General features: G+C 34.0%; 1 long non-coding RNA gene across 1 annotated transcript; it reads right to left on the reverse strand.

Annotated features, from left to right (window-relative positions):
- Positions 1–22651: 22651 nt before the first annotated feature.
- On the reverse strand, positions 22652–55893 carry LOC145661999 (uncharacterized). Its single transcript, XR_014126942.1, has 2 exons — positions 55763–55893; positions 22652–22857 (listed from the first exon to the last, which is right to left on the reverse strand). It is a non-coding gene; the product is annotated as an uncharacterized LOC145661999 (long non-coding RNA).
- Positions 55894–72089: the final 16196 nt, after the last annotated feature.

The raw sequence follows: 72089 nt of genomic DNA on the forward strand, positions 1-72089 counted from the left end.
AAAGTTTCGTTTGTGCAGCTACTTCTTTTGAAATGAAGTGCTTGCATTTCTCCGACATCTGAAGCACAAACAATGGAATTAGATCAGTTGCTTAGTGCCTTGCATGTCCTCCTTTGTGCAAGGAATGCAATTGTTTCTGCGTTATTAGTTGCAGAGATATGAGCAAAAAAACAAGTAGTGGCCCCCGCTTATATGTCCGCAAAGTGCACAAATAAAGTAGTTTCGTGCTCAAATAAAGTAAAGTAAAGTAGTAAAGTAGTTTCTAGCACTTTGGAACACAAACTTTGAAGAGTAGATTGGCGCATTAGAAACACTGTTTCCCGGCCAATGATGCGTCAAGTTGACCGGGACATGTCAAAATTTATTAATGCCATTTAATTCATTCCGATAGCAATAAAACCCGAGCACTTTCATGCACAAGCGTAGTCCAAGTGATCAGAATATTAAAAGTTACTCATTAGATAAATAATGAAATGTTAATAACGTTGTTAGCATTATTTTACAAAACATTAAAATATGAGCACATTTCAGGAAGAAAGAATCACAAAATATTAATGTCTTTAAATATATTCCACCTTCAAATGCTCAGGTCAACTTGACGGACATTAATTTCCAAATGTTTTTACAAGGTAGAGACTACCGTTTAGAAAGCCACGAATTTTTTTCTTCTGGCACATTCCGCATTGCTGCAAAAAGCGAAAATTTGTGTTGCATATTTCTGCACAAATGATTGACACTATTCTTGAGTTACTTTAATGAGGTGTGCGGACTCTGTTTAGAGAGCCCCCTTTGTTTTTGTTCTAGCTCATACCTTAGTGGGCACAAACGAAAATTTGTGCTGAACATTTCTTCACAAATAATGAATAAACTATTGACACCGTTTCCGACTGATTTTGACAAGGTGAGAGAAATGGTTTAGAAAGTTTGTTTTCGTTTTCGGTCGTTGTTCACTGTTACACAAACGAAAAGGCGTGTTGCACATTTCTGCGCAAAGGATTGACAGCATTTCATAGTGATTTTGATGAGTTTGGGGGTTCCATTCAGACAACCCACACATTGTTTTTGTTCTCTCTCAATGTTGATTGTTGCACAAACGAAAAGTTTTGTTGCACATTTCTGCCCAGACGATTGACACAATTATTGAACGATTTTGATGAGTTAGGAGCTCCTTGTAGGCAGCCCCTAGTTTGCTTTTCTTTTAGCTCATTGTTGTTTGTTGCATAAAAGAAAATTTGTGTTGCAAATTTCTAAACAAACAATATACAAAGGATTCACACCATTCTCGACCGATTTAAAAGTGGTGGGGGCTATCTTTTAAACAGCCACACTGTTTTGTACTTGCTCATTGTTCATTGTTGTGAAATCTGTGTTGCGCTAACGAACATATGTGTTGCGCTAACGATTGACTCCATATTGGACCGATTTTGACAAGGTGTCGCGGGGCTACAGTTTAGGCAGCGCCACCAATTTTTTCTAGCTCTCAGTTTAAAGTTATTTCTTCACAAATGATGCACAAACGGTTGACACCATTTCCGACGATTTTGACACGGTATGAGGGACAGACCCAATGTTTAAATTTTGTTCTACTTCATTGTTGATTGTTGCAAAAACCTAACCTAACATCGTTCTGTGTTGAACATTTCTGCACAGACGATGCACAAACGATTGAAATCATTATCGATCGACTTTAACAAGGTGTGGGCTATCGTTTAGAGAGCCCTTGCTTGGTTTTTGTTCTCTCATTTCCAATTGTTGCACAAACAAAAATTTGTGTTGAACATTTCTACACAACCGATACATAAGTGACTGACACCATTTTCGAAAGATTTTGACAAGGTGAGGGTTACCGTTTAGACAACCCCTACATTGTTTATGTTCTAGCTCATTATTGATTGTTGCGCGAAGGCATATTTGTGTTACATTTTTCTGCACAAACGATAGACACTATCTTTCAAGGGTTTTAATGAGGTGTGGGGCTCCGTGTTGGCAGTAACACTTTGTTCTGGTTGGAGCTGATTGCTCATTGTTGCACAAACAAAAATTTGTGTTGCAGGTCTCGGAACAAATGATTAACATCATTTTGAGTAATTTTCATGAGGTGGGGTGCTCCGTGCAGGCAGTACCCACATTTTTTTTAAATTTAGCTCACTGCTCAAGGTTACAGGGGTCGCCGTTTAGGTAGCATAACCAATTGTTTTCTAGCTCTGTGTTTAAAGTTATTTCTCCACAAATGATACACAAACGGTTGACACCATTTCCGACCAATTTTTGACATGGTATAGGGCTACCGTTTAGACAGATCCAATGCTTAATTTTTGTTCTAGCTCATTGTTGATTGTTGTACAAGCCTAACCTAACATCCTTGTGTGTTGCGCATTTCTGTCCATACGATGCACAAACGATTGGTACCATTATCGAACAATTTTAACAAGATGTGGGGCTACCGCTTAGAGAGTCCCAGCTTTGTTTTTGTTCTTGCTCGTTGTTCTTTATTACATAAAAGAAAATTTCTCTTACATACTTGTGAACAAACGATTGACACCATCTTGGACCGATTGTTACCATGGTGAGGGCTATCCTTTAAACAGTCCCCATGTGTTACATATTTCTGCACAAACGACTGATAGCATCTCGGACCGGTTTTGACAAAGTGGAGGCTGTCGTTTAGACAGTTACCACTTTGTTCTTATTCTGACTGATTGCTATTCTTGCAGAAACTAAAATTTGTGTTGGAGATTTCTGCAAACACAATACACAAACAGCTGACGCCATTATTGATCGATTTGGACAAGGTAGAAGCTACCGTTTAGACAGTCATCAATCTGTTTCTTGCTCCAGCTCAGTGTTCATTTTCGCAGAAAGGAAAAATTGCTTTACATATTTCGACACAAACGATTGACACTATTTTTGACCGATTTTGAGAAGGTGGGCCTGCCACTTACAGAGTTCTCACTTTGTTTTTGTTCCAGCTCATTGTTCATTGTTGTACAAACGACTATTTGTGTTGCACATTTGTTGCCCAGACGATTGACACCATTCTCGAGTGATTTTGGTGAGGTGTGGGGCTCCGTGCAGGCAGCCACACTGTTTTTCTATTGTATCTCATTGTTCATTGCTGTACAAATGAAAATTTGTGTTACACATTTCTGCACAAATGATTGATTTCATTTTTGTTTGATTTTCATGAGGTGGAGTGCTCCGTGCAGGCAGTCCCCACTTTGTTTTTATTCTAGATCACTGTTCATTGTTGCACAGTAGAATACTTGTGTTCCTAATTTTGCAAAAATAATGAATAAGCGATTGACACCATCTGACCGATGTTGACATGGTGGGGGCTAACGTTTAGACCCCACTTGTTTTGTACTTCTTCATTGTTCACTGTTGCACAAAGAAAATTTGTGTTGCGCATTTCCGCGGAAATGATGGAGAAACGATTGACATCGCTTTCGACCGATTTTGACAAGCTGGCTTGGGGTCTAGCGTTTAGGCAGCTTCACTAATTTGTATTTTATAGCTCTTTGATAAAACAAAAAATTGTTATGCACATTTCTTCACAAGTGATGCACGGACGATTGACACCATTTCCGATCGATTTTGTGGTGGTAGGGGGCTACTGTTTAGACATCCCCACTGCTTTATTTTTGTTCTAGCTCATTGTTGATTCTTGCCCAAACACAAATGTGTAATGCACATTTCTGCCCAAATGATGCACAAATGATTGACATCATTATCGGCTGATTTTGTCAATGTGGTAAGCTACCGTTTAGATATCCCCACTGCTTTATTTTTTCTAGCTCATTTTTATAATTGCCTAAAAGAAAATGTGTGTTGCACATTTCCTCACAATCGATGCTCAAGCGATTGACACCATTTTTGAGAGATTTTGATGAAGTGGGGGTCTGTCTAAATGGACGTAATTTGAGAACAGCTTAAAGGTTTGCGATGTAGATAAAAGCTTCTTTGATGTAATTTACGTTGATCATTTTACAATGTGCTTTTCTAACTCATCTCCATTTGTCATGTTTCATAATCTTTACTAATGATTGCAAGGGTCTTCTGTATAAAGGCCGTTTATGTGTAGTCTATAATTCTACTTCTATGAAAGTTCTTCCGATTTTCTTTAAGGGGTTCTCCCTGTCTTTATTTTATAGATGTTTTTACATTTGTTAAATTTTTGAGTGGTTCATGATGGTTACTTGTAATTGATATTTTCATTATGTCTGTAGTACTCAAGTTTGTGTGAAGTAGCGACGTATTCTTTTATCATTTTTAACGGATATTGGAACGTATACAACCCTTGCTTACAATTAAATTGTCTTACTCCATTGTTTTGGTACTGCTGAGTGTTAATAGTGGAAAGTAGAAAGCTTATTATTGGACCTGTTTTGAAATGTTGTGAATTTCATCCTCCCTAACTTGTGTTGTTGTCAGATATAGGTTCTTGAGTAGTAAGTAAACTTTGGGCTAAAATATCGGATATATTCTTTTCGCTATTGGGCTATGAAAATTCAAATATTTTCTTTTAAGGTGGGCAATCTTCTGTACAGATTTTTGTATTTCATGAACAATGACGTAACAATTTTACAATTCACTGGAGTGATGTAACTGCAAACATATACAGACACTTTTGATTTTGTAAGATTTGAGTATTTTTCCGCAAAGTTTGTTTGATCATGTAGTAATAAATTTCCTTACTAATATTTCTTAAATAGCAGGTGATGAAAGGAGACTATAGCTGAGAATATTGTTTATGCTACTTCTTGAATGGACTAAAGGAAAGGATTATAAATAAAGGCAAGTAGTAAAAACACTGTTCTACAAATTTTAACTTTCTTTCTGTTATAGAAATGAAAACACCTGTTCTTGACTAATTTTGAGGTGGTGAATCGGAAAATGAAAATTAAAATTTTCGATGGGCTCTCGTTTGGGCGTAACTGGGGGGGGGGTGATATCCAAGCATCTCAAGTTCTTATTCATGTGGCTACACCTCGGAAGGTCTGGCAACGTTATATTCCATGCATATTACGTCACCATTGGTGTCGAAGTATAACCGAAACACACGCCCATAACCTGAAGCATCTATGGGGGGGCGAGTCCCCCTCTGTTCTAGAACTTTTTAGGATTTAATGTTTATGGGTTAATGAATACATTTTCTTTATTGTTTTTGAATGCCATTTACAATCAAACGTTACCTCTTTTATTTCTGACATACCAATACATGAATAATTACCTATGTATACAATACATATTAATATGAATGTCAATCTTGATAACCTCTTTTCTTTGCCTTTCTCCTGTATTCTGTTTTGTTAGTATCCCTTTCTATCATCCAACAAAAATCACTTAACATTGCTGCAACCCATTTTCCTTTCTACCTGTGCTCCATCACTGAAATGTCATGATGGATGTGTTCTCCATTCTCCTCACTGACACTCCCACAATTAAGCTGGCCGAAATCCAAATGCGAAAACAAAACGTGCATTTTTATTGACACATTGCATCCAAGCTGTTCATAACTGTTCAATAGACCTTGAATAAGTTCTCTGTAATTCTCAGCTCTGAAATTGCCAAGAAAACTACTGGCTACATTTTTAAATGAACTCCAAGTTGCACACTTTCGCGACATGTTTATAAGTAAAATATACACAGATCTCGTATGAAGTAGGCCCAGTACATCACCACAACATGGTTTTCTCTGCACAAACCTTTGAAAACTTCCACAGGATTTGGTTTCATTTCCGACTAACAAAGGGAGCAATATCAATACATCACATCGACAATAATATTTTTGACAATATCTGCAAATCACGCGATTTCATTGTTTGACAACAATTACCGGTACAACTCCAAATTACACTGTTGCCAACTGCTGAACTACAAAACAACTGAAGGGCTGAAATGTTGACATGACTGTAACTTTGAAACTTGAACTATTTTTTGAAATTTTAATGCCCTTTTCGCACTCAGCGCCACCGAATTCATAAAGATTATATAGTGTAATTTCCATAATATTTACAGTGTAGAACAGTGTTATTGATCACAATTGCTACACCGGGCAAATCACTATTTACAACTTGGCGATCTTTGAGCATGTAGATAATAATCTCTACTTGTATGATTTCTAATTGCCAATATGTGTGTATTTCTTGTCAACCTTACTTACAGATAAACGGTCTCGATGTGAAAAAAGATTTCATCGTTTTCATATGTTGTTTAACTGATTGCTTGGGAAAAATATGAATCTGGGAATTGGATTTAAAAGTCCTCGCCCTTCCTTTAAAGCTAAATGTCAGTATTTTATTTTGGGAAACTATATGATAACGAATAACAGAACTACTTTATTTCTAGATTTACCATGACATGCATCAAATGACTCTTTAATATCTATTACACATTTTTCTCCATTTCTTTCTTCAGAACTAAAGAATAAATAATAGATCAAATTTATGTTAGAAAATAGTGATATGTATTGATGTTATGTATGGTGTTAAAGCAAAAGCGTATATATCAATTTCAGTGTATTTTCATAGTTTAAAATTCGGGATAGTTACTTGTTAGTAAATTAGTTAGTAAAGGTGCAAGGAAAATGTAACCAAATAACAGTTCTATACTGTATTTACAAATTTGTATACTTACTTGATTAAACGTTGATACTTTATCTTGACGTACAAACAATGTGAAGGAAATAACGTACGTAGACTAATAGAATACGAATTTGTAAAATTTAGCACACTTTTGTAGACTTTACAATCATATCTAATAAAATGAAAGATGGGAAATACATTGTTTTGAAGTAACAAATAAGATGTAATACGAAAACGTTAATAATCGTGAATAAATATGAATTCATATAGCTAGAAGAATGTATCCTTCTTGGAATGGACGTATATAGCTCCTCAATCGTTGTGTGTGCAATTTTGCACCATTGTTCCTCCAAAACATACTCCAGTTCCTTAAGGGATGCTGGTGGAGGGTAATGAGACCAATCACGCCTTTATAATTCAGATCACAATGACTTAATGAAGGTGAGATCTGGTGAATATCGGACCCAGGGTGTAAAGGTAGTGTGTAATATTTTTATATAATAAGCTGTATTTATGGGGAAAATGTACTTTTAAAATATGCACAAGCGGTCCAAAAGCAAGAATAAGAAAATATAAAGAGAAATATATGCAATTTCTTTCCTGTTATTATGACTGATGTTCTGTTGTGATAGTGATATGACATGTTTTGTAAATCGTCATAGCAACGGAGAACATATAATATATCGAGAATCCATCTTGGTAATTATACATGTACAATATTTAAAGTGTACAAATGTTTAACTTATTACGTACTACAATAAGAAAAGGTAATATCGAAATGAAGCGTTTAGATGGATTTTGTTAAAACGGTAACCTCGATGATATAAGTATACGGATTGTCGGCTGTAATGACATTTAAAATAATCAAAACAAGCATTAAGCTCATTACAAACTGGTGTTTTCCATAGGAATAAACATTTACTGGTCGTTATAAGGGGAGGTGTGATAGCTCCTGGTCATGCTCCTCAGACCATGATTTCGTCGTTTTTGCAGCATGATAGGGTGCCAAATCATCTTGGTAGATGCCATCATCATCAGGGAACCATTTTTAGGCCATGGATAGAACTTGGTCCTCAACATGGCCTCATATGCCTTAGCATTCATCATTACATTCAGGGCTTTGGCGTGACCTGCAGGACACCATGATATCACTGCCCATACTGTGACAGAACCACCCCCATGGTTTACACTTGATAACAGGCAGTATATATGATAGGCCTACTACGGTGTTCTCCATACGTAAACACGACCAGTTGTTGGAAACAAGGTGAAGGTCGATTCATCGGACCACATTATGCGTTTCCGCTACTCATGAGTCCACGCCTTATGGTCCTTGCACCACTGGATAGGCCTCTTTGCATTTATTGCTGTGACGAGGGGTTTAGCGATAGCGCTCTGCCATGAATTTCCAATTTATGAAGTTCCCATCGCACTGTTTTCGATGAAACCGGGTTTTGTATGCCGGAATTGACTTGAGACGTAATTTTCATTGCAGTGGTCTTCCTTTTATCTGGTACAATAAGTTTTAATGCCCTCCGGTCCCTATCTGATAGGTTTGTTTTTCGATCACTGTTGTGCTTTGCAGACGTCGTTTGCTCATACATTGTGAATGTCCTCGTGGCATTGGATACAGTGCCTATCGATACTCCCACAATGTTTGCCATTGTTGCCACTGAAGCTCCAACCAGACGGGCACAAACAATCATGCATCTTTGGAAGTCTGTCAGGTCGCCCATTCTAAAGCACAGCTTTCAAACCACGACACCGACTGGTGAACTAGTTACTGCTGACGTAAGAAGAAGATCCACATGACACATTGTACACAAAAAACGATCGGCGACTACAAGACGTGTTGAACAGTGGAGGGCCAAATTCACGTGTCATGTATCAAGTGTTTTTAGATTTTTTTGTTTACTCTCTGTAGCTTCATAAACCAGCGTCATGTTGTCTGGATTGCTTCAAGAAGATGTTCCCGTACCTACTCAAGTAGTAAAAGGAGGACAGTGTCATATGTTTAAAGACAATAATACTGACACTTTTGTCCAAAGTGCTGAAACTGCATTTGCCTAAGGTACGCAAAAATGATATGTGGATGCTGCTCCAGAATTGAATCTTGAATTTCCCCTATGTGCAATACACCACTATTGGGAGAAATACTGTTTACTTGTTTCCAGTTAATACGTATTTTACAAGTATTATGGGCGCCTGTATTTAAAAAGTCAAATAATAACATATGTATAAAATTTGATGCAAAACAAAAAAAGATGCTTTAATAAGAAAGCTATTTCGAGTTTAACTTTAACAAATATATAGGGTGTCTCAAAACTATCCTGGCATAGGGTAACTCTGTTATTATCAGAGTTATAACAAAATATAAGAGGATAAACCGTCTGCAAATATGATGTTTCCAATCTAAATTGAAGGATTCTTTTTAAATCGGACGAGCCGTTTGGCCTGTAGATTATTTACGCACCGAATGTTAATTGAAAATTCAACGTTTCCATTTACCTACACAAACTACGAAAGTGAACACAGTTACTGTTTGAAATGAAGGCTGGCCGTCGACATGTTAGTCTGAAAAAAAAAGATTCATTATGTTATAACTCTGATAATAACAGAGTTATCCTATGTCAGGGCACTTTAGAGACACCGTATACATACACGCACGCACACACACACACACACACACACATATATATATATATATATATATATATATATATATATATATATATATATATATATATATATATATATATATATATATACACAACCAGTGTCTAGTGTTGTTTGTATTTAATATTGTAAATATAATACAGATTTAAAGCTCAGTTCACATCTTATAGGACAAAAAGTTTATGGATCCAGTAGTCCCAACATTATCATTCATGTGTTTTTTTATGTTACCACTGCAGGGTTGGTAACGTGTTTTTGTGAATGTCAGTAAAAGTGCATTTGCTCTTTGAAACTTAATTTAATCCAAGTAATCCATCCTGCTTATATGATGACAAGCACATAATTGTGATTCTTATGTATAAAGGAAAATATGTACTTCGAATTATGTAAAAATATTTTAGGTATCTATTAAGGAGCTTATTTTCATATGGATTTCACTAAATGAGATAATAAACTTATTCTATATGGGTCAGAGAAAGTCTAGAGAAGTAAGTTGAAAATACAGCTACACTGATAATGAAATATTAAAATATTAATAAAGTGTTTACGGTTTTTAAAATATTTATGCTGTATTCTGAAGAATTTTGAGTTTTCTATGGTATTTTATGTCAGAGAAAAAGTAAATAAAGCATGTAGAAAGCTATTGTTCAGTAATTCTAGGAAATCGATATGAAAGGGCTCGTTACAATACTTAAAATGAAAATGGAGAATCATGTTTCGTTAAATAGATAGTTGCTAGACTTGTTATTGCCAAGCGGATGCCGCAGAAGTCCTAAACTGCACACGACCTAAACGGAAAAAGTCCTAAAATTCATTTCGCGTCACAAGTCCTAAAAATAATTTCGCGGCAGAAATCCTAAAAGGCACAAGTCCTAAACGGCACTGGACCTGAAAGTGTCTCGTGGCGCTACCATCGCTTTCGTTGCAAGAATACTGTCAATCTGTAAGTCAAAGTTTTAGAGAACTTCTTTGCTATTCACTTACATATAATACCAATGTGTAATACTCCTCAACGGTAACATTCCGATTTTGATAAAATTTGACAGGTAGATACTACACATAAAGTAAACGAATCTCTGTTTCTTGCTTTCTAGGGAAAGCGGTTTTAGATTGCAAAATGCCCGACCAAACATTTTCAAATTTGACGCCGGAAAGGCGAGAAGAAATGGTTCGAAGTGAATGAAATTGTGCACAGATTTTATAGACGCAAAATAAAAGAATACGTGTTTTGTAATTTTCTAAGAAAAATGTGTTGGGTTGGGCACGGGCCCATCCAAGCCTTTGATTAGGAAATATGAAAAACGCTAATAACGTCAGAAGTGCCTAAAGGACATGAAGAGCTGCAACGAAACTTTGTGTAGGGAATGTTCTCAAAAAATAACTTACACGTTTTTATTTATTTTCTTCGGAAAAACGGTTTGAGGGGCAAAAGCACCCACTCAAAATTTTTAAAGTTGACGCCCGAAAAGAAAAAAGAAGTACACCGAATTGAATGAAATTTTCCATAGATATTGTAGACGTATCAGTGAATACATGATTCTTATTTTCTTGAAAAAAAGAAAAGAAAGAAACTTTTAGGTGGGATGAATCGAATGAAATTGTGTGTAAATATTACAAACAAAATAAGGCCTTTCGTGTTCAACAAGTGTCTCCATCCGGTTTCTCCAAATTTGGCACATCAATAGTAAGCACAAACAGTAGGCCTATAGCATATTTTGTAGCATTTCGGGAGACAATGTTTTTCCGCATAAACAAAAGCAAGTGTCGATTTATTTTCTGTTTACTGTCGGTGTGCCGAATTTGAAGCAAATCGGATGTGGACATTCGAGAAATCCGAGAGGCCTTACTTTACATCTACACATAATTTCATTTCCTTCCTCATTGCTCATTGCCCAGTTACCAATATCCTTGAATTTACATCCCAACAATATATAACCCCTATTTTTAATTAAACCATATCCTCATGTATCGTCATCGTCCACCTCTTTCCTTCTACTTTCTCTCTTCTTGGTTTACTATCGATGCAGATTTCTTGAACTTTTTCCTTGTATAATTTTTCTCTCTTTTATTTTTTTACTATTCTCCCACATTCTCCAATCTTCTTTCTCGATATCTTCCATCTCCTCTCTTGTTGTTCTCATATTTCTTGGCCCAGTTTCTTTTATTTTCTGTCATTTTGATATTTGCCGTCCTCCTGTATTTCCAATCGTCTTTTTATCGATAATACCTTGCGTCCAACCGTCAAATTATGGAAAAGTTTATTTTTTGATTTTTCTCTCTTTTTGGGATACATCAAGGCAGTCCAGTATCATCCTAGAATAGTGTGAACTCCGTTTGCATTAGTAACCATAATTCGAAAGTCCTTAACCCTACCGTTGAACTCCCCCAACTTTGTCCTACAATTGGAATCATCCTATTATCAGTCGTAAGAATTGTATATGGGATTGCTTCTAATTTATTTTCCTTAAATTTGTTCACATATTTAATTTAAGAACAACAATAAGAGCGGCTCCAGTGTCCAAATTAAAATTACTTTCCCGGAATGAAGGGATACTCTATAGCATTTACTTATGTCCGAAAATAAGTGTTTATATGTCAGCGAATCTAGTCTTAAAAATCCGGTACTAATACTGGAATAGTGGAAATAACGCTATTCTGAATTTCGGTAAAAATGAATAAAACCGAGATGTTCAACGATACGTGTATTCTTACCTGTATTTTTATACTTATATTTCAACATCTTTGCCAGAATGTACACTCAATTGATAAACAAGATTTTATGTAAATGAAGAAGAAATATATAAAACGGATACATAAAAGAAGTAGTTGTTTTTGCTGTTGATATACGGTGGTGTTTTGTGTTAAAATAGAGATTCGTTGTCATGGCAACAACATATCAATATAATATATAAGTCTAGAACCATCTTCTGAAAGGCTATAGGCGTGATCTTGGAGGTATGCATTTTTTTTAGTAATTACGTGCCATAATAAAAAAGGAAAATATTAAATGTAATATGAAGTTTTTTATGGTAGTTTCAGTGCCTAGTTTAGGTATAAATATAACCGAGGACCTTTATATAAATGTCGTCTTAATATGTTGTAAATATTGTGATCCTCAGAAAGAGTCTCAATTTCTACTATCATCGATCACTGACCGTTTTTCCCTGCAGAGCTTTTAATTTAAAAATAAAGAGCAGAAGATAACGGCATTCTGAATTTTGGTGGGATAGTTTAAAACTGTGATGTGTTGTAGATATTGTGATTATGAGAAAACGTCTTAATGGACAAAAGCACTAATTACTGGTCGTTTGGTCAATATGAGGCCACTTTTATGAAAGCAGCCGACCCAAATATAGTGATATGCTGGATTTTGGTCAAAATGGCAGTAACATTGATATGTTGTAGATATTGACATCCTGAGAAAAAAATCTTAATGGACACAAAAGGAAGTCACTAATCGCTTCGTCACAACATGGTTATTTTCTTGAAAACAGCCAAGTATAACGATGTTCTGGATTTCTGTAGGAATGAGTAAATTTGTGATATGTTGTAGATCTTCTCATCGTGAGAGAAAGCCGTATTGGACAGAACCATCAACTGTTGACCGTATGGCCACTACAGGTCCAGATTCTTTAAAACAGCCTGGCCTAACGATATTTTTGATTAAGGTGAAAATGAATGAAACTGTGATACGTTGTAGATGTCATGATCCTGAGAAAAATTGACTTCCAGGTTTTCCTTTTTTCCTTCAAGATGATCATCGGAATGTAGTCTATGCTTAAATGATGTTACACGCTACTCTCCCCATCCCTTTTCCGGGTAGTTGTATAGGACTTTTCGTGGCTCATACAATTCCGTCTAATTATCCAACAATGTGCATTTCGTCTACATCGGGAGTCCAGCAACGTGGGGAAGGGGAGAAGTAAGATGTAAAAGTTTTCCCTCAACCTCAGCATTTGAGAGAAAGACTTTCCCTCCAAAGGAGCTACAAGCATAAAGATGGTATCAATAAAGATAAACAAACATCCTAACTAATGAAACTCTGTGTATGGTCATTCTTGCGAACGACAACACAGTGTTGCCAACTTCGGGAAAATTAATATTTTATTTCCATTTTTTTGAATTTCTTTTTCAACTTCTTTTACGGGTTGAGCACGAGGAGCAACGAATTTACCTCCTTAAAATCCGTGTCTCACCAGCTTTCAAATAAGGTATGGCTTATATGTATGTGCCAATTAGGGACATGAGGGTAGACCAAAATATTTCGAAAACTATGTACAGGGTGAATGTCGTAGAAAAAATAATCGGAATTCTTTCTCACTTGGTATTGAACTTCTGCCCTTCACTTTTTTCACGATTGTACCCAATGCCTGGCGTACACGTGAAAATGTTATTCCTGCGTACGACAAGTAACAATGTTGCCAGCTTTTGACAAATTTCCTAAAACAAAAAATCTCATTTTGTTCCTAACTTTCGTCTTCTTCTACTTCTTCTTCTACAAGTTTGACATGCGAGGCACAAAAGTTAGCACGTTTTAATCTGAGTTCGATATAATTTAACACGAGGTATAGCTAATGTCCCTGGAACAATTAGAAGTAGTACTAGGGCCGTCAACGTAAAGGTCTACCATTTTCTTGAAACCTCTATCCGTCCTGTAAAAAAATGGCCGTTCTGGCCCTATTTTGGCCAAACGGTCAGTGATGGATGGTTGTACAAATTGAGACGTCTTCTCAGGATCACAATATCTACAACACATCAAGGTTTCATTCATTTTACCGAAATCTATAATACCATTACCTTCAGCTGTTTACAAAAATGTGGCCCTCTACTGACCAAACGGCCAGTTATTGATAGTTGTGCTTATTGAGACTTTTCTTCACTATCTCAATGTCTACAACATATCAGTTTCCGTCATTCTCATCGAAATCCAGAATATAACTATCTTCGGCTGCTTTCAAAAATGTAGCCCTCTCGTGGCCAAACGGTCAGTGATTGGTGATGGTGTCCGTTAAGAATTTTTCTCAGGATCAATATATCTACAACATTTCACGGTTTCGGTCATTTTTACTGAAATCCAGAATATCGTAATCTTCTACTGTTTTCAAAAAAGTGGCTCTGTAGTGGCCAAAGGGTCAGTGATATTTGGTTGTGCCATTTGAGACTTTTTCTCATGTACACAATATCTACAACATATCACGATTTCAAACAATTCCACCGAAATCTAATTTCCGTAAAGGTTGTCGTTTCGAAGCGTACTTAAGTTCTTTTCTCGCAAAAACGACAAAATCTATATTTCCTACTTTGAAGTCATCTTTACATCGGCAGAGTTTCGTTTCTTAATGTGGTCCTTTTAATCAAGTGGGTAAATTTTTGAAAAGGGAGCCTTTGCCCCTTAACCAATTTTCCGAAAGAAGCAAAAAAAAAAAAAAAAATACGCGTCAATTTATTTTTTGTTTACTATATATGTGCCAAGTTTGAAGAAAATCGGATGAGTGGAAAAAGTTCTGAATCTACCTCGTTTATATTTTCATTTTTTGGACTTAAACTGCTTTTGCCCCACAATCTTCAATTCTAACCCTGGAGTATCTTAGTCATTAGTTGTACGGGAATCCGTTAGTCATTTTTTGTGTGGAATCCCTTACTCAATTGTTGTATGGAATTGGTATAACGTTTTGTTATATAGAAACATTTATTGTACATTCAAGAAAGATTATGTGTTTGTGATATTGGGATTGTACAAATTTATGTATTACATTCAAGATTGTATGGTAACGACAGATGTAACCATTGTAATTCCGATTCGATTCCTTTCCGTTAATTTTCTCAACATATGAAGTAAGTGGCTTACTTATTATGTTTACAAAATTCAAAAGTATGGATCTTGAATAGTTTAAATGTATGAATTTCCAGGTTATGATGTAGAGAGGTCTTTAGTACTAAAACTGATGAATGATTTTTGGGTATAGTTGGTTGTGGATAGTAGCAGTGATTGGTTGAATGATTGGATTATTTGGAGGAATAATTTGCAAGGTGCAATTCAAATAATCATATATTTACTGGTTTTTGCTTCAAGTTTTCGTCGCATTGATTTTTTTTTTACTGACTTACATTGGAAGATTACGAAAATAAGATCCAACTCACTCTCGTGTAATCGAAGAACTGGGTTCGATGCTTTTACGAAACTGTAATTTCGAATTTTAATGCTGTATCATTCGAATATACATGCGTTTATTATAACTATTAAATGGAGGGACTTTTTATACTATCTCTTTTATTAGAGATAGTGAAGTCTAAGCAGTTAGGTAGTAGGTACATTACATTGTGTAGAAAGTTTATGTTGGTCTGGTATGTCCTATTCACTTGCCCTATTCAATGTCATTGAAGAGATTGTATAACAAGAGTTACTAATGATAGGGAGTGACTTAAGAGACTCTTTTTAAACATTATTTAATAAAATGAAACAATAACTGAGAGTATTGTTTATGATACTTTTTGAATGTCGAAAAGAAACTACGAATTATTTGAACAATCTCTAGAACAGTCCCGCATTATTTACAAACTAGAAAACTATTCCTACTAATGTATTTTTTTTACGATTTTGCGACAGCCATATACTCGTGTTGAAGCACGTGTAATTATGTGTGAACAATACATATTTTTACCTAGTATACATTTGTCAACGATTTTTGGCATTTATTTTATACACATCTGTCTCTTGTTCTAAGTACCTCATTGTATAGAGTAAAAGTAGTTTATTGCGATCGATTTCGTAGGGTGGGTGTTTCCAATCGGAATCAATAACTTAGAGCCAAATGTTGCCTTTGTCTTGGATTGAATATGACATCAGTGTAGAAAGGAGTGTCAATAAATATGTCCTTGTAGACTTTGGGTTATATGTTTGTAATTACTGTTTAAAAGTAATTTGTGAGAATGTACGAAATTGATACGAGCGTGACTAATATATTGGAAAACAGATATACTTGTGTGAACAATGTGCAATATGACGCATAATCCAATGCCGAATGCAGAGTTACAAACCCAGTGTTCAATTGTATCTATCAATGCCGGGCGATTCCTTTTTTTTTTTTTTTTTTTTTTTTTTTTTTTGCAGACGCTTTCGATCGCTTGTACGAAGTAGTTTATAGAATTGTTCTCTTGGAATAGGGTATTCCATCATAAAATTTACAGGGGGAATCTATATTTCTAGTTGCAGATGGGAGAGTTCATCAGAGAAAAAAGAAAATCGCTGGAGTAACGATGATATACAAGGAGCCCTTAAGCAGTACGGTGTGGCTTGGCATTAAAGGCAGCTGCCATTAAGTACAATATTCTTTATAGTACCGTCCAGAAAATATTTGCCTAAGCAATGGGTCGTAAGCATGGAAAACATGAAAAGGCTGGGTCCATGGAAGTGTTTATATCTGATCAAGAGAAAACGTTGAAGCAAGGCATAATCGTGTTCGCGAAGTTCGGGAGTGGTCTTCCACGAAAGGACATTAGGAAAAAGGTGCATGTGCTTTTACAGTAGCTAATGATAACTAGTACAACTGGACATGTTATTGAAGACATCCTGCAGACGTTTCTAAAGAAAACACTGCGAGCGGCAATCAGTCCAGCTCTATCACACCGTCATCAGACGAGTCATTGAAGGACATCTGAAATTAAAAGCTGGTCGGAAGAGTTTGGTTGCTGTCACCTAACCTATATCAAACTAATATTCAGGCAAGTCTATGTGGACTAAAAAACGGTTTCAAGACACCCTTGATATCACGAACAATGATTCCGATTCTTCTTACGAACCAGCTGCCGCGAAGTCCACATTTACATAATCGCAACGGAGACCTGCACATGGCTTCTGCATCTTCTGCTTATTGTAATATTCTGAACCACGATGTGGTAAAGTAAAGAACTGGATTCAGTGTCAAGGGCAAAGGACGCGAATTGTATCACAAAGGCTGTGCGGGATCTAAAGTGAAAAGAAAATATTTGTGGTAAATGTCGATTCCAAGATCGTTCTTGACATTATAAGAACATTTTCTTCTTCATGTTATACTATATCTACGTCTATAAATAGCGCATTACAAATTGTGTTTCGTGCATTTTCTATGCTATCAGTTCTATCTTTAGTGTGTTCAACGCTATCACTTTCATTATTTGTTTGTTCTCTGGTATTTCCATGCTGTATGCTTAATATTAACCATATAAATCTATTATTTTTCGTTTTGTGTATAGCAATCGAAATCATCCACCTACGTGTCGAAATCATCCTCATAAGGCAGGTATTTCCGATCAGCAATAGATATTTACAATATTATATAATCTATTCCATGTATAGCGTGGTGGTTTACCGCTACTATCTCGGGAATTTTGGAGTACATAAACATAATTTGCTTTTGTAAATTGTGTTCTTTATATTCAGCGGAGAATTGTTTGTTCCCAAAAACGATCGGAGTCAGAATCCTTTTACCTAATCCTGATAAACATTGCATTATTTCTTTGTATATATCCTCGTTTATCAGTCTAGACTTTAGAAAGTATTTTATCGTTTTGATATCCTGTTTCACTAATTCATTGTACGAAATATGTATCTGGTGATTCGATTTAAAGTTTTAGCTTTCACAACAAAGCCAAACTTGATTTTTTTGTTGAACTATATTTTTGAGAAAACAGCTTTCTTTTACGATACGCTATGGCATGAAGGAAACTCTGTCATACATATTACACTCGCTACAATGTTTCTTTCTTCAAAACAAAAGATGAATGATTTAAAGTATTTATTGAGAAAACAATTATATGCATCAATGTTATGTACGGTGCTCAAAAACGTGTGCATATAACAGTTTCGGCGTATTTTTACAGTTTACAGTTCGTGATAAATACATAAATGTTAATTCTTTTACTAGAGTTTACGCCTAATTAACGGGAAATTATATAAGTAACAATGTTTACAGAATTTAAAATTTAAATGTGTAAATAAAGTAATAATTGAAGCACCCTGGCGAGTATGATAAAGGCTACATTTTAGTGATTTCGAGAAAAATGAGAAAAATACTTTTATACTATATTTCAGAAGTACAGTAGAAAATCATAAAACCAGGTGAAGCACTGTGCTTATTTAGGAACGTAATCTCATGTATATATATTTCAATAGTTGAGTTAGTCAAATCTATTCTATATACATCAGAGAAAATAAGAGATGTAAGTTAAAAACATAGCAATATGGCCCGGGTCTAACCCTGCTCTCGCCAATTGAACTTTGTGGTGGACAAACACCGTCTGCGTTTGTTTTCTCAATGTTATCCTGTTTCCTCCCACATTCTTCATTCCACCATTTCATTCATTACTCATCATCACCTTTTCCTTTAACCTAACCTTCATTATCATGGGACGTAAAACCCAAAAAATTCATTTCGTTTATAGCAATATGGCAAACGGGGTAATAAAACATTAATAAAAATATACACGATTTTAAAAACGCTCATCAAGTATTCTGAAAAATTGTGAGGTTTAGACTTTAGTTCGTGTCATACAAATTCGAACAATGTTACTGTAGAATTATGCATAAGAAATCGAAAGGAAAGGCCTCACTAGAATATTTAAAACGTTTTCCCATCAGTTTCTTTTCTATGAGGACCTGTCTTGGTTGCATGATTTGAATGAAACCACCTCTTGCACTACACTATCACAACTATAATAATATATTTAGTTTTGCATTGCTAGGGGCCAACGTTTTACAGTGGTATAACGCTTAGTTCACGTTAATGACGTAACAAGTGTGATCCCAGACCTAATAACGTAACAGTAGTCAACATGATATTCGTGAGCTGTCTCTGGTCATAATGTTCAGACTCTTTTACAATCAAGTTAATAAAAGTGAGACGCTAAACTAAAATATTTTATTTCATTTCTAATTTTGGAAAGCGTTGAAAAAATCTTTTAGTTACGAAAAAAATGAAATGAAATCTTTAAGTTTTACGTCCCACGGTTATGCCGGTTAGGCTAAAGGAGACGGTGATGATGATGAGAGATGAGGGAAATGGTGGAATGAAGAAAGTGGGAGGAAACGGGAGAACCCCGAGAAAACCCACGAGCGCGGTGTTTGTCCACCACGAAGTTCACTTGGCGGGGGCTGGGATCGAACCCGGGACCCCAAGCACCAGAGGTGAACGCTCTACCACTGAGCCACCGCGCCCCCTATCTTTTAGTTACGAGTAGGTCCTTCTCTGACTTTAGTGTGTTGATCTCATAAGTATATTAAAATGTAAGGAAAAGCAAGGAAATCCATCAACATACTAAAAATTAACATAAATTAAGCGGAACAATTCTTAGTATGAATATAAAGTAATCAAGATTTCTCTAGTTCCTTGTTATATATAAGAACAGCCTATCAAAATGTTGGATGAAATTAGGAAATCATTTTACACTAAGGAGATGATTGCTAGAATTAACTAATCAAAGAAGTTAGAAGATCTTTAAATAATACTCTTTTAATTAAATAAATAAAGATTTCTATTATTCAAATAGAAATCCGTATTTAAATAGTTAAACAAGTGTATTTTAAAGATCTCAGACATTCTTTAGATAATAAGCAGCTAATTTCTCTTAAAATTTGTATTCCCCTTTTCTTTGCTATGACAACTTTTTTATGCTAAGCGCTCTATGAATTTCAGTGACTAATAAGGTGATCACAATTTTGAGAATTGTATATCAAATTCATTTTTAAATGTAGTTGTCTTATAAAATAAATTAACACTATTTTATGTTTGTTAATTTTACTTAAGTGGTAGTTAAAATTTCATATTTAAATTCAAACAGAAAATTTGGGAGTAAATTGTACAGACACTTTTGATGTTTTTTCTTCGAACATTAGATCAATATTTTGAAATATTTAATTACGACTGACATTATTATGAATATTTAGCATCAATATTGCAAGGTACTCTGTTTCTTACAAGGAAACAACGTGACTTCAACAGCAACCTCTCGGACTGTAACTTAGAATAATCGTTATTACGAAGTAAAACCTTGTCATCAAAACCAATTTTTAAAATTTTAGTGTTTTATTCAATCTTTACTTGAGAAAGTACTATCCAGTAAGGAATAATAATAAAGTTAGCTCAACCTTTGACATTCAAAATAGTCATACTGCAGTGTGAGTCGCGTACGATGTCGAACTTTCAATTTCAAATATGTTGATAGTAATGTATCAATGCTTGCAAAACTCAAGATATTGCTACTTGATTACTATACTTTTGTGCTATCTAGATTGTGGGTCAACAACATGTATCACAAACTGAAGAAAAAGGATATATCTTGTGTCCACAAGTTAAAGATATGAAAGTGCAAAGATATTTAGTTAATTATAAGATCGTATAAAAGTAAAGGGTTTAATAATCAATATAAAAATAAATCGGTTGTTAATTAGTCACAGTACGGAAAGTGGTTTCGTAGTGATCTACCTTTTTGTATGTCTCACAAGTGTTAAAACCCCTCATAACAGTAACATATATGTTGGGAAAAATCTTTAAAGATATGGGTAAGTGAACAGTGAGTCCGGTCTATATGATAAAGAAGTACGAAGACGTTTCTACGCACTTTTATTATGTGTAGCGAATAAGACGTATTATTGTTGGTAGTTACGTAATAGATTACGTATTTTAAGTAATATTCGATAGAGTTTTTAAAAATAAATTTAAGTCGGTATTTAATTATCGCAAGTTAGTGATACGTGTGTGTTTGACTTTGTTTAATTATCTAACAGTGGTGATGAGAAAATTTCGTTAAAAATAAATGAATGGCAGATTCCTACGCAAAGGGCAGACAATTCTTTGAACCCTATAATCCAGAGAACGGTGATGGTGACCTTCATTTGAAAATATTTCAAAATATTACATTACAAATTATATTCTGGATAAAAGAGAGTATGCGTTATAATCTCGGTAATACGTCAGACAGTATATACAACAATCACACAACTGGGGTCATCAAGGAAGGTAGCAGATTTAAAACATGCTAATTTAATAGACGTATTACTCAACAATAATAATAATGTACAAATTATGCTGTAGAAATTTTCAAATTTAATAATCGCTGCACAGAGTAACACTGTATAGTGACTTTTTCCTACTTCCTTATCATTGTCCAATTACCCATATCCTTGAAATGTATTTCCCAACAATATTTGCCCCCATTATTTTCAGATTAACCATATCCTCCACGTATCATCATCGTCCACCACTTTCTTCCCACTTTTCTCTTTTCTTGGTTTACTATCTAATCACACTTTCAAAATTTCTTCCTCGTTCACCTTTTTTTCGTTTTCTTTCCCCATGGTTTACTATCCACTCACATGACCGAACTTCATCGCTGTCCTGAATCACATCTCTTGTTCCCTCCATATTTGTTTGCCCAGTCTCTTCTCTTTTTCTCAGTTCGTTTTTTGTAGACCTACTTCCTTTCTAATCGAATTGGCATCGATATAATTTTGTATACAATGGTTAGAATATTTAATGAATTTTTGAATTCTTCTCTCCGTTCGGGACAGTTCAGGTTAATCCAATAAGTCCTAGAATATTGTTATTCCATCTGCATTAGTCGCAATAATTGCTGACTCTTTAAAACCTACCTTGAACTCACCCGAACTTTGCCCCATAAACGGAATCATCCTTTTATCAGCCGTAATAATGGTATATGGGCTTGCTTCTAATTTATATTTCTTACATGTCTTGATATATGTTTATTTAGGAACAACAATAACAGCGACTCCAGTGTCCAACTTAAAATTTCTTTCTCAGAAGGAATGGATACCCTACAGCATTTACTTATTCCCGAAAATAAGTTTCGGTATGTCAGCGAATTTAATCTTAATAACCCTAACGTCTAATTTACATTTTCTTCGTATATTCCTTTCTTCCGTTTGTTGAATTTCTCTTTGAACTATTGTCAACCAGATGCTGTATTACATTGTTGCTTGATTTGGTGTGTTCCTTTACGAAAATATCTTTCGCAGGTGACAAAGTGTCTGGATCGCTGCTATTTTCATTGATATATAACTACTGAGATTCTGATAGCAAATATTTATTACATTTTTTTTTTTTTTTTGGTGACACACTTTAGCAAAATGGTTATACATTATAAAATATATTGATATCAATTTATAAAGGAAATGTTACGAAGATACACAAGGTTACTTTAAGGGGAGAGGATGACGTGGCGTGGTGTTTCTTATAACATGTTATTTTCAATCTTATGTATAACGATTTTCGCTAAGTTCCTTGATAAGTATTCATTGTATTTAAATAGTAAGTGCTAATTTCGTTGAAAGGAGATTCTTAAGGTCTTATTAAAATAAATTTTAAAATATCACACTACTTCAATATCTTTATTACTAGCCATTACGTCGTACAGATAAGTATATTGCCGCCTGTATGACGTGAATACAAATTCTGTTTTAATAGTAAGGGTAGTAACGGGGTTTAATATTTATTTGCTGTTCACCCTTGTTTGATCCCTTCTGGTGTTGCGTATTCTCTGCATCTATGTCACCACCCCTGATAGTTATTAGATAAGGGAAATTTTGCGGCGATGAACCATACATCTGAAATTGAAAGATGGTATGTGTTATGCTTTCTCTATCGTAAATGTGGTAAAAAGCTAGGATTTACTTCTCATGACCAACAAGTGATAAATAATGATTTCAGAAATAAGTGAAGTAGAATATGTTTGGTATGGAGAATCGATACTAGATTTAATATTATTATTTACTATTGATATTAAATATTACATTTTATTGAATACTATTCTTATTACTACGGTTACTTCTAATATTAGTCACAATGAAAGTGAGCTACGTTCACAAAAGTTCAATATGCTTTACCAAAATAGTAAGAGGAACGTATATTCAGTTAGATAATCATTAAACTAGTGATATTGAGTTAATTTTATTAAGTCTTCACCATTCTGTCGATGTGCTATTAATGTTCTGAGCGATTATTTTCCCATTTCACAGAACATATGTATGTACATTGAATACAGAAAAAAGTATTCGGCAAGAGCATGTGTACAACTTAGTTAATAAATATCTCTTTATATTACTGATTGTGTCAGTGTGAAGGCCACCAGACAGTCCAGATTCTGAAATATTTCATTCTACCTCTTCGGCAACTTATTTAAAATAATGTAAGACACAGGAATGATTCTTGTGAGAGACCATACTAATAATAGGCAATTACGAGACTCCTAAGTTATAATTCTAATGGGCGAAAGTAAACTGACTCATTTTTTTCTTTCTCTGCCTATTCGTTTTTAGAGCACCTAGGATATTAGTGCAATGTTAGTAAATACACGTGTAGTTATGTAAAGGTGAATGTGGCAGTATTAAACACAGAAATTTTATGACATTGATTTGGATATAATCTACATTGATTTTAGTGTTAAAAGAACTTCAATGCGTGGCACGATTTCCCGACCGTAATGTGTTGCTATGATGTTTTGAAAGTATTTTCCTATCGCTGCAGTACAAAGGTAAAATGCCTATTCTGACCTGTGATGTCGATAAAGTTATGTTGGTCTTTTCTACGTCTGATTCTCTTGCTCTATTTTGTATTTCGTAAGTCATTCAATGTCATAAAGAAACTGTGTAACTAGAGACTTACTAATCATACGGAATTACTAAATAGACTATTCCTTAAATAGTAGGTAATGAAATGAAACAATAACTGAAAGTATCGTTTATGTTACAATTTTAAACGTCGGAAAAGAAACTACGAGTTATTGGAACTGATTAATCTAATCAATATCATAAATTGTAATTATAAGCAGCAATTGAATTCCAATACACCTACTAAAATTTAAAATAAATTAAACGTACCAATTCTTAGTACGATTAAGAAGTATTTAAGGTTTCTCTAGTTTCATTTTGTAAAAAAAAGAAAACAAACAATCCAAATGTTTGATAATAATACCAAATCATTTTACACTAAGCAGACAATTGCTGAAATTATTATATAAAGAAAGGTCGAAGATCTTTAAAATTTACTTATATAATTAAATAGATAACGATTATTATTATTCAAATAGAAATCATTAATTTTTAATTAAACAAGTATATTTTATATATCTCTAATTTTCCTTACCTAATAAACATATTTCATTAAATTGAATATTTTTCGTTAACAGAAACTGAAAATATTATTTCTATTATACTTAGGCACTATGGTGTACGACGTCCACATTAATTTAATATAAACGAATTTCCTTAACCCATTAGTGCATATGATCTGAAAAATCGAATGTGTTAATTACGTTTTAATTCATTATAACCTCATATCCAGAACTTTTGAGAACAAAACATTAGAGCCTGTTCCTATAACAGTGGGTGTTATTGTTGTCGAAAAACTTGCACTTTGGTTTTTCAGGGCAAAATCTTCAAAGCCGGCCATTGTTATTGAAATATCAATAACGTTTCAAGTACATGACCCTTAAAGACATGTGAATTCGGTGTCAATAACTAAAACCGTTAACAACCAAATGTTAATGTTATATGAAGATTAAAATATTATTGATTATAAAAACATTGGTAAAATATAGGTCTATTAGTCAAGTATTTCCCGTGTATGTGAAACTTTTTATGGCGCTTGCCACCAACTACAATAAACTTTCAGGTACACTTCGCTACAGTCGTTTAAAGTGCTCTAAGCATGCCCCAAAATAACAAATTGTACGCACATTTTACCTCTAGAAAACTTCATGCACTAATGGGTTAATTTTAATTTATTTGCTATGATAACTTTTGCTCGTATTTCTAAAAGCTCTCTTAATTTCAGTAACTAATACAGTGATCACAGTAATTAGAATTGTTACTTAAATTCATTTTGAAATATAGTTGTTTAATAAAATAAATTTGCAATAATTTATTTTGGCAAACTTATTCTCGTCAGAATGTTCGTTCAAATTTCATAAGTAAAATCAAACACAAAATGTAGAAGTAAATGGTACATATAGTATGCTTTTTATCCTATTTTCCGAAAGTTGGGTCATTATTTTAAAATATTTAGTTACGGTTAACAATACTCGGAAGATACTCAATTTCAGTATTGACACTCTGTTTCTTACAAGGAAGTAATGTGACATCGACCACAACTTATTTCACCTTACTTGGAGTAATCGTCATTACGAAATAAGACGTTGTCATAAAAACCAAGTTTTAAAACTTTTATTGTTGTTGCTCAATCTTTACATCTAGAAACGATTAAGCAGTAAGATAAATTTAATAAAGTTAACTCAACCTTTGAATATACTGACGTTTCAGTCACCTACAGATGTCGAACTTTGAACTGAAGATCTGTCGATCGTAGTGTATCAAACAATGTCGGTTGAATTCAGCATACTGCTACGTGATTGTTATATTTCTTCGCTATCTTGATTGTTGTAACGCGATCTCCACCCTTTACTCGTACAAGTGATTGAATGGAGCCGTCGTTAGGTAGAACAAATGTACCCTTCGGGCACATCCACACTTATAACGTATAGCAGGTTCAGAAATTAAATTATTTAAAGCCTAAACAATGTTAATTAAATATATAGTAATCCTGAGTTCAAAAATATTAGAGCGAATGCAGCTACTATTCATAAATATACTTAATAGTATGGTTAATCGGGAAAATAATATTCTTTGATCTATTCATTAACTTTATAACAAATTCAATAAAGTAATACATATAATGACTGCTAATAAAGAATTCCATCCAAAGAGGCTACTTCAATAGACAAATATTTCTCCAGCAAATAAGCAGATAACCTTAACTGTAGAAAATGTAGAAAAATTACATATAATCTGTAAGAATTTTTTAAATCTGAACAATTCTTAGTTACTTATATCAAACTTATTTCTTTATAATTAATAAATACAGTAATTAACTCACCAATATTCTGAATACAATATTCCTCCTTGTTATTTGCATACTATAGGCATGGAACTTCACACAAAACATGTATTAACAGGATCAAATGGAAACACACTTTTTTTTTTTTTTTTTTTTTTTTTTAACGTAACACCAAATAACTATAACTTATTTCACACATACACTGATCCTCAATTGAATTCTTAGAATATAATAATATCACGTAATAAGATTTTAACTTTCAGAACTATGCTTTCAAGATACAAAATAGCAACTGGTTAACTGGTTTTACCCATTTCGAACAAAATTCGAAACTCAGAATAGCTCAGACTTCTACCTTTGGATTCAACAGCTAAAGTGCTGTTGCCTATAGACAGAAATTAAACGTAGGAAGATAGTTCGCACAAATTCCGCTGTTGGCGCTATTATAATGTGAAGCTGATTTACTTTTTTTTTTAAACTCTAAATAAACATCTCGTTACACATTCACCTCTCCCTCAAAAAAAAATTTTTTTTTGTTATGAAATATGCAGAATCTCGTTTGTCTCAAGTCAGGATTAATTACCAAACTAGTATCACTATACCTACTAACTAGCAGAAACATACTTCCCAACTACACCAACTAAAGAAAAATAAACAAAAAATAAAAAATAACCCCCAAAATACAATCAAACCACTACCATACTCTACACTCTCTCTACAGTTAGCAACTATAGTAATTCGTCTATGATTCTCATCTTTCATAAATTTACAAACACTTCCAAAAATTATGAAATAGCGCTTAAATGCAATTTCCTGATTTTCCTAAGCAATATTAAATATAAAGCGAAAGATATATATATTTTACATATTCAATAATAGAAAAAGAAATTACATTGTAACTTACAATTTCTGTCTTGATTACGTACTGAACGAATAGTTTCCAGTTGAAAAATAATATGTTGATTTATCCGTAACCAGTTTTATCAGAATAATCCATTTCCATCCAAGAGACATGACAAACAGGCTGGAATCCGATCCACGGAATTCTCCATTAACAATTGACGATACAATCCACCGACTATTGGACCAAAAGCCCAATTTACAATTAAGGACGCAATACATTAGACATATTTAGACGGACACATTACAGGCCTGCAATGAGAAAACTATTTTAACATATAACACTTTAAAAATTACTTAAAATTATGTTCGTCTATTGTCTTATAGCACCAACGTAAAGCTTCAATAACACTTTATGATTCTTAATTTTCCTTTTTTTTTTCTTATTTTTTTACATGAAGATTTCTAATTAACAATAGGGATTCTCCTTTCTCTGAAAGGTTTTGTCATTGAGACATGTACTCTACGAATATCTCTGTCATTTACAACAGATTTAACCTGTAAGGAGTTTTCACCAAGGAATTTCTGGAGTTCGAATGGCCCCAACCACCTTTCTGATAAACTCTTCGTAATGTTATCAGCCAAAGATGACTTGGTTTGGGCTTTAATTAAAAGTTTATCACCCACTTGATAATTAGTAGGTATTCTTCGTTTATTAAAAATTTTCTTTTTCCTATGCCACGCTTTCTCCATATTATGGAGCGCATTTACCCACAAATTGGGGTCTTTCTTTTGGATATCTAGCTCCTGCACATTCCATTTTACCTCTAATGGGTCTCCGCAGTTATAGTTACAAACTAAATCAAAGGGACTACACTTGGTCTTCTCATGAACAGCGCTGTTAATCGAGTACTCTATTTCGTATAGACCCGTATCCCATTGATTCTGTCTCTTACTAAAGTATATCCTCAACGAATTTTTCAAAACTGAAATGTATCTTTCAGCTGCGTTTGAGGCACTATGGTACGGAGAAATTCGAATATCGCGAATACCATTACTATATAAAAAATCTTTAAATAGTGCAGAGCTATACACACTAGCATTGTCATGCGCCAAAGAAAATATAAAGCCATGTCTACACATTAATTTATATAAACGATTGATAATGGCTTGACTAGAGAGTACACGGAGTGGTTCTAAGAAAACTCGCTTAAAAAACGAATCTACCACAATCAAACAGTGGCGTCCCGATCGTGTATTGCACATTGGACCAATTGTGTCCGTATACCATCTCCCATTTACAAATTTTTCAAAATCTGATGTTAATTGACCCATTTGTTTCCTATTATTAGGTTTATTTTTCTGACATAGCTCACAGCATGACACAAATTGTTTTATATCTTCTACCATCCCACTCCAAGTATATTTGGCTGCTATACGCCCAATAGTTTTTCTTGTCCCTAAATGGCTTCCGGGTAAAATACAACTATGATGAAACTCTATAATACTATTGGCTAGACATTTTGGAAGACAAATCTTATACGGGTTTTTTATAGCTTTAGTCTTTTTACACAGAATCCCTTTAATTAACTTATAATCCTCTAATCTCTCCTTTCGTTCTAAACGATGTATAATCTCCATTAATTCAGGATCTCTAGCTTGATGATCTTTTATAGATATGTTAGCAAATGGCATATTCCAGAGATTTACTAAACATAAATTATTAATCTCTTGTTCCATGGTTGGCTCTAAATACATAGATTCAAAATTTTCCTCGTCAAACAATCGTGACATAAAATCTGCACTTATATTCAAGTTACTTGAAACAGATTTTACAGTGAAATCAAACGCTAATAATCGATACAATAAACTACCATACCTTTTGACCCTTCGTATGTTACGTATAGCATATGCTAAACCCACATGGTCTACCCTCAATTCGAATTTATTATGCAAAAACGTTTTATATCGTTCCATGCATTCAACCGCCGCCATAAGTTCCAACAAAAAGATCGGCTTATTTAAATCATATTTACGTAAGCGTCTAGAAAAGAATGCTACCGGAACTCTGTTTCCCTGACTATCTAATTGTTCTAACGTGCCTCCTAAAGATTTTAAACAGGCATCTGATGTAATTATAAAGGGTTTATTCAAATCTGGAAGTTTCAATACTACATAAGCTTCAAATAATTCCTTTATCTGATCTAAAGCTCTTTGCTGCTCTTTTCCCCACTCAAATTTACACTTCGCCGAACGAAGTCGAGTTATCGGTTCCATCACATCATGAAAGTTTGGTATAAACCTACTATAAAACTGTAAAAAACTAGCTAAGCTAATCAAACTTTTCCGATTTTTCGGTGCAGGTAATTTCCTGATAACTTCTATTCTAGAAGGATCCATACATAGATTTCCGTTTTCAACAACAAATCCCAAATATGAGATCTTTCTCTGAAATAATGCAGATTTATTAATCGACAATGTTATACCAACCTCATTAAACTTCTGCAAAATTGACTCAATTAGCTGTTTATGACTCTCTATATCTTTACTTACTGCCACTATATCATCAAAAAACCAATCCACACCTTGTTCTTTCAAAGGATATAGCAAATCAGTTAAAACCTTTGACAAAATAAATGATCCTGAAGATATACCAAAAGGCACATACTTATATTCAAATAAACCGCGATGAGTTAAAAAGGCGGTATATTGAGTCGAATTTTCACTAAGTTTCAAATGATGATATGCTGCGTGAACATCAAAATGGCTGTAAATAACTCCCTGTGATAGACTAGCTAACACATCTTCCATACGAGGAGTATATTGTGCATTTAAACACAAACGAGAATTTAGAGATTGATAATTCACTACAAGCCTTTTACTTCCTGACTTATTGTTGACAAGAAAACAAGGAAAAGCCCACTGGGAATTACTAGGACGAATTATTTCTTGAGCAAGTAAATCATCCAAAATTACATCCATTTGCTTTTGTTCTGCCCGCGAAAGAGGGTAAGGTTTTTTCCGTATAGGTGTATCGTCTTTTAACAATATTTGATGTTCAAATCCATTAATACATCCTATCTTATCACTAAAAACATTAGGATATTTATTTATTAAATTATCAACATACCCTTGTAAAGTATGATCCTGTTCCAAGAAACTAGGGTCTACTGTGATTGGTGACAATGCTGATGGCCGCTGTTCAAAATTCCCTGACCTCTCCGGATACAATGAAGAAAAAGTCTCTCCTGGGTTGGCAACAATGGGAGGATCCAAGGGCGCTGACGATATGGAAACCTTGCAGACGCCTGGCGACGAAGTCATTTCCCTTTCTCTACAACCGTCCATCCTCATAAACAAATTGGCATAAGCAGAAGCACCATCGCTACAAAATAAATCGCTTTGCGCAGAATAAGAATTATCCTTTTGGGAGGGGGGTGACAGATTATAAGCAAGGGGTACCACAGCACGTTCTTGTTTCAATAAAAGTTTGTTATTGTCAAAGTCTATCTGAGCACTTATAAATTTTAGTTCCTGGACTCCTACGATAAATGTAGGTTCTAAACCTTCCACTAGAAAGAACTTCAATTTGTAAGTTTTCTTATGAAATCTAATAAATAAGAAAACACAGGAATTCAACTCGATCTTTTGTCTGTCCACACCTACTCCACTAAATTTTTGCTCATAAACACGCACAGGATTATTTAAAGTTTTATTCCACTTCTCAAAGTATTGTTTATTCACCAAGGAAACTGAGCTACAACTGTCAAGTCCTCCTTTTAATTGTTTCCCCATAATAAAGGCATTGACAAATGCTGCAATTAAGTTCTTAAATGATCCTTTGTTTGGATTCTCACTCTTAACCTCCCTAAAGTTTGAAGAAAGTTTATTAACTGGACCTTTATTGACCTTACTTGCTTGGGAACTAACCCGGGACCTCTCACTATTTGTAACACTGCGTACCCGCTCACCGCTTTCAATGTTCAACTTAGCTATACATTGAGAAAGTTTATGTGGGCACTGGGAAACTCTGTGATTTCCTTGACAAAAATAGCACTGAACTACTTTTCTTCCTACTGTTTCCTTTTGTTGATGTTTAACTAAACTATTGTAAACAATTAAGTTCCGCTGATGTAACTCATATTTTTCCACTTCTGCTTTCACAAATTCTAGAGATACTGGACGATTATATTTAAAAAGTTCATAACGTATTTGAGGCTTCATCCCATTTAAAAGAATGTCAATTAATGTTTGTATATCTTCTCTCCCGTGTGTGATCACATAACTATCCACCACACTCTCGACGTGAGATACTATATTAACCTCCGGCTTTTGCAAACAATAAATATATTTACGTTCTATTTGTTGTTTACCTATCGGGGTTACAAATTTTGAATACAATAGGTAACTAATATGTACCCACTGATTTGAACCCTTTATCAAATTAGATAACTCATGATTGATAAGGCCACTACTCCTTCCTAAAGCTATAATAAACAAAGCTTCTTTCGGGAACAAGTTGAGTTTCATAATCTTATAAATCTCTAATAAGAAAAGAAAAATAATTTCGTCTGTAGTTCCATCACAAAAAGGGATTCTTTTTATTTTTTCCGAAAAATTCTCATTGGCAGCTGATACTGCTAATTTATTCATATCCACAGAGAACGGCATAAAATTATGTAAATATGGCTCACTACGTTCATTCTCTGTATTGATTTGTTTATCAATTTTCCAACAGTCTTTTTCATTTAAAGCAAAACAGCTCTTATCTACCACAGGTGCGCTAAAACCAGTTTGCCTTAACTGACCTACATCAACACTCTCACTCTCATTCCTCAAATCGTGAGTCGTTGCACCTGCCAAGGTCGAAGTATAAACACTGCTGGTATCTGAATCTAACAACGGTGATAAACTACCAGCTGTTTGTGGCTCAACTGCCCTACAGTAACTGTCCCTATATCTTTCGTTTTCTAAAAACGAAAAATCTTGCTCCATCAAAAAAGGATTTAATGGATTAGGTATTATCAAACCACCATCTCCATTGGGAAAATGATTTAAATTTAACTGGCCCTGATGGGTACGTTCACTACTCGTATCTGCCATGTTTCTGGTTCGAACCCCGCAATATATAAAACTCAACTCTCACAAAATTCTTTCTATATACAGCCGATATGTTACCAAACAAGTGATATCCTGACAAGTAAGAACTAGATACGTGTATCGTAACAAAATTAACTACACTGGTGCTAGCAATACTATATTTCATGTAGATGAAAAACAGAACCTGCTTTCCCAAATCTATCCTTCCTGCTACTTATAATAATAATATTTCTACTAATGAAAAATAAGAAGGAAGACTTTAGCTGTTGAATTTGTGTAACGCGATCTCCACCCTTTACTCGTACAAGTGATTGAATGGAGCCGTCGTTAGGTAGAACAAATGTACCCTTCGGGCACATCCACACTTATAACGTATAGCAGGTTCAGAAATTAAATTATTTAAAGCCTAAACAATGTTAATTAAATATATAGTAATCCTGAGTTCAAAAATATTAGAGCGAATGCAGCTACTATTCATAAATATACTTAATAGTATGGTTAATCGGGAAAATAATATTCTTTGATCTATTCATTAACTTTATAACAAATTCAATAAAGTAATACATATAATGACTGCTAATAAAGAATTCCATCCAAAGAGGCTACTTCAATAGACAAATATTTCTCCAGCAAATAAGCAGATAACCTTAACTGTAGAAAATGTAGAAAAATTACATATAATCTGTAAGAATTTTTTAAATCTGAACAATTCTTAGTTACTTATATCAAACTTATTTCTTTATAATTAATAAATACAGTAATTAACTCACCAATATTCTGAATACAATATTCCTCCTTGTTATTTGCATACTATAGGCATGGAACTTCACACAAAACATGTATTAACAGGATCAAATGGAAACACACTTTTTTTTTTTTTTTTTTTTTTTTAAACGTAACACCAAATAACTATAACTTATTTCACACATACACTGATCCTCAATTGAATTCTTAGAATATAATAATATCACGTAATAAGATTTTAACTTTCAGAACTATGCTTTCAAGATACAAAATAGCAACTGGTTAACTGGTTTTACCCATTTCGAACAAAATTCGAAACTCAGAATAGCTCAGACTTCTACCTTTGGATTCAACAGCTAAAGTGCTGTTGCCTATAGACAGAAATTAAACGTAGGAAGATAGTTCGCACAAATTCCGCTGTTGGCGCTATTATAATGTGAAGCTGATTTACTTTTTTTTTTTTAAACTCTAAATAAACATCTCGTTACATTGTGGGTCAGCAACATAGTTCACAAAGTGAAGAGAAAGGTTTTATCGTGGTACTTTTGTGTCTAAAATTTAATGATATGAATGTGCAAAGAAATCTAATGAATTATAAGATTGTCTACAAGTAAAGGGTTTATGAATGAATATAAAAATAGATCAGCTAATCACAGTACTGCATAGTTTTGTGTTTCCTTGTATGTCTCAAAAGTTGTATAGCCCCTCATAACCCCAGGATAATAATTCGGTGATGACCCATACATCTGAAGTTCAAAGGTGGTGTATGTTATACTTTCTGAATCGTAAATGAGATAAAAGGCTAGAATTTACTTTACGTGACTAACACGTGATAAATAATGATCAGAAATAAGGAAACTTCAATCCGTTCTTCTTTGGAGAATCAATATTAGATTTAATGTTACTATTTACTACGGACACCAACTGTTATATTTTATTGACTACTATTCTTATTACTATGGGTACTTCTAATATTAATCATAATAAAAGTATGCCACGTTCCGAAAAAATCAATATGGTCTACCTTAATAATAAGAGAAACGCATATTCAATTAGATAATCATTAAACTCCGTGATATTGAGCTATTTTTATAAATTGTTCAGCTTTCTTTCGATGAGTTATTAATGTTCTCAGGGATTTTTTCCCATTGCACAATACATATAGAAATTTTATGTATGTTGCTTATACACAAGATAGTCCTTGATAAGAGAAAAATGATTCTGTACTACTTAGCAGATAATACATCTCTTTTTTTAAATTACAGATTTTGTCAATATGTTGACCACCAAGGAGCGTAGTTTCTGAAATATGTCATTCCACCTGTTTGGCAACCTATTTAAAATAATGTAAGGCACAGAAAAGACTATTAGAAAAGACTAGACTAATACTACACATTCGCGTAACTCCTAAGTGTTAATTCTAATAGAGGAAAGTAAACAAATTTATGTTCTTTTCTCTTTGGGTATTCTTTTTTAGAACATCTAGAATTATAGGCGACATCCAGTAACTATGCTAAAAGAAAACTCCCGGAATAAAAACTTACATGCTTATTTCCTTCGGAATGAACAGCCACTAGTATAGACCTCTACCCTACAGACCTCCCTACCTGAAACGGCGAAAGCCATTAAAAATTCGCCTTTTTATGTTTTGCCAGTGACCGAAAAATGAAGAAAAAACTTAACTGAGCAACGGATCTGATAAATTCTACAGCAATGGAAAATTACTGGAAATGCAAGCAACAAAGAGAAACCTTCAAAAAAGTAGCCACTCTACCAGGTCCACAATCAAAGTGGGTCGCGAGAGTAATAGTCGATCTAACTAACTGAAACTTAATCTTAGAAAATTCGTATATATATATATATATATATATATATATATATATATATATATATATATATATATATATATATATGATTGGAATAATTCTTTAATTGAAATTTACATACATTTACATATTACAAACATAGTAAAAATATATATATTACGCTATACTTATATTAAATAGAAGCGTCAGATAAATGGGTCAGACATGACTTACTAATTAATATACAAATCATAATTTTATATAGATTTAATATTAAAATACATCATGCATAATTAAGCAAGGTAACGAAGTGCCCCTCGCACATATCCATTCCAATAAAAAAGAAAAAAAGAGTGAGAAAACTTCTTTGACTTCATCTGCGCATTTGAGTTTATAGTCTCGAACTGTCATTTTGATATTCTCACTAATCAAGAAAACACAATTACACTGAAAAATCAAATCAATTAAAAATTAATTAAACTTTTAAAAACTACTTTAATTCACTTCATGGATAATGTTCCTTCACTGTCTATTCCTTCGTACTATATTTTACACATCAGAATTAAAAAGCGAAATTTTAGAAATTAAAAACACTTTATATAATTTTGAAATATTATTGACACACGTTTCACTTCACTATTCTCTTGAATTTCACATAAGCATCACTAGAAGTATCACTCGATATTTTAGAAGTTCAACTTCTTCATAATTTTCCACACCTTCAGGGGGATTGGAGAAAACAGATTCTTACCCGGGGTTTCGAGGACTGACTCGCAGTCTTATTCTTCCCCATCAGTAAGAACATTTATAACGTACTCATCCTCGTTATTGGCTACGTCTAAACGTTTCTTCATCTGCAGCCTTGTTATCCTTTTCTCACAAGAAGTTTTAGTAGTATATCCGAACCGATTTTTGAAACTGAACAGCTCTTATTTCCTTTAAGATATATTCGTGATCGTTTTTCCTGATTCTTTTGTCTGACACTTCACCAGCTTTATTACTTAAAGGTAATCTTCGTTTACTGTTCTTGGTGCATCAACGTCACACAGAAGTTCTAACTCAAAACTTGAACCAGCTTTAGGGCGAGGTGCCACATAAACATTTCTCGAAGATGTAGGTTTTTTGAATACTTCAGCCAGTTTTTTCACAGAAAAGAATCTTTCGGTTTCGACTCCAAAAAAGCGACTGATCGACTGGTGGACTACCACGCTGGATCCCTAACATCTAACTAATTTCAAAGAAAAATATGAAAGGAAAAATGTATATATAACAAAACATCGATGAAATTACTTTAAACAATTTCATTTGTAGGATTCTTTATTTTCTCCTGCCCTTGCATTTTTCATCTGGAAAAAAGTGTCCTCGCAAACTCAAGTGCTAACAAGATTGCTTTACATGCTAACAAGATTTTAGGTGCCATGAAAATAGGTTTGAGCATGTCTGCATTAGTCTTTACTATTCTCCCGCTCTTCTGAATAGTTACTAAAAATTTATTAGCAGCAATCTGCTTCTGAATTATCCAAGGCCCTCCGTACTTTGGCAATTATAAAGCACTAACTTTGTTTGTGGATGTCGATAACCGTGTTAATCTTAACCATATTCTCTGACCCTATTTTTCCTTTCCCCGTGAGTTTCCAAGAAAAGTTACTTAACATTACATGAAAAATTTGTTCTGAGGAGTTCTCTACAACTGCATAACCGGAGTATTCCCCTCTCCGCTTCTTTAAGCTTTCGCACTCACAAATGGACATCTTCCCGTCATCAATACATCAGTCGTTCAGGGAAATGAACAATGCAATTTTTTTTTTTAAAAAAATAGGAAGTCGCTACAAACCAGACATTTTTTCAGTAGGCTTCTCAAAACGTAAAACTTCTGACTAAATATATGTCCATAATATTCTATATTTACAATTAAATTTATTCCGCCATTGTAGTACCTTTTTGCTAAAGAAAGCGATAAAAATTTCTTTCTGAATTTGAACCCTTTATTTTTCCATACTTTTGCCTCTGCCTCGTCAATAAAAGAGAACTGACTGCCCGTGTCACAATAGAGAAGAACGCCTTTCCCAAGAATTGACGTTTTTGTAAGGACTTCGGTTTCCCTTCCACAAAATGCATTTTTTCTCGTACCGCTAGAAAAGGATTTCTATCTTAGCTTTTACTTATTTTTTTCTTTTTCTGCAACACCAGGTGCATTGTCCTTCCCTTTACAACCAACACAGAATTTTTGGGACAACGTGTCCTTGGCGCAATTTCTCAAGGAAAGTGGAAGTGGCTATTTCTCAGTGGAAAAACTTTAATATCTTGCTCGGGTTCCCAATGAACTCAACGAAAGATTTTAATTTCAATATCTCTGTACTTAAACAATAAAACTTCTCTAAAATTTCTTTCGGGAACCGCGGTAACATGGAAAGTAGTACTCTCTCTATTCTAGGTCCATATTCCTTGCTTTCAAAGACTGTTAATCTTAATTACAGTAACAGTCTGTCCTACACCTGGTTTGGACTCTCAACACGACGAAATTCAGGTAAGAAACAAACTAAAATCTTAAAGCATAGGAAGATTTAGGGAATTATGAGTAGCAGGCGTAACTCATGGCTCAGCTATTATATTACGAGTACCATTTAAGAATATAGATTAGAAAATTAAAACACACACGCTAATACTTTCGTACACGAAAGTCGCAGTGTGAAAATAGAAACACCAGCCAGGCTTTAATACCGCCTGATTTTACGGCGATCGAACCCAAATCGGAACCTGACTCCAAAAAAAGTCTTCGGAAAACCTCCAACACTTGGAAATTTCAAAACCTAAGTGTCCTGGTTTCACTCTCTCCCTACGATTACCCAAAGAGCAAATTACTTTTCACTCTTTCTAACCATTAAACTAGAGCTCATTTAAGCCATTATTCGGACGTAGAGCTTAAAAATCCTACTTATTTTTTTAATTTCTACTCTTATCTCGGGAATTCACCTAAGTTATGGCCAGTGACCACTTTCTCTAGCGGGACTGGAAGCCTACGACTTACTTCTACAGTGGACATGCAGTAACTAAACTAAAAGGCAACTCCCGGAAAAAGGCTTACTTGTTAATTTCCTTCTGGATGAACCGCCTCTAGTATGGACCTCTACGCTACAGACCTCACTGCCTAAAACAGTGAAAGCTATTTAAAAATTCGCCTTTTTATATGTTTTTCTAAGGATTAAAATATGAAGAAAAAACTTAACTGAACAACGGTTCTGGAAACTTCTAGAGCAATAGAAAATTATTGGAAAAGCAAGCAACAAAGAGAAATCTTTAAAAAAGTAGCCTCTCTATCAGATCTATAATCAAAGTGGGCGCGAGAGTAATATTCTGCCTAACTAACTAAAACTTAATCTTAAAAAATAGAATATATATATATATATATATATATATATATATATATATATAATTCTCTAATTGATATTTGCGTACATTCACATATTATAAACATAGCAAAATTATATATATTACGCTATACTTATATTAAATAAATAGTGTCAGTAAATGCGTCCGATAAATAAGTCAGGCCTGACTTACTAATTAATATACACATCTTAGTTTTTTTATATATTTAATATTATGTATATATCATGCTTAATCAATCAAGGTAACGAAGTGCCCCTTGCAAGTAGATGAAAATACTAACTAACTAACTAACTAACTCTATGGCCTATGGAACCCGGAGGTTCAGTGCCGCGTTCACAAAAGCTCTCCACTGACTTCTATCCTTAGCTAATTGGATCCAGTTTCTACTTTGTATTCCTATCTCTGCGAGATCCATCTTAATATTATCCTCCCATCTGCGCCTAGGTCCTCCTAATGGTCGTTTTCCTATGGGTCTACCAGTCAAGACTTTGAAAGCGTTTCTACTTTCTTCCATTCTAGCTACATGACCTGCCCACCTAAGCCTCCTAGACTTGACGACCCTAACAATGTTGGGTAAACCGTATAGACTATGTAGTTCCTCGTTATGAAGCTTCCGCCATTCCCCATTCTCGTTCCTCTTCGGTCCGAATATTCTTCTCAGGATCCTGTTCTCAAATACTTTCAGTCTATGTTCTTCCCTCAGAGTAAGCGACCATGTTTCGCAACCATACAGAACAACAGGCATGATTATCGTTTTATATATTTTAAGCTTCAAATTCCTCGACAGAATTCGCGACGACAAGAGATTTTGAACCGAATAGTAACACGAATTCCCTGCTTTTAGTCGACATTTAATTTCTTCGTGAATATGATTTTCGTCTGTTAATATTGATCCTAAATATTTGAAAGTATCAACTTTATCAAAAGTATTATTTAATATTTTAACGCCTCCACAATTTGCCGTATTACGGACCCGACGCACTTCCATGTATTTAGTTTTCTCAGCATTTACTTCTAAACCCATGTCCCTGCAAGCGTTTAGTAAGATCTCTGCATTTATTTCTACTGTTCTCCTATCATCCCCTATTAAATTTACATCATCAGCATATGCCATAACCTGGTGAATGCCGTTCAACTCTAGGCCCTGGTTGCTATCTTTGATTTTCCTTATGGCGTATTCCAGCACAAAGTTAAATAATAATGGCAACAACGCATCTCCTTGTTTCAGGCCATTTTCGACGTGGAAGCTCGTGGACAAAAATTTTCCTACCCGGACTTTACTTTGGGATTCACTTAAACATATCTTAATTAATCTAATTAGCTTTCTCGGTATTCCAAGCTCTGTAAGAACGTTGTATAATGTTTCTCTCCTAACCGAGTCGTAAGCCTTTCTGAAATCAATAAATAGTTGATGTACCGGGGTATTATATTCCCACTTCTTTTCGAGTATTTGGCGAATGGTAAATATTTGGTCGATAGTTGATCGATTTCGTCTAAATCCGCACTGATAATCTCCAATAATTTCATCTGCGTATGGGGTCAATCTTGCTAACAGAATATTTGAAAGGATTTTATAGGATGTTGACAGAAGAGAAATGCCTCGATAATTATTACAGTCAGTTTTGTCGCCTTTCTTGTGAATTGGAACAATGATTGACTCTTTCCACTCTTGTGGCAATTCTTCCTTGTTCCAGATAAGGAGAATGAGTTTGTGTATCTTGTTCCACAATTTTTCGCCTCCAGCTAAAATTAACTCAGCCGGAGTTTCATCAACACCCGGAGATTTGTGTTTCTTTAATTTCTTTATAGCGGCTTCCACTTCTATTCGATTGGGTTCTGGAATATACGGTTCTGCGGTGTGTATCTCCTTTTCTCCACGCACATTAGTTTTTGGCTGCGTGTTCAGCAAATCGTTAAAGAAATCTTTCCATCTATTTAAGAGGCTATCCGTATCAGTGAGAACTGTTCCGTCAGATTTCTTTAATATATAAGCACGAGGTTGATGAAAATACTACGTACTTAAAAATAAAGTTAATGTAACATTTCAACATTATTATTCTTATACACAAGGTTGGGTCGCGCACTGGTTTTTAATGTTCAAATTCAACTGTACAGGTAGTAGTGTATCGTACCGCTTTTATTGAACTCAAGAAAGCTTCACTTGTTATGTTTTTCGGAATCTTAAATTGTGGCATCATCATTATAGTTGAAAATTTGAACGACAAGGATATATCGTGAGAACTTTTGTTTCTAAACTGAATCTTTTCTATGAGGATGTAATTTGTTGAGTCTTGCTTGTATTCAAATAATGTGTTAATTTGTTTGAAATATTGTGTTAATTGATTTTTAAAAGCTGTAATTAAAAGAAATTTTCCACTACTACTTCCATATGTGTTTATCAGTATCTATTAAATCCTACAAATCATAACAATGTTCTTTGCATGGTGTGGACACATATTCAGTTTCCAAACTAATACCTTCTTCTGAGTATTTATCCTTTGCTTAGCCTTATTAGTTCTCTTTTGATTTGAATGATTTTTTGCGGTTATGTATATCAAAGCAATTTGACAACGCCCCATACTTCAGAAATTGAAAGATATTATTTGTATGCTTCCTGTGCTATAAATTTCATAAGAAAGATTAGGATTTATTTCGCGTGACTAAAGTGTGAGAAGCAATATTTCGAAGATAAGAGATTGATATGTTTTAGTTTAGAGATTCAATAATAATTATCCCATTGTGCTTTTCTATAACCAACTATTTCTATCGCTACAAATATTACTACTAATAATCAACTACTTTTCTAAAGTTCGTTGCGGTCTTCCTAACTAGTAGAAAAACGCTTATTAATTTGACAATCATTAAATTAAAACTTGCTTCCATTTCACAATACAAATGAACGTGTGTTGGATATAGAGAAATAGTCCTCGACCAGAAGTGTGAAACGATTATGAACAACTTAGCTTCTAGCAAACCATTTGTTATATTATTCATTGTTTTGGTGTGATGGTACAAGCCAGGGTAGACTTTGGTAACTTACTGAAAATAGTGTAACGAACGGGAATGGCTGTTAGAAAAGCTCAAAATAATAACAGCTAAGGCGAGACTTCCAGGATTTTCATTGGGAAAACGAAAGTGAAGGAACTCGATTTCTTCTCTCTACCGCCAGTCTTGTTTATAACACCTTAGATACCTGAGCGATGCTTCGTCATACATCTTTAGTCCTCCTCTAACAATGCAGGCGGTAATGTTTATTGCAGAGGTCTTATTACTTTCTATTGGAGATAATGTGCATTGACGTTAGTGCTGAAAGAACTTCAAGACGTGACAGTATATCCCGTCTGTAATATCTTGCCAGGATGACTTAGAAGCTTTTCGTACTACTATAGTACAAAGTGAGAACGGTTAGTATGTACAGAAGATTTCCCTCGATAATTAAAAAAAAAAACGATTTTGAATAAGCCAATACTGTGATGATTGTTTCAGTGTGATTGTCAACAGGCAGGGTGGTTTCTGACCGTTTTGGCAACTTACTGAAAATCATATTTGGTAGAGGAGCTCAATACACATTGGTGAGACTCCTGAATTTCCATTTGGAAGGATGAAACCAGAATCATTCGATTTCTTCTCTTTCCGGGCATTCTGATTTAGGATATCTTTTATAATCGTGGGGTGTTGGTACATCCACTGATGTTCTATGTCATCCTTTTGAGAAAGAGCTTCAAATAATGACAGTATTTCCCGTTTATAATGACATTTCAGGGTGCCTTGGAACATATTTTGTAGTACTGTCATTATTTGAATATCGAAAATCCAATAGAATTTTTATATTAGTTACAGCAAAATTTGAAACTATTTTTGACACGTCGCTTATACTTGCCCCCCTTTGAGACTACAACATGGGCGTCCTTGGATTCTGTGCAGTCAGTAAGCTTTGGGATAAAATAGTGGATATAGGTTTAGCTCAGGTTCCTGGCTCAGGTTTAGCTCAGGTTCCTGAAACCTATTTTATTTCGTATCGTAGGTTACCGTGTTTGCACATTTTCTGTTTCATCAATAATGAAGTAAAAGTTTTATAATATACACTATTGCTTAGAGCAATGTTACAATTAGAAAACAACAAAGACTGGTTTTTCTATCTACGTTTTGCATTTTCTCCGCAAAGTTCGTTTAATTACGCAACTCTCTGGTAATAATGAATGTTTGCTTGACTTGGAATCACAGCAAAAACTCACGAGCTCGGCCAGTTGCCAGTGTGGTGTGTAATATAGCAAGGTATAAATGCGTATTGCGATATATCTTGTCAATGTTTCAACAGAACATAATAAGGAGAAAGAAATTTCCTTTCACATTTCCGGAAAATTTCATAGGAAGCATGGAAAAATGTGGAAACAATTGTGATGAATTGCCTTGACCTATTTTATATGGTGTATGGCATTCAAAGCTATTAGGAAGTATTATGAGTGCGAAAGATTATAAGTTGGTCTGTTAGCATAAATCAGAGGGTTGACATAGTCAGGGTAAAATTTGCAAGGGCCGATATGAATACCCTAGTACGATATCTGAGTCCATGGAATTGATTAAAGAGAGTGTTCCATAAATAGCGAGTAATAAAATGAAAGATATATATGAGATGTTTCAATTGTTACTTATTGATAGGAGCGAAATAAATTATTGATTATTTAATCAAAATTGCTAGAACGGTTCACTCACTATTTAAAAATTAGGAAATTATTAAGCATAGCCGCATTTTGATGATTTTTAAACATCCATGTATTAATGCTGAATATCTTTTATGATTGTGTGTGAAAAATGTATTTCTCTACTTGCAATATACTGATGAAAGTTAGTTGATATTCTTTTTCTACACAGGCACCTCATTTTCGTATCCCCACAATGTGTATTCCGTTAACACTTTAATTCTTTTATAACTTGTGGATAAGAAGTCACGACTGAAGGAAATAATCTATTCTTTTGATATTTTATTGGAATAAGAATCTGCGTATTCTATTTAAAGTCTTTCGTGCAAACCTATACTTCAAATGAAATTATTTGATATCATGAACATGAAGAAATAGAATGTCTTAACTATTACGCTCTTTCTATATTTCTTTTTTCAGAACAGAAGCATAAAACTATTCATAATATTTATGTAAGAAAACAAAAACATTTATTAATACTGTACAGAGGTAAAGCATACTTGTATTTAACGTTATCAGTGTACTTTTGCAGTTTGCAATTCGGGTTAGATACTTGTTTGTAGAGGAGTGAGTAAAATTAAACACAAACCCAATCAAATAAAAGTTCTATCCTCTATTCATACATTTGAATATTTACTAGACGAAACGTTAGTTCTTTATTTAGAATGGACGTGTAACCATCGCGAAGGAATCAATGTAAGCAGCAACATTCTTAAAGCATTTGAAAATCTAAATGTATAGATTGTCATAGTGTATGTAAAATTTAACAAACTTTTCTAGAGTTAAATATAAAAGATGGAAAATAAGTTATTAGGAAGTAAGAACGACGAAAGTATAGAGAAACATTAATAGTCCTGAAAATAGTCGGAATTCAATCTGTATAGAAGAATGTGAGATGTAAAGTTATCTCTGAAATTGAGAAATTTCTGAATCAATTCGAAGAGAATAATAAATATATGTTTCCACTATGCACAACGAAAACAGGATATATACAACTTAAAGTCAATTTCCTAAAAATTAGTACAATGTAGTGCGTATATGTATTAACGTGTAATGTGTATAAATAGTGTACATCAAATGTAAATACGTATGTTATGAATTCATTTGCGTGCCCATAATTAATATATATAAAATAATCTCATAATTGTTTTAATAGCTTTCTATTGTTAGAGTACTGTGACAAGGGAATGCTCTTCAGTAGAGTGAAAAAAAATCGTTTAAGGAATTCAGTTCGCCCATTATTGTAATGAGAAATTTGTTAATTTTCTTGAGATGGTGAAACGAAAATTCATTTTGTTCAAGGAAATTTTTTCGTTCATAATGTTTAGTATAAACGCGCGAAATAAGTATAAACCGTAAATATTTAAATTTACCAGTATGTATTAATAAGACATTATAAGGTTTTTAAACAATTTCGGGGATTATATAGTTACGTTTATTGATAAAACACGTACTCCAAACTTTGTACCTTAAATCAGTTAATACGATCAGTTTGGGGAGGACTTTAAGCGATATAATTAAAACCCAGAATTTATAATAGGTTTACCAGTCTATAAAAGGTTAAAATTTAATAATTTATTTAAATACGCTCATGCATTCATATACAGTGATGTGTGTAATTATCTAAAATTTCTCTACATAAAAAGGTGATAATCGTACTATCAAATATAAAATGTCGTTTATACTGTACATGTTTGTTTCAAATTTATAAGATTTAACTATTATATTATAAAATTAGTAGAGATTAGTATTTTAGTTTATGTACTTAAATTCAAGAAAATATTTATTTCTTAGCATTTAGGTATTTCAGATATACATTTTAATTTTATTGGGCGAACAAAATAATACTGGTAATAATTTAATTGTCACCCTCGATTATTTATACGTTCTCGTTTATATTACGGGAGATAGACAAAGACGACAAGTGTGTTTGCTTGTAGTAAAGAGCAATGAAAATATATGACTATAGTCCTTTATCATTGCATAAAGTGTAAAAGTTAGTTTTGCATTCAGTTGTATTGAAATTATAATTACCAGTGTTTCGAATTAAATTTATTTCATACCAATCCAGTACTTAATACATAAGAATTAAATTCACGTTTCATTATTTTACGATGAATTTTAGTCCTCTCGAACAGTGCACGCTCAATAAAGATCATACGCACCAGTGACGGTTTAATATCTGTGTCAAAGAATTTATTTACTTACGATTATGTACAAATATACGTTATACATCAATTACAAGATTCAAATCACTACTAAATATATAACTATGACGTAATAAGGGTTGACAATAGATGAAATATATTTTACTTAAATGTTTTAAGCTACGAATAAATAGATTCCTAAGTCAGAACTTTCATATTAAGGAAATGCCTTACGAAGAAAATCAAATGAGAATAAGAAAGCATACTAATAATGATATTGTCGAAGCTATGGTATAAAATTTTAGGTGCTTGTTTTTGTACAAGTCTCTGTAATTACATACACAGGTCCATACTATTACGATTTCTTAAAAACAGTGATTTGATTTGACTTTTAGTTTAGCATCTCTTCCAGCAGCGATTGCTTTAGAAATTTTGACTTAACACAACGTAAAATCCGATCTACATGATCTCATTCCACGATTAGAACACCAAAGGCAAGTACAGAGACGAGTTAGATATACTAGCGCTCTATTTAAGAAGTAAACGTTATATATAAGAAGATAGTAATATCATGATTATAATTTTTATTTAGAAACAAAAGACTTTTCTGTATTTCGAAACTACGAAAAACTCCCACATATAAACGGAACAGCTTATATAGAGTTAAGAATGTTTTGTTGCTAAAAGGAAATACGATTTCAAAAAAGTTAATGATAACATTTATTACTAAATTTATATTGATTTAATTTTAATAAATATTATCTTATAACCACTTATGCGAAACTTGAAAGAAACCTAAATATACGAGACATATTATTGAAGATCTAGTCTTTATAAATGATAAAGCTTTTTAGGCAAAGGGACGAAAAGACGGAGGAGAGAAACTTAACAAGGAAAATTATCAAATGGGTTGATTTTAGACACTTATTACGTATCCTCGAAGCTCAAGTAATAATTTTATCATCGTAATACCAACAAGTTGAAAAGAAATTAAAATCAACATTTCGTGTAGTAAAACCAATTCTTTGTAGGATACTATTTACTATAAAGCGACAATTTAATTATGAAAATTTTGCGCAGTGTGCTACAATACCCAAAAGGTATACTCCCCAATATTTAGAAATATATTATGAAACTAAATTTCACATAAAAAAATGTTCTTAAGTTTATCTAATGGAGCGAAAAATTTTCTCGTAAAGCCACCTATCGAAGTATCAGAGTCGGAGAACCAAAAATTTTATGTTCCATTAAGGCATTTAACAAAGAAGAGCAAATTAACACAAGATTTTAATGTAAAACATTATCTTCTGGGAAGTCATTTGTCCTTAACCTATAGCTAATATATAGCTGTGGGTGTTACCTGATCAAGTAGGAACTCACAAATAAATCGTAAATAAATTTTAACCTTACGTCATACGATTTTTTTAAAATTATATTATATTACTTTTTTGTGGCATGCGTGTCATGCAGCTACGTGTTCAAATGATGAAAGCTACATATATTATTATAAGAAACATATTCGATTAACGCCCTGCAGTCACGCAATTATCTTTCCTGTACTTCTAAATGAAGCCTCAACTTGTTATTTATGATTTCCTTATCTCGCTCCAAGTTTCACTCATTTTCCTATAGTTTTTTATAATACATAAGTATTGGCTTCGTGTGGGATTTTCTAAAAGCACTGCAGTAAAGCATTATTAAGTGGTAAGGTGCCCCTCAAGAAAACTGATTCTTTACGAAACTTGATTGCTTCTTTTGTTTTATGTACAATTATGACAACAAAAATATACGTGTTGGTCTTTCAGTAGCCACGGAATGCAGTGATAAAGAACATAAGTTCAAACAAAGAGTTCAATTCCATGCGTCCCCTGATAATTTCCCACCTTGTTTTCCTGCTTTTTCTATTTCCTACCATTTACGATTTACAGAGAGGCAAGAGAAGAATATGATTTATTCATTAAATAAGAAAATCAAAAATGTATATTTTCATACAACGCTCTGAAACTAGCAATGACGACTTGAAGTGTTACTTCACTAATTACTATTGAAGCTAGAACATTATTTTATGAATTGCTGTATGTAGTTTGAATATGAAGACACTAGGTTTCGTTTTCTTAAATGATAAACTTAATTACAACGCTTCATCTATTAAATCCGTGTAAGTAAGTTATGGGAATGAATATAACATGTTCGAAACATTGTTTTGAGTAGATAATACGCTTATGTAATTTAACAGGTTACAAATATTAATTCCGAGTGCTCCGGTTTGCATATAGCCAGAGTTGTAATATTTAAGGCCTAATAATAGCTTGGGATATGAGTCCTTAAGCTTTTGTTATAAAGCAAGGAAAAAGAAGTGTGAATGAAAGTGAGAAAAAGGTCAACAGGCTACTGAGAAAGCTTTAAGTAAAAGAAACCAAACATTAATAAAGAAGCTTCTTGATGATTCAGATAAAAAGTCGTATAAATCAGATATCATTCCTGGGAAATATATCTCAAAAATGAAAATAGGTGTATAATGGCATAGTGAAGCAGTTTCCCCGAAGTAGTATGAGTGCAGTTGGTGTTCTGCATAATGTGATCAAACAAAGACAGTATTGGATCTTGTAACGTTTCATGTTCGTGCGGAATGAGGTCGACGAATATGGACGCGTCACAAGACTAATAGATTTAAAAAAGGAAGAAAATCACTGTAAAATAGATTGATTAAATCCTAATAATTTTCAAGAGTCACTATTCAATATGTTAAAATCATTGGTTTGGATAGATATGATCTTCTTTAAAAAAAAAGAAAAGGTTAAAAAAAGTAGGAAGAAAAATCTTAAAAGTATGTGGAATATTTAGGTAATAGCAGTTGGAAAGACTGCTGGAGGAAATGATAGCAGTCGCGAAAGGGGGCGTGGTTAACGTTCACCGACTCGAAAAGCTGAAGAAAGTTTCGCTGCTTCTTTACTTGTTATTCGCTTGCTTAGCCGGAAAGACTCTCCTTTCGATTCGACAGGGTTTCTCTATTTCGGAGAATGTTTCACAGTTGTAGTTTTTGTTAGTATGGTGTGTGTGTTAACGACGTGTATCGATAAAGTCATATTGGTGAAATGCCAGTAATATATTATGAAGTGATCAGTAAAAAAAGAAATGTTTCATTCCTTGATTTTGCAATTCTCACAAGCTAACCTAGCGGCAAGTCAAACGGGCTCCTTTTCTTTGCTCTTTTTGTGGCTACTAAGTTATGATAGTGAAACAGAGTGTGAAAGCTTTCTTTAAAAGTGTGTTAAATTATTGGGAATTGCTAGCACAGATAGTGGTTTGCGTGATAACTTTATGTTCTCACTTTCTTTCAATTCTGTTCAGAGAAATAGTGCAATTAAAGGGCAGTGAAGTGAAGGGTCTTTTGTCCCAAGTGAAAGCCTGATTCGATCTCGTGAAAAGTAATTCCTATTGGGCATTAGCTGGTTTCCTTTGCTTAAAAACCAGTTATAAGTCTTTCATGCTCATATATTTTGTGAGGAAACAAAGTCACGGAAAGTTTTTTTTGTGGGGAATTACGTTATATAATAATACTGATGTTTTTCTAGCAATTAGATTTTATTCGATTGCCAGAATAGCTCAGGCTGAATAGATATTACCAATGGAGAGAGAGGTTAACACAATTCAAGGAAAATTACGTATTTGAAACAATTAAACGTGAGTGAAATTTCAAGTAGTCATTGTGACTTGTCAAATTTGTGTTTGTCCGGTTGTCAAGCTCGTTATCTACTCCAGGTCGAATTGCTAATGCAATTTTAATGTCTTTTCACCCTTGGGTTAAATTCCAGAAATTATTTCATTTTTGATGTTTCGCAAAGTGCTAAGTAGTCAGGGGGACAATTCTCACCTTTTTTGATAAGGACTAAATTTCCAATATTTCCCGATTAAATTGGTTTCTTTTTCAATTTAGAATTTATATTGGTTATAGGTTGATTTTTCAGAGTATTTTTATCGTAAGAATTCTAGATTGCAAATTATTTTCCTCGGGCACTCTCATTCCACATTTACCAAAAATTAATGAATGAAAATAGTATATTATTGATTGAGAGTTGATTGAAATGCGATTAAGGTATATTTAATTTAGAATTTAATTATCCAACATTATCATTCTACTTTTCTGGAGTAGAGACTGAGAGTTAAAATTAAAGTAATATTATTTATTACAGATTAAGAGATTTGACATATATATTTAATTTCTTGAAATTGAATCTAGGGAATCGTCTCATTAGCTTGAATATTGTTAGTGTCTTCGTAAAGTGAAGTTGTAAAGAAATTAGAAGCGCGCTAATAAATTGTTAAATGTTTTCTTTTTTATGAAGTCAGATTTAAAGCAATATTAACAGAATTGTTATTCTGAGAATAATATTTGAAATTAGGAGGAAATTAAATTTTTCAAGTAATATTTATTCAAGAAACATATTTTTTTGAGGAATAATATTCACCTAACATTTTACATAGAGTTCAAGAGAATTAAAGATATTTATTGCATATTAAAAGCATTCAGATTTTTTCATTAGTATTTTCTTTTTTATATATTTACATATTTTCTTCTTATTTTGTTTCGTTAGCGTATCTACATAATTCTAACGTAAAAGTGTAAATACACAACCCTAGTTTCGTTTAATAAAATTGTTATAAAAATTGAATTTCTTTTGGTGTTAATTATTTAATTTTTTACACTTATTTCCTATATATGTTTGATTTTCCTATTGTATTTGGAAATATTGGAAAAATATTTAAATGCTACAGTGGCGAATTGAACGATGGGGAACTGAATCTGCTGGCCCAAGTCCCATCAACTAGCTGTCATCGGATTGCATCGGGATTGACAATTATTAATTTTCTTGTCATTATTATTATTACTTTTAATAGTAATGGTTCTCAAGCTGTAGGCTTTCTATAGATACCAGGTGGAAAAGGCGTTACAAGTACGAATAACAATTCAAGGAATTTTTTAATATTTAGTTTAGTGTTATAGTTGTTTATTGTTAATGTTCAAAAATAGATCTCAGTCTTTGACATTTTCTTTTTGAGTATTGGATTATTGTTTAAAAATATAATTTTTGAATTAATTTAAATATGTTGGAATTGAGATTAGAAAATTTTCCTGCAACGTTATAGTTCCACAAATTTTTTTGCAATTTGATTACAGAATTAAATATAGAATTACTTTTTAAATTTATAGTGACTTAATCAATTTAATTAAATTGAAACTAAATTTTTTTTCTTTGAATATAAAATTTTATGACAAAAAATTTCTTCCAGTCTTAATAAAATGTACATATTATATAATTATTGGAATGATTGGACAATTTCTATTTTCTTTCCAGCTTTATTGCTTTGGTCGTGTTGATTTCCATCTTATTACTATAGTGGAGTAGAAAATAGTAGTCTTTGTAATGTTTACTTATAGTATTCTATTCTTATACTGTTTTTTTATAATATTTAGAGTAACTGATAACCTTCCTTGCGGCTGTTTATTAGGAATGCGATATCTGCGTTCAACGTCGGCGTTAGTTGATTACGATAAAAATCTTTTGGTTCTGTGCAATGGAAAGAAGCGTGTGCGACTGAATTATCGCAGGGAGTTTGTAGAATCACTTCAAAAAGGATTTAGATCTGGTGAACAGCTTAGTCAACAAGGATGGACTGGTGGAAAGTTTCGAAGGAAGAACTTAGCATCTATATCAACTGGAATATCTTCTATGTTTATTAGGGCAGATTCTTATTCAATCCTACATAAGGAAACAGGTGTACAATGTGATCCCGATTTTCAACATCTGGAAAAACATTTATTGACTATAAATGCTCCTGATGCTTCACAGCTTCTTGGGCTACGAAATTTAATTGAGGGAGAGTTGTCGAGAGTCAGTAATAGTGTGGACCAGCAAATTTGCAAGTTGGATACTGATCAAGTTTGTCCAGAAACCTCTTGCATTAGCCATAAGGCAGTGGATAGTGATCAAGTTCGTTTCCATCGTAGATCTTCCGTTGACTTAGCGATGATTTCGACAAATGTGGGTGAAATAGAAGATAAGATAATTGACAAGGATGATTTGAAGTGCGACACTAGTTATCAGTGTTCCAGATTTAAAACATACAGTGGTGGATCCCAATGTTATAAAACAAAAAACTTCGAATAATAAGAAGCCAAAGAAAAAGAAGAGGAAGAAAAACATCATAGATGGTGCAAATGAAAAACAGACTAAGAGTGATCTTAGTGTTGTGATTGAAAAAGAAAAGAAGAACGTTGTTTCAGTTCCTTCAGCGACTTTTAAAGTTAAGAACAATGGTCCATCGAGTTCTTCGGAAGCTTCTGACGTGAACGTCTAGCAGTCACAGAAATTCCACGCGTTGATTAAGAAAAATAAGGAGTATATTGGGGAGAAGAATAATCGAGATTTGGTTAAAAATTATAATCGATTCCCACAGGTGAAAAACCCAGAATACATACTAGGAATGGCCTCAAAGTTCCGGTTCCGGCGGAAACGGTTCCGCGAGGAACTGGTTCTCGGAGATCCGGTTTTCAAAACCGGTTCTGGAACCGGTTCCGGACCTGGATCCAAAAAACCGGTTCCAGAACCGGATCTTAGGAACCGGTTCCAGACCTGGATCCGAAAACCCGGTTCCAGAACCGGATCTTAAGAACCAGTTCCAGATCTGGATCTGAAAATCCTTTTCCAGAACCGGATCTTAGGAACCGGTTCCAAATCTTGATCTGAAAACCCTGTTCCAGAACCGGATCTTAGGAACCGGTTTCAGTCCTGGATCTGAAAGCCCCCAAAGTCCCGCAAATGATGCACAAATTTACCTTCAATAATAATGCAAAGGGGACCATTCACTTGTGCCTTCCCCGCCCAGACCCACTTGTGCCCCCAGAAAAAAATTTTGGTCCACCAGTGGGTGTTTAGCCAAATGAGTTGGTCAGTTTGCCTGTTTAGCCAATGAATTTGCCAGACACCCACTTTATTTAGCCAAATGAGACAAGCTGCAGCCGCCTGGCGCCTGCCTGTCGCTTCCACCATTTCATCTAGCATACTGTTCACAGCTTGCCAGCAGCTCGTGTTTAACGTACGGATGGTAACAAAGTTTCGGTTCCAGACGTGGTTTCGAAGAACCGGTTCCTACCTGGATCCGAAGAACCGGTTCCAGAACTGGATCCGAAGAAACGTTTCAAGACCTGGATCCGTAGAACTGGTTCTAGATCTGGATCCGAAGAACCGGTTCCAGGCCTGGATCCGAAAAACCTGTTCCGAAACCGGATCTTCAAGAACAGGATCCGTTCAGACCCGAAAACCGGTTCCACCAGGAACCGGTTCTGGCCATCTCTAATACATACAGATAAAAAAATCTAATCGAGAATCATGGAGTTTTCGGAATCCTGAAATAGATTCTTTCATGGGTTCGATTAAGGATCAATTCTCAGATGTAATAACCAATAGAATCGGATGTATTAGGGGTTGTGTAGGCAACATTTATTTAGCTGAAAACAAACATTTAAGCAAAATCCGTTCCTTGTTCCTAAGAATAAAGAGAAAGAATTTGATGATCAAATTTCAGAATTGGTTAGGCAGGGTATTCTAATTGAAGTTGACCGTTCGAACTATGCCAGTAGTTGCTTCTCATTGAAGAATAAAGACAATAGTTATCGAATTGTAGGGAACTTCGTTAAAGCTAACGAATTGATTGTAAATGATCCTTTTCCGTCTCCGAACATTGAGGAATGTTTAGCTGGCTTGTCACGTAAGCAATTCTATACGAAAATAGATCTAAAGAAAGCTTAGTTCCAAATTGTTTTGGATTCTAGCTTACGTGACATCACAAGAATTGTTACGTCAAAGTGTCTTTTTCAGTTTGCAAGATTCCAAGTAGGTATTAAAACTGGTAGTAACATTCCTAACCATGTGATGAACAAAATACTTAGAAATTTGGAAGGAGAAGGAGTAAGATAATATTTTGTCGATGTTCTTATATTTTCTGATACTATAGAACAACAGAAAGATACTATAATAAAGGTACTAGAAAGATTCCGAAAATTTAATGTTACTATATCTCCGGATAAATGTCTGGTTTTCAAGCAAATTATTAACTGTCTAGGGTATATTATTTCCGGATATCAGATGGAAATCGACCCGGCTAGGGTTTCACCTATTAAAAACTTACCACCTGCACGTAATAGGAGAGGTCTCAGAAGTTCTTGGGGCTTTTCAGGTATTACGCGAAATTTGCTCCTGAGTTGCAGGAACTAATGGGACCTCTTAGGGAATTAAAATCTCCTAAGAATAAATTTGTCTGGAGTCCGGAACACCAAAGGACTCTAGACAAATTAAAAGAAGTTTTAGTTGAAAACATTGTATTAAAGACCCCAGATCTAAATAAACGCTTTATCTTACATGTAGACGGATTAGGAAAAAGCATAGCTGCTTGTTTCTCTCAAGAGAATAGTAACGGGAGCTTCAATCTGTTTGTTTCTTTAGAAAGAAATTATCAGAAGCAGACAAACATACAAGCATATACGAAATAGAGTTTATAAGCCTAGTAAGAGCTATGTCCCGATTTAAGCACTATTTGGTTAGAGTATTTGATGTCCTGACAGATAATAAGGCCCTTACTTGGATTTTAAGCAACTCTATGCGTCTACTAAAGTATGGTCCTCTTCTTGAGACCTTGTGTTAGTTTGCGTTCAAGATTAAACACGTTAGATCAGCAGATAACGTTATAGCTGACACTCTCACAAGAATTTACGACCCTTTTGAGTTTAGCTTAGTAGACGGTCGTTTGGGATTAGGAGCCTTTGATAGCAACTTGCGATTAGCCCATAGACAGAAGTTGCCTCTGATAAGGAAACCCATCGAAGATCTTCCAAGAGAAGACCCTGAATTGAAAGCAATAATAGATAAAATAGAAAATGGCGACAACATTCCAGGTTTTGTTTTAAATAAAAATATTCTTATGAAAAGAACTAATTAAGTCCATAATACTTTCAAGATCTTAATCTCTAACACTTTAAGAAGAGTTCTGATAGAGTACTACCATGAAGATAAGCTTGTTGGAGTTCATGCTGGTACATATCGGACTGTTAAGAAATTAATGAAACGCTTCACGTGGGGAAATATGAAATAGAAAGTGACTGAATTTGTAAGATGTTGCCATAGGTGTCAGCTACCTAAGGAAGAAAATAAAAGAAAAACGGGGTTACTAATATCAGAGTATAGTAAGAGAATCGGATCACAGTGGTATTTTGATATTATGGGTGTATTGCCTAATTCAAAGGGATTTAAGTACATCTTAATCGGGGTTGACAATGCTAGCCGCTTTGTGGTTCTAGAGAAGTTAAGATCTTTATCTTCAGCCTCGATAGTGGACAAAATGTCAGACATGTTCAGTCGACTAAGATATCCAGAAGCTATTTCTACCGAAAACGCTTCTGTGCTTATATCAGAATTACTTAAGAAATTCTTGTTCAGACTGGGGAGGAAGCTCATTAATTTAAGTCAATACCACCCTGAAGCGAATTCTGCTGGGCGTTTTATCAAAACGCTAAAATCGTCCATCCGAGCTTACTTTTCAGACATGCAACGTCTTTGGTCGTCTCTGATACCAGACCTTCAATATACGCTCAATATTAGAGAGCATTTTTCTCTTATAATTACAATTTCAGATTCCATACAAATTATTTGATGTATTAAATGTTGTTAAAATAAATTATTTATCTCATTAACTCGGTAATAAGTTTTAATGGTATTTGAATCCAAGCTTTACTTTTTAAACACTGATGTTTTCATTAATATTTTTATCAATATCAATCGCTTTTATAATGAATATACCGACCTGGTATACCGATCTGGATATTGAGAGTATTGGAAATAGAAAACTGTGTTTAAAGAATGAAAATTCTTAATCTTGAACCTACTTCCATAAAACACGTCTCTATTGTACTATTTTTGATCTTCACTGTATACAGATAAATAAAGAGTTTTAATATATATGGTAACGTTCTTACCATCCACGTTCACCTTTAGAAAGTCTGATTGTAAAACTATATTTAGGATTCGCATTGATTTAGATCTCACTTTAAAAATAAGTTTTTTTTATTTGTTATCGCAATATTCATACGAGTTATATGATACTTACTGGAAATTTATTAGATCATGTAGTTAAAATTAGTCCCGGTTCACATAGTTTATCACTCCAAACAATTTCATCATTTAAAGAGAATAAAGCATCCAGAAGAAAATGACACATATATATATATATATATATATATATATATATATATATATATATATATATATACGTGTATGTGTCTGTGTGTGTGTATGTGTGTGAACTTTATTCTACTTAGAAATTCCTTTCAAAAAACTTGTTTATCCAGTATCTAGTAAGTTCGAAAGTAAGGTTTAAAAGCATAATGGAACGAAGAAGCGATAAAAAAAACAGATATAATGTGTATTTACAGTCAATATCTCCATAGAAATGGAGGAAGTTGCATCTCATTACTTTAAAAGAAAATTCCTATTAGGTGGACGTATCTTATGTACATTTGGAGTGAGATACTTGCAAAATAGTTTATGTGCGAAACAAAACATTTACTAAATAATTTGTTACTTAGTCGAATACACTGACAAGATTGAATAAATATACTGAATATAGTTGTTATTTAAATTATATTTTATGTTATTTTTAGTAATATATCTCTTCAAAAAGAGAAATACTGCCTTATTCCGGTACTGTGTGATTCCATCATAGTATTCTCATATTAATATTGCTAATGAATTTAGGAAATTGGCTTCACTTTATATGGGAATGTTATTTCTGAGAATAATAAGTAATTTGTTCCGATTTATGAAGTATAAAACAACTTACCTCGAAGCACACAGCAAAAAGGAGGAACATTAGAAGAACTTTGGCAACCATTTCGATGCTGAGAAGGTGCTATTAGAAGTCGTTCTTATGTTTCGTTAACAGCTATTCCAAACAAACTAAAATGTAGTGTGCTAGTACAACGTGTTTATATCTTAAAGGGAGAAAATTTCTAATTTAATCGTAGCTGTTATTATCATTGCTATATTTTTCCTTAATTTGCTTTGCCATAACATTGTATCAAGTATGCATTGTTCTTTTGTTTTCTGATTTAAATTAAACCAATTTCGTTTCGTAAACAAGAGTAAAATCTTTAGAGTTTTATATCTTCACGGTATATTTATGGATTGTATTGTTAAATGTATCGTATTTTGTTTTCGCACCTCGCTGTGAATAATTATACATAACACCTATAACAGAAACACCGCATATAACATCAGGTTCGATCAATTTTTATGAAAAGTGTAATAGACAAAAATATAAATCTAAGCACTTTTTTAAAAAAAAAACTTTCAAAACAGGTTACTGATTTTCTCTATGTCATCATTCCAACTTGGAGGACACGCAGTGATGTTTAAAACAGGTTTCGGGTTATTACAGATCATTGTTTTAGGATTTGGAAAATCGTATTTTCCATGAATGTTATTCTATCAAAATGTGTCCAGTAACAAACTATTAGATTGAAAAAACTAATTTGGTAAACCAATAACATAAACTATAGCAAATGCAAGATTGACGGAATCATTAGTACTATTGTCTTTAGTATAACTTATTCAGGTGAATCACATCAATTCGTTCTATTTGAGCAGTTCATGATATTTTTTCAAGAGTCACGTCCTTTCCACTTCATTTAAAACGAAAAGTGAATCAAGGATTTGACCAATAGCAAGTAATGTAAAAAAATATTCCGAATCGGAGTGCATGGAAATTTTCAGAATTAGTGGAATAGGAATAACAATTACGATTTTCAATGATTTATTGATATCTAATTCTTGAACAGGCATTATAAATTATTCACGATTCTGGTATTAGATAATTAAACATTTAAAAGTTTTCAAATTGAATGAGAAAATGTGGCTGATAATTTAAAATATATGTTTACAATTATGCGTGGTTCTTCAAGCGTAAAGCATGTAGGCTCCGTAAGCCAGATATTTAGTTACGTGTTGCAAATTTACTTGCAAAAACAATAGACTCACTACAAATACCTGTAAAACGAATGTAATTCAATTAAGGTTTGTACCTTACCACTGCGTATAATACAAGTTAATGAAGAAGGTCACAAAACAAACTTTAAACAAACTAAGGAAACCCATTCGTTAGCTGTCTTCAGTTTTACTGATATACACTTTATTTTCCTAATCCAGTTCAAGATGAATTTGAGTAACCACTTCCGAAATCGTTCCATATAACCCCATGTGTCCTTCTTCCGCTATGGTCTAAAAATATTTATAAGAATGTGAAAATATGATTTAAAATTAACACTTTGGAATCCTGTAGTCAGAAATTCTCATATAATTTATGAAATTAGAAAAGCATCAGTCACTTTGTAATTAAAATTACTGGCGTAATCCCCAGCAATATACAATTAAAATTAGAGCGCATTCAAACTACATGACCGCTACTAATACAGCATCGATAATTAAAAAAAATAAATATGTTATTATTATTATTATTATTATTAGTATTATTATTATTATTATTATTATTATTATTATTATTATTATTATTATTATTATTATTATTATTATTATTATTATTATTAAGTATTCGGCTTTTCATCAGGTCCTGAACTAATACAACTTTTTTCTTTGATTTTTAGGTTTGGGTGTGGAAATATTTCTTGTACAATCCGCGGCAAAAAACCTGCAACATGAGGATGTAAGTTTATTGTGAAACTACGCCAAACAGCACAGATAATGAAAATAACGTCTAAGTTTAACGAATCACGCCAGGATAAACAACGGCATCCTCTCGTGCACACTTATTTTGGGGCAAAAGACTTCGTCATTTCACAATAAACTTATATGCTCATGTTGCAGGTTTTTTGCCGCGGACTGTACATTACATTATCTTCAGCTTCCTCTTTTTGCTTCAAATATTTTCTTCTAGTGCTCAAACCATCAATTAGTTGTGTTCTTCCCATCCCTTGCTTTCCTTCCATATTTCCTTTTATGGTGCTATAAAGAAGACGATTTGTTAGCAAATCTATCGAATCCAATTGGAATCCCTACGAAGTATGATCGCTAGAAGCGTCCTCTTCTATCCTATCTGTTTCGCTTGATCATCATTTGTTACTCTGTCCGTCCATTCTATCGTCTCCACCTATCTCTAACATTACTTTGAAAGAAATCTAATTCCTCTCTAACCTCCTTAATGTACAAGTTTCTGAAGCATACTGTCCAATTCTCCATATATAGCACTTGACAAACTAATTACTTTTTACAATACTAAGCCTGTTAGTTAAGAGTAACTATTTCTTGTTTAATACTCCTTTGGCTGTGGCAATTCTTAACCTGACTTTTTGGTACAGTAAGAGCCTCTAGACAAAATACTTCCAAAACGCTTGAAGCGATCGCCCTTTTCAAGTTCTCTTACTTCGTTATAGGTATAAAATAAAATATTTTCAAGTGCTATTAGTAATGTTAACTGACAACATAATTACTGCTTCGTTACATAGTTTCCCTTTTAATAAAGAACTTGACTACCCTTAGTATTGTGAAAAAAGTCAAATTTGAAATTTTTGGGTTTGAATATTAAAACAGAAATCCAGGGATTGAAGTTTCAGGTTGCAACAGAGGGATAAGATGGAACCCTTCTTCTAACGCTGAATCCACACGAAAGAATTTTCTCTATCTATAACAATTTTCCATACAAGAGGATTAAATTTGAAATGAGAAGTTATATAGTTTTTTTATCTCTTCTCTGTAAATATAAGGACAGAAGTAGAACCTCTTCTTACTATACTTAGTATACATAAATTTTGCATTAATTCGCATTCACCAGATGACAGAGAGAGAAGATATGTAGTTTTCTATCTCTTCTCTGTAAATATAAGGACAAAAGTAGAACCTGTTATAAACATACTTAGCCTACATGAATTTTGCTTTAATTCACATTGGCAGGATGATATAGAGAAGTTAGCAAATTCTGTTTAACATATACCAAATACTATATAACATTCTTATAAAGTTACTTTTATTATTTTTGTTATTATTATTATTATTATTATTATTATTATTATTATTATTATTATTATTATTATTGTGTCTGGTTCGGTGTTAATGATTTATAATCGTGATTAATCATTTATTAGTATTAGTTTATTTCAAAGTATTATATATTTAGTGAAATATAACTGTAATTGATACAGAGAGTTAGCAAGCACCAAAATATATGATCGATTCAGATGGCTCTACAATTTACTTTTGTCCCAAGCGAAACAAATTGATAGAATTGATCTGCGAATAAGCATGACCCAGGTACAGCAAGCGAAAGAGAAGCGCTTATTGAGTACCTCTAGTGGAAGGATGTGACCAGAGGAAAATGAATCTTGGTATGTCAATCGCTGAGGAATTTTAACTTGTAATGCTACTGTGAGAAATTCAATTGCAGATTTTCAAAAAGTATGAGATATTCGTTTATGATGAACTTTGCTCTGATGAACCTCAAACAGTAATGTCAAAGAAAATGTTGATGTCATACAGAAGCTCTATAGCAGAATAAAACCCTCTGGTGTGTTATAAAGTCTATAGACATTTCGTATAAGAGGATTAAAAAACCCTCTGACAAACTGCTGAAAATTTAGATCTCATGCGGAGCATGAGGAAGATGTTGACGAGACAGGCTTCCAAAACTACATGCTGAACTCAGTCTGCAACGAGTTCAGAATTCTTTCTATTTATACTTCTTCCTCTCTTCCCTCGCTGTTGAAACATCGCCTTGCACCAGAGCTATAATATATCAAACATTTTTTTTAAAGAACAAGTCATTATGATTTCTCGCCAGACAAATGTTTCTATAGAAAAAAAAGTTGGCGAGTGCTCGCTTGAGAACAAATCATTTGCCTTTAGAAAGAGGTAACAAACAAATTTACGTAAAATTCTTGTATCAAGATACGAATACCAACCACCACTTTGAACCTGAGACAAAACAAGTTTGAAAGCAGTAGAAAATATACTTCCTCTAAACTCCCAAAACACTCATGTGAGCGACTCTGATGGCATCTTATGGTAGACTCGTTAGCAATCGGTGATACTTGGCTAGAGCATATTATTGAGTATTAATAAGGCATTTGTGTGAGCCATCGCCGCAAACGCCTGTCTAAATACGTCTGATGAACGAAGACGAGATGAAGCTGATTAAATATAATAACTAACAGAAAAAAGTAGAATTTGTACCAAATTTAATACCCTACACTATTATTTTCGTTTCCTACCTATAATTATGATTATGAATATGATTATTATTTTTATTATTATTATTATTATTATTATTATTATTATTATTAGTAGTAGTAGTAGTAGTAGTAGTAGTAGTAGTAGTAGTAGTATACAAACTGCCTGAAGTTTTTCAATTTTTTTGTTTCAATTTCAATGCATACTCTCTGTGATATGCAAGAACTTTTCCCCTCCAGAAAGTAAAAGATGTTTGAGTGAGGAGAATTGTAGAAGGTCTTTCATTAGAGGCAATCATTTACAAAGTAGTTTCTCCAGTTCTTCAAAATTTGATATTTTCAGCTACTTTCAAGCATTTTCTGATTCATATGTGATCAGTATTTTTATCTCTTTAATTATAGAGTATACAATGAAAAATACATCTATATTGAGATTAACATATGATGTTCATTGGACAACACGCTCTGAACCAGAGAGATTGATCTTAGAATGGACACCTTTTTTGTTAGTTAGTTACCATATCTATTTGAGTAGTTAGTTGACTAAACGATAATCCTTTACCTAAAATTGATGTACAATAAATGCTAAGAAAATAACGTAAATAGCAACAATTTTGAGAATTTTAAACAGTAAACGTGTAAATGAAGTAATAACATATGATTGCACAGTTATAGATTACGATGCCTTTTCGAGGTTTTGCAATAATACTTAACAAACCAAAATACAATGCTAAAACATAATTATATATAACTTAAATTACTGTGACTTCTTCGTCCCTAAATTTTACGACCTACATATTATAGTGTGTTGTTTAATATAAACTTGATAATATTATTTGAGTATAATTAAAACTTTTTAAAACTCATTTAGAAATAAAGGCAATAGCAACACACTTTAGAAAACAAGATATTTCATCAGGCGGACAAATCATTGTAAACAACTTCTGGTGAAAGGGAAAGTGTTCTGCCACAATCATATAAAAGGACTCGCTTTTAACAACAAGGAAGGATTTGAAAGATTTGAAGATTCAAATTGATACGACTATCAAGGTTCTTCGAGGTTTTTCAAGAATGGCAGCACAATCTCCTGGCCAGTAGGTTGTCCTTCCTCTCCTAACTGCTTATTTGTTATGATGACATTTGCTATGCCAGATTGTTGGTAGGTCTTCCAACAACAGGTTTCACCTATACTACTGAGCATTCAGATTCATAATTTGTGTAATTATCATGATTGAATAGTACATTTGCTTTGAGAATGCAAGTCTCAAGTTGGCTCCCATTTGTTAATGTGTTTGTGTAAAAGATATCTGCTAATGCTAATGGCACAAATATATAAATAATTAAGTAGTCTCTATAACTGTGCCTATAATACCGAAAAGGCAGAATGTGACTTTGTATAATATCTGATCCAATAAATCTGTTAACAGACATCATCCTTTTCCATTCACACATAATACAACATTGTTTATATTTTTAAGAGACAATACAATAGTTTTCGATTCTCGTAGTTGATACTCACATGGAATACGTAATCTCTTAAGAATTTTAATTATATATTTAATTAATTACGTCTAATGCTTTTCAATTTGAAGGGAGTCTTACCTCTTTTTAGAATAGTTGTTTAACTCATAAAACGTCTTCCTTTGTAAAACTAACAATAGACATTTCTAAGACATCTGAAATTGTCATTCTAATGGACAAAATAAATAACTAATTACTTCTCTCTTTGGCCACTGTTATTTATAGTACCTAGAATAATCGGATGATTTTGGCACACTACTCAAAGCACCGTAAAGTAGCAGGTGGCAACGTTTGTCACATTGGTTTTATAACATTCTCTTTGAAATACACATCATTTACATTAGTGCTGAGAAACTTTCAACGAGTGATAGTATTTTCTGACTCTAATAACGCCTGCCAGGATTGCTTGGAAGCTTTTCGCAACATTATAGTATAAAGTGAGAACATCCATTAGGCAGCCACCCTTACCACCAAAATTTCTCAAAAATGTTCTCAATCGTTTCTGCAACGTTTGTGCAGAAATGCGCAACACAAATTGTCGTTTGTACAACAATCAACAATTAGCTAAAACAATAACAAAGTTAGGTATGTCTAAACAATAGCCCCTACCATATAAAATTGGACTAAAATGGTGTCAATAGTATGTGCATTGTTTGGGCAGAATTGTGAAACACAAATGTTCGTTTGTGCAATAATCAACAGTGACGTAGAACAATAACAGAGACGGAACTGTCTAAACGGTAACCCCCACCTTGTAAAAATAGATTTGACGTTTTATTTGTGCAACAATAAAGAATGAGCTGCAACAAAAACAAAGTGTCCCACACTTGTAAAAATACAGTAGCCCCCACCTTGTAAAAATCGGTCGAAAAAGGTATCAATCGTTTGTGAAGAAATGTGGAACACAAATTGTCGCGTGTGTAGCAATGAACAATGAGCTAGATCAAAAACAAAGTAGGGATTGTGTAAACTTTACCCATCACAATGTCAAAATCAGTCAGAATTGGTGTCAATCGTATGTGCATTGGTTGCGCAGAAATCTGCGACACAAAGTTTCGTTTGTGCAGCTACTTCTTTTGAAATGAAGTGCTTGCATTTCTCCGACATCTGAAGCACAAACAATGGAATTAGAGCAGTTGCTTAGTGCATTGCATGTCCTCCTTTGTGCAAGGAATTCAATTGTTTCTGCGTTAGTAGTTGCAGAGGTATGAGCAAAAGACAGGTAGTGGCCCTCGCTTATATGTCCGCAAAGTGCACAAATAAAGTAGTTTCGTGCTCAAATAAAGTAAAGTAAAGTAGTAAAGTAGTTTCTAGCACTTTGGAACACAAACATTGAACAGTAGATTGGCGCATTAGAAACACTGTTTCCCGGCCAATGATGCGTCCAGTTGACCGGGACATGTCAAAATTTATTAATGCCATTTAATTCATTCCGATAGCAATAAAACCCGAGCACTTTCATGTACAAGCGTAGTGCAAGTGATCAGAATATTAAAAGTTACTCATTAGATAAATAATGAAATGTTAATAACGTTGTTAGCATTATTTTACAAATCATTAAAATTAGAGCACATTTCAGGACGAACGAATCACAAAAGATTAATGTCTTTAAATATATTCCACCCTCAAATGCTCAGGTCAACTTGACGGACATTAATTTCGAAATGTTTTTACAAGGTAGAGACTACCGTTTAGACAGCCACGAATTTTTTTTTCTTCTGGCACATTCCTCATTGCTGCAAAAAACAAAAATTTGTGTTGCATATTTCTGCACAAATGATTGACACTATTCTTGAGTTACTTTAATGAGGTGTGCGGACTCTGTTTATAGAGCCCCCTTTGTTTTTGTTCTAGCTCATACCTTAGTGTGCACAAACGAAAATTTGTGCTGAACATTTCTTCACAAATAATGAATAAACTATTGACACCGTTTCCGACTGATTTTGACAAGGTGAGAGAAATGGTTTAGAAAGTTTGTTTCCGTTTTCGGTCGTTGTTCACTGTTACACAAACGAAAAGGCGTGTTGCACATTTCTGCGCAAAGGATTGACAGCATTTCATAGTGATTTTGATGAGTTTGGGGGTTCCATTCAGACAACCCACACATTGTTTTTGTTCTCTCTCAAGGTTGATTGTTGCAGAAACGAAAAGTTTTATTGCACATTTCTGCCCAGACGATTGACACAATTATTGACCGATTTTGATGAGTTAGGAGCTCCTTGTAGGCAGCCCCTAGTTTGCTTTTCTTTTAGCTCATTGTTGTTTGTTGCATAAAAGAAAATTTGTGTTGCAAATTTCTAAGCAAACAATATACAAAGGATTCACACCATTCTCGACCGATTTAAAAGTGGTAGGGGCTATCGTTTAAACAGCCACACTGTTCTGTTCTTGCTCATTGTTCATTGTTGTGAAATCTGTGTTGCGCTAACGAACATCTGTGTTGCGCTAACGATTGACTCCATATTGGACCGATTTTGACAAGGTGTCGGGGGGCTACAGTTTAGGCAGCGCCACCAATTGTTTTCTAGCTCTCAGTTTAAAGTTATTTCTCCACAAATGATGCACAAACGGCTGACACCATTTCCGACGATTTTGACACGGTATGAGGGACAGACCCAATGTTTAAATTTTGTTCTACTTCATTGTTGATTGTTGCAAAAACCTAACCTAACATCGTTCTGTGTTGAACATTTCTGCACAGACGATGCACAAACGATTGAAATCATTATCGATCGACTTTAACAAGGTTAAGGCTATCGTTGAGAGAGCCCTTGCTTGGTTTTTGTTCTCTCATTTCCAATTGTTGCACCAACAAAAATTTGTGTTGAACATTTCTACACAATCAATACATAAGTGACTGACACCATTTTCGACCGATTTTGACAAGGTGAGGGTTACCGTTTAGACAACCCCTACTTTGTTTATGTTCTAGCTCATTGTTGATTGTTGCACAAAGGTATATTTGTGTTACATTTTTCTGCAGAAACGATTGACACTATCTTTCAAGGGTTTTAATGAGGTGTGGGGCTCCGTGTTGGCAGTCCCACCTTTTTCTGGTTGGAGCTGATTGCTCATTGTTGCACAAACAAAAATTTGTGTTGCAGGTCTCGGAACAAATGATTAACATCATTTTGAGTGATTTTCATGAGGTGGGGTGCTCCGTGCATTCAGTACCCACATTTTTTTTAAATCTAGCTCACTGCTCAAGGTTACAGGGGTTGCAGTTTAGGCAGCGTCACCAATTGTTTTCTAGATCTGTTTTTAAAGTTATTTCTCCACAAACGATACACAAACGGTTGACACCATTTCCGACCAATTTTTGACATGATATGGGGTACCGTTTAGGCAGATCCAATGCTTAATTTTTGTTGTAGCTCATTGTTGATTGTTGCACAAGCCTAACCTAACATCCCTATGTGTTGCGCATTTCTGTCCATACGATGCACAACGATTGGTACCATTATCGACCAATTTTAACAAGGTGTGGGGCTACCGCTTAGAGAGTCCCCGCTTTGTTTTTGTTCTTGCTCGTTGTTCTTTATTGCATAAAAGAAAATTTGTGTTACATACTTTGCACAAACGATTGACACCATCTTGGACCGATTGTTACCATGGTGAGGGCTATACTTTAAACAGCCCCCATGTGTTACATATTTTTGCACAAACGACTGATAGCATCTCGGACCGGTTTTGACAAATTGGAGGGGGTCGTTTAGACAGTTACTTCTTGGTTCTTATTCTGACTGATTGCTATTCTTGCAGAAACGAAAATTTGTGTTGGAGATTTCTGCAAAGACAATACAAAAACAGCAGACGCCATTATTGATCGATTTGGACCGGGTGGGGGCTACCATTTAAACAGCCGCACTTTTTGAACTTGCTACTTGTTCATTGTTGCACACAAAAATCTGTGTTGCACATTTCTGCACATACCACGGAGAGCATATTTGAATTCTTTTGATGAAGTGAGGTCTCTGTGTAGACAGTCCCCAACTTTTTTTCTTGTAGCTCATTGCCTACTGTTGCCCAAACTAAAATTCGTGCTGCGCAAACGATTCGCCCCATTTTGGACCGATTATAAGAAAGTGAAAAATAACGTTTAGACAAACACAACTTTGCTTTCGGTGTGGCTTATTGTTTAGTCTTGCAGAAACGAAAATTTGTGTTGCAGATTTCTGCAAAGACAATTCACACCCCATTGGCACTATTGGCGACTGATTTAGGCATGGAGGGATACCGTTTTAACAGCCCCACGTTTTGGTACTTGCCCATTGTTCATTGTTGCACAACTGAAAACTTGTGCATTTCTGCGTAAATGATACACAAACACTTGACACCATTTCCCACCGATTTTGACAAGGTAGAAGCTACCGTTTAGACAGTCATCAATTTGTTTCTTGCTCCAGCTCAGTATTCATTTTTGCAGAAAGGAAAAATTGCTTTGCATATTTCGACACAAACGATTGACATTATTTTTGACCGATTTTGAGAAGGTGGGCCTGCCACTTACAGAGTTCTCACTTTGTTTTTGTTCCAGCACATTGTTCATTGTTGTACAAACGACTTTTTGTGTTGCACATTTGTGCACAGACGATTGACACCATTCTCGAGTGATTTTGGTGAGGTGTGGGGCTCCGTGCATGCAGCCACACTGTTTTTCTGTTGTATCTCATTGTTCATTGTTGTACAAATGAAAATTTGTGTTACACATTTCTGCACAAATGGTTGATATCATTTTTGTTTGATTTTCATGAGGTGGAGTGCTCCGTGCAGGCAGTCCCCACTTTGTTTTAATTCTAGATTACTGTTTATTGTTGCACAGTAGAAAACTTGTGTTCCTAATTTTGCAAAAATAATGAATAAGCGATTGACACCACCTGACCGATGTTGACATGGTGGGGGCTACCGTTTAGACAACCCCACTTGTTTTGTACTTCTTCATTGTTCACTGCTGCACAAAGAAAATTTGTGTTGCGCATTTCCGCGGAAATGATGGAAAAACGATTGACATCGTTTTCGACCGATTTTGACAAGCTGGCCTGGGGTCTAGCGTTTAGGCAGCTTACCTAATTTGTTTTTATAGCTCTTTGATAAAACAAAAAAATGTTATGAACATTTCTCCACAAGTGATGCACGAACGATTGACACCATTTCCGATCGATTTTGTGGTGGTAGGGGGCTACTGTTTAGACATCCCCACTGCTTTATTTTTGTTCTAGCTCATTGTTGATTGTTGGCCAAACACAAATGTGTAATGCACATTTCTGCCCAAACGATGCACAAATGATTGACATCATTATCGACTGATTTTGTCAATGTGGTAAGCTACCGTTTAGATATCCCCACTGCTTTATTTTTTCTAGCTCATTTTTATAATTGCCTAGAAGAAAATGTGTGTTGCACATTTCTTCACAATCGAAGCTCAAGCGATTGACACCATTTTTGAGAGATTTTGATGAAGTGGGGGTCTGTCTAAATGGACGTAATTTGATAACAGCTTAAAAGTTTGCGATGTAGATAAAAGCTTCGTTGATGTCATTTACGTTGATCATTTTACAATGTACTTTTCTAACTCATTCCCATTTGTCATGTTTCATAATCTTTAGTAATGATTGCAAGGGTTTTCTGTATGAAGGCGGTTTATGTGTAGTCTATAACTCTACTTCTATGAAAGTTCTTCCTTTTTTTTAAGGGATTCTCCCTGTCTTTGTTTTATAGATGTTTTTACATTTGTTAAATTTTTGAGTGGTTCATGATGGTTACTTGTAATTGATATTTTCATTATGCCTGTAGTACTCAAGTTTGTGTGAAGTAGCGGCGTATTCTTTTATCATTTTTAACGGATATTGCAACGTATACAACCCTTGCTTACAATTAAATTGTCTTACTCCATTGTTTTGGTACTGCTGAGTGTTAATAGTGGACAGTAGAAAGCTTATTATTGGACCTGTTTTGAAATGTTGTGAATTTCATCCTGCCTAACTTGTGTTGTTGCCAGATATAGGTTCCTGAGTAGTAAGTAAACTTTGTACTAAAATATTGGATATATCCTTTTCGCTATTGGGCTATGAAAATTCAAATATTTTCTTTTAAGGTGGGCAATCTTCTGTACACATTTTTGTATTTCATGAACAAAGACGTAACAATTTTACAGAATACATTACAATTCACTGGAGTGATGTAACTGCAAACATATACAGACACTTTTTATTTTGTACGATTTGAGTATTTTTCCGCAAAGTTTGTTTGGTCATGTAGTAATAAATTTCCTTAATAATATTTCTTAAATAGCAGGTGATGAAATGAGACTATAGCTGAGAATATTGTTTATGCTACTTCTTGAATGGACTAAAGGAAAGTATTATAAATAAAGGCAAGTAGTAAAAACACTGTTCTACAAATTTTAACTTTCTTTCTGTTATAGAAACGAAAACACCTGTTCTTGACTAATTTTGAGGTGGTGAATCGGAAAATGAAAATTAAAATTTTCGATTGGCTCTCGTTTGGGCGTAACTTGGGGGGGTATACAAGCGTCTCCAGTTCTTATTCATGTGGCAACATCTCGGAAGGTCTGGCAACGTTATATTCCATGCATATTACGTCACCATTGGTGTCGAAGTATAACCGAAACACACGCCCATAACCTGAAGCATCTATGGGAGGGCCAGTCCCCCTCTGTTCTAGAACTTTTTAGGATTTAATGTTTATGGGTTAATGAATACATTTTCTTTATTGTTTTTGAATGACATTTACAATCAAACGTTACCTCTTTTATTTCTGAGATACCAATACACGAATAATTACTTATGTATACAATACATATTAATATAAATGTCAATCTTGATAACCTCTTTTGTTTGCCTGTCTCCGGTATTCTGTTTTGTTAGTATCTCTTTCTATCATCCAACAAAAATCACTTAACATTGCTGCAACCCATTTTCCTTTCTACCTGTGCTCCATCACTGAAATGTCTGATGGATGTGTTCTCCATTCTCCTCACTGACACTCCCACAATTACGCTGGCCGAAATCCAAATACGAAAACAAAACGTGCATTTTTATTGACACATTGCATCCAAGCTGTTCATAAGTGTTCAATAGACCTTGAATAAGTTCTCTGTAATTTTCAGCTCTGAAATTGCCAAGAAAACTACTGGCTACATTTTTAAATCAACTCCAAGTTACACATTTTCGCGACATGTTTATAAGTAAAATGTACACAGTTCTCGTATGAAGTAGGCCCAGTACATCACAACAACACGGTTTTCTCTGCACAAACCTTTGAAAACTTCCACAGGATTTAGTTTCATTTCCGACTAACAAAGGGAGCAATATCAATACATCACATCGACAATAATAATTTTGACAATATCTGCAAATCACGTGATTTCATTGTTTGACAACAATTACCGGTACAACTCCAACATACACTGTTGCCAACTGCTGAACTACAAAACAACTGAAGGGCTGAAATGTTGACATGACTGTAACTTTGAAACTTGAACTCATTTTTGAAATTTTAATGCCATTTTCGCACTCAGCGCCACCGAATTCATAAAGATTATATAGTGTAATTTCCATAATATTTACAGTGTAGAACAGTGTTATTGATCACAAATGCTACACCGGGCAAATCACTATTTACAAATTGGCGATCTTTGAGCATGTAGATAATAATCTCTACTTGTATGATTTCTAATTGCCAATATGTGTGTATTTCTTGTCAACCTTACTTACAGATAAACGGTCTCGATGTGAAAAAATATTTCATCGTTTTCATATGTTGTTTAACTGATTGCTTGGGGAAAATATGAATCTGGGAATTGGATTTAAAAGTCCTAGCCCTTCCTTTAAAGCTAAATGTCAGTATTTTATTTTGGGAAACTATATGATAACGAATAACAGAACTACTTTATTTCTAGATTTACCATGACATGCATCAAAAGACTCTTTAATATCTATTACACTTTTTTTCTACATTTCTTTCTTCAGAACTGAAGAATAAATAATAGATCACATTTATGTTAGGAATAGTGATATGTATTAATGTTATGTATGGTGTTAAAGCAAAAGCGTATATATCAGTTTCAGTGTATTTTCATAGTTTAAAATTCGGGATAGTTACTTGTTGGTAAATTACTTAGTAAAGGTGCAAGGAAAATGTAACCAAATAACAGTTCTATACTGTATTTACAAATTTGTATACTTACTTTATTAAGCGTTGATACTTTATGTTGACGTACAATCAATGTGAAGGAAATAACGTACGTAGATTAATAGAATACGAATTTGTAAAATTTAGCACACTTTTTTAGATTTTATAATGATATCTAATAAAATGAAAGATGGGAAATACATTGTTTTGAAGTAACAAATAAGATGTAATACGAAAACGTTAATAATCGTGAATAAATATGAATTCATATAGCTAGAAGAATGTATCCTTCTTCGAATGGACGTATATAGCTCCTCAATCGTTGTGTGTGCAATTTTGCACCATTGTTCCTCCAAAACATGCTCCAGTTCCTTAAGGGATGCTGGTGGAGGGTAATGAGACCAATCACGCCTTTCTAATTCAGATCACAATGACTTAATGAAGGTGAGATCTGGTGAATATCGGACCCAGGGTGTAAAGGTAGTGTGTAATATTTTTATATAATAAGCTGTATTTACGGGGAAAATGTACTTTTAAAATATACACAAGCTGTTCAAAAGGAAGAATAAGAAAATATAAAGAGAAATATATGTAATTTCTTTCCTGTTATTAAGACTGATGTTCTGTTGTGATAGTGATATGACATGTTTTGTAAATCGTCATAGCAACGACGAACATATAATATATAGAGAATCAATCTTGGTAATTATACATGTACAATATTTAAAGTGTACAAATGTGAAACTTATTACGTACTACAATAAAAAAAGGTAATATCGAAATGAAGTGTTTAGATGGATTTTGATAAAACGGTAACCTCGATGATATAAATATACGGATTGTCGGCTGTAATGACATTTAAAATAAGCAAAACAAGCATTGAGCTCATTACAAAACTGGTGTTTTCCATAGGAATAAACATTTACTGGTCGTTATAAGGGGAGGTGTGATAGCTCCTTGTCGTGCTCCTCAGACCATGATTTCGTCGTTTTTGCAGCATGACGGGGTGCCAAATCATCTTGATAGATGCCATCATCATCAGGGAACCATTTTTAGACCATGGGTAGAACCTGGTCCTCAAAATGGCCTCATATGCCTTAGCATTCATCATTCTATTCAGGGGTTTGGCGAGACCTGCAGGAAACCATGATATCACTGCCCATACTGTGAGAGAATCATACACTTGATAGCATGCACTCTATATGATAGGCCTACGATGGTGTTCTCCATACGTAAACACGACCAGTTGTTACAAACAAGGTGAAGGTCGATTCATCGGACCACATTATGCGTTTCCGCTACTCATGAGTCCACGCCTTATGGTCCTTGCACCACTGGATAAGCCTCTTTGCCATTATTGCTGTGACGAGGGTTTAGCGATAGCGCTCTGCCATGAATTTCCAATTTATGAAGTTCCCATCGCACTGTTTTCGATGAAACCGGGTTTTGTATGCCGGAATTGACTTGAGACGTAATTTTCATTGCAGTGGTCTTCCTTTTGTCTGCTACAATAAGTTTTAATGCCCTCCGGTCCCTATCTGATAGGATTGTTTTTCGATCACTGTTGTGCTTTGCAGACGTCGTTTGCTCATGCATTGTGAATGTCCTCGTGGCATTGGATACAGTGCCTATCGATACTCCCACAATGTTTGCCATTGTTGCCATTGAAGCTCCAACCAGACGGGCACAAACAATCATGCATCTTTGGAAGTCTGTCAGGTCGCCCATTCTAAAGCATCGCTTTCAAACCACGACACTGACTGGTGAACTAGTTACTGCTGACGTAAGAAGAAGATCCACATGACACCTTGTAAACAAAAAACGATCGGCAACTACAAGACGTGTTGAACAGTGGAGGGTCAAATTCACGTGTCCTGTATGAAGTGTTTTAGATTTTTTTGTTTACTCTCTGTAGCTTTATAAACCAGCGTCATGTTGTCTGGATTGCTTCAAGAAAAAGATGTTCCCGTACCTACTCAAGTAGTAAAAGGAGGACAGTGTTATATGTTTAAAGACAATAATACAGACATTTTTGTCCAAAGTGCTGAAACTGGATTTGCTTAAGGTACGCAAAAATGATATGTGGATGCTGCTCCAGAATTGAATCGTGAGTTTCCCTATGTGCAATACACCACTATTGGGAGAAGTACTGTTTACTTGTTTCCAGTTAATACCTATTTTACAAGTATTATGGGTGCCTGTATTTAAAAAGTCAAATAATAACATAGGTATAAAATTTGATGCAAAACAAAAAAGAAG

Source organism: Thermobia domestica, chromosome 10 (assembly GCF_964235325.1).
Source record: "Thermobia domestica chromosome 10, izTheDome1.hap1.1, whole genome shotgun sequence".
NCBI classification, from domain to species: domain Eukaryota; kingdom Metazoa; phylum Arthropoda; class Insecta; order Zygentoma; family Lepismatidae; genus Thermobia; species Thermobia domestica.